Below are 72089 nucleotides of genomic sequence, written 5' to 3'. Positions count from 1 at the left end.
TACCTGTGCCCCAGCTCTCTCCAGAAATGTTGAGTGCCTTTCCTCCTGATTGGCTGAGACACAGCGATGCCAAAAGTCAGTTAGTCAATCAGGAGAAAGAGGGGGTGTGGCCAAACGGGGGCTCCATGTCTGAATAACCACAGGGAGCTGTGACTCGGTTTCTGTTTCAGAGTGAAAGATTCAAAATGCAGGTTCCATGCCTAACAAAAGGATCGTGGCAGCTGGTATAAGGAAAATTGATGCTGACCCCACCAGACTGGGTCTGGCGTACAAAAGGTAAGCTATCAGCAGGTAACCTAGATTTTTCTTTCCAGGATATAAAAGATGAGGAATGCTAGAGGAGGTAATTAACCAGGGCCCACATCGCTGCTCACCGAAATTTAACCCCTCAATTCCCTGCCAATACTCTGCAATGTCAGCCAATACTCTGCAATGCCAGCCAATACTCTGCAATGCCCGCCAATACTCTGCAATGCCCGCCAATACTCTGCAATACCCGCCAATACTCTGCAATACCCACTAATACTCTGCAATACCCGCCAATACTCTGCAGTACAATTCCAGCCAATACTCTGCAATGCCCGCCAATACTCTGCAATACCCGCCAATACTCTGCAGTACAATTCCAGCCAATACTCTGCAATACCCTGCCATAAATTGCCATACCCGCAGATACCCAGCCATACTTGGAGATACCCAGCCATACTCGGAGATACCCTGCAATACCCAGCCATAGACATCCCCTCCCGTCACCCACTGTCTTATTGACCCCATAGCTCACTGTAAAGAGGACCTGTCATGCCATATCCCTATTACAAGGGATGTTTACATTCCTTGTAATAGGAATAAAAGTGATCAAAAAATGTATTTTTGGGGAAAAAAATTTCAAACTAAAATAAAGTAAAACGAACAATAAAAATATTTTTTTTTAAAACGCCCCTGTCCCCATGTGCTCGCATGCAGAAGCGAACGCATATGTAAGTCCCGCCCACATATGAAAACAGTGTTCAAACCACACATGTGAGGTATCGCTGCGAACGTTAGAGCGAGAGCAATAATTCTAGCCCTCCTCTGTAACTCAAAACATGTAACCAGTAAAAAAAATTTAAGCGTCGCCTATGGGGATTTTTAAGTAGCGACGTTTGGCGCCATTCCACGAGCCTGTGCAATTTTGAAGAGTGACATGTTAGGTATCTATTTACTCGGCGTAACTTCATCTTTCACATAATTGGGCTGTGTTTTTTTTTAAGCACAAAACTGTTTTTTTTTCCAAAAAAAAGCATTCGAAAAATTGCTGCGCAAATACCGTGCGAGATAAAAAGTTGCAACGACCACCATTGTATTCTTCAGGGTGTTTGCTAAAAAAACATATATAATGTTTTGGGGTTCTATGTAATTTTCTAGCACATAAATGATGATTTTTACATGTAGGAGAGAAATGTCAGAATTGTCCTGGGTGCTCCAGAACGCCTTATGGCGCTCCCTGCATGTTGGTCCTCTGTATGTGGCCACACTGTGTAAAAGTCTCCCACATGTGGTATCGCCATACTCGGGAGTAATAGCAGAATGTATTTTGGGGTGTAATTTGTGGTATGCATATGCTGTGTGTGAGAAATAAACTGATAATATGACAATTTTGTGAAAAAAAAAGTAAAAAAAATCTTGATTTTGCAAAGAATTTTGGGAAAAAATGACAACTTCAAAAAACTCATCATGCCTCTTACTAAATACCTTGTCTTCTTCTGTCTTCTGTCTTCTTTCCAAAAAGGGGTAATTTGGGGGGTATTTGTACTTTTCTGGCATGTTAGGGTCTCAAGAATTGAAATAGGCCGTCAGTACTTCAGGTGTGATCAATTTTCAGATATTGGCACCATAGCTTGTGGACTCTATAACTTTCAAAAAGACCAAATAATATCTACCAATTTGTACTTATTTTTACCAAAGATATGTAGTAGTATAAATTTTGGTGAAAATTTATGAAGAAAAATTACTAATTTGCTAAATTTTATAACAGAAACGAAGAAAAATTAATTTTTTTACAGAATTTTCTGTCTTTTTTCTTTTATAGCACAAAAAATAAAAAACCGAGCGGTGATTAAATACCACCAAAAGAAAGCTCTATTTGTGTGAAAAAAAGGACAAAAATTTAATATAGGTCCAGTGTTGCATGACTGAGTAATTGTCATTCAAATTGTGAGAGCACCGAAAGCTGAAAATTGGTCTGGTTATTAAGGGTGTTTAAGTGCCCAGTGGTCAAGTGGTTAAGCACCTGGGTGAGAGTATTTCAGCTTTGAATAATTTATGGGACCTGGGGGTAGGAAGGGGGCTGCGGTCTTTAACCACTTCAATACCGGGCACTTAAACACCTTCCTGCCCAGACCAATTTTGAGCTTTCAGCGCTGTCGCACTTTGAATGACAATTGCGCGGTCATACAACACTGTACCCAAATGAAATTTTTATCATTTTTTTTCCCACAAATAGAGCTTTCTTTTGGTGGTATTTGATCACCTCTGCGGTTTTTATTTTTTGCGCTACAAATTAAAAAAATACGGAAAATTTTGAAAAAAAATATGTTTTTTTTGTTTCAGTTTCAAAACTTTGTAAATAAGTACGTTTTCTCCTTCACTGATGGGCACTGATGGGGCTACACTGATGGGCACTGATAAGGCGGCACTGATGGGCAACAATGATGTGGCACCAATGAAGTGGCACTGATGAGGTGGCATTGATGGACACTGATATGTGGCACTGATAGGTGGCACTGATGGGCACTGATAGGCGGCACTGATGGGTGGCACTGATGGGCGACACGGATGGGCACTGATAGGTGGCACAAATTGGCACTGATAGCTGGCACGGATTGGCATGGGTGGGCGGCACAGATGGGCATGGATAGGCGGCACAGATGGGCATGGATAGGCGGCACAGATGGGCATGAGTGGGCACTGATAGGCGGCACGGATGGGCACTGATAGGCGGCACAGGTGGGCACTGATAGGCGGCACAGGTGGGCACTCATAGGCAGCACAGGTGGGCACTCATAGGCGGCATTGTATTATGTTATACTGTACTAATGGATGCCAATCAGTGCCAAACAATAATGCATGCCAATCAGTGATGCCCATTGTGGGCACTGATTGGCATCCATTGTGGCACTGACTGGCATCCCTGGTGGTCTAGGAAGGATTACCTTTTGCTGGGCATCCCTGGTGGTCTGGTGGCATCCCTGGTGGTCCAGTGTGGGCATCCTCGGGGGGGCTGTGCTGAAAATCGATCAGCACAGACCCCCCCTGTCAGAGGAGCAGCCGATCGGCTCTCCTCTACTCGCGTCTGATAGACGTGAGTGAGGAAAAGCCAATCACTGGCTCTTCCTATTTACACTGTGATCAGCCGTGATTGGACACGGCTGATCACGTGGTAAAGAGTCTCCGTCGGAGACTCTTTACAGAGATCGGAGTTGCTGGGTGTCAGATTGACACCCCGCAACAACGATCGCCGGGATGCGTGCCCCCGGTGGCGCGCAGCGGCTCATAATCCTGATCATGTCATATGACATCTGATCAGGATTATGCAACCACTTTGCCACCGTCAATTGCCTATAGGGCGGGCGGCAAGTGGTTAAAGCAGATCTAAAGTCTAAAATACCTACCTCTGTTTCAGCAGTCTGATGCCCACAAGGTTACAGCATCTTCTCTTGGGTGCTGATCTTTAACTATCTTGATTTGCTGGTGTGGGATGACGTAACTCCCACATATGCACAGGGTGCAGTCATCCCGGTGCACAGGTACTGTGCCGGAACATAAACTGGGCCGCACATGCAACTGTTCTACAGAGGGTTGCAAAAAGGCAGGTAAGTGTATTTTATTGCAGAAGAAATGTCTACATGTCTCTTCTGTAAAAAAGAGCCATTTGTTCGCAATTTTTTTTCCAACTTTAACCACTTGACCACTGGGCACTTAAACCCCCTTAAAGCGGGAGTCCGCCGTTTTTTTTTTTTTAAAGCCAGCAGCTACAAATACTGCAGCTGCTGACTTTTAAAATAATGACACTTACCCGCCCAGCGCGCCCACGATGTCGGCACCCGAAGCCGATCTCTCGATCGTCTCTCGGGTGCTACCGCCGCCATCTTGGGTATGGGAATCAGGAAGTGGAGCCTTGCGGCTTAATTTCCCGGTTCCCTACTGCGCATGCGCGAGTCACGTTGCGCAATAAGGATGGTCCCCGCTGTCTCTGGGATCTGTGTGTTTCCCAGCAGGCAGCGGGGGACCTTCGGAAAGGGGCGTAGATTCTGCGGAAAGGGGCGCAGCTTCTGCAGAATCTACACCGGAAGTGGGTGCAGATACCTGTACTGTACAGGTACCTGCACCCCCCTCCCCCCTGAAAGGTGCCAATTGTGGCGCCGGAGGGGGGAGGGTTCCAATGATCGGAAGCTCCACTTTAGGGTGGACCTCCGCTTTAATAGCCAGACCAATTTTCAGCTTTCGGTGATCTCACATTTTGAATGACAATTACTCAGTCATGCAACACTATACCTATTTGAAATTTTTGTAAATTTTTTCACACAAATAGAGCTTTCTTTTGGTGGTATTTAATCACCGTATTTTTTTATTTATTTTTTATTTGCGCTATAATAGAAAAAAAAGATCAAAAATTCTGTAAAAAAAAATGCATTTTTCTTCGTTTCTGTTATAAAATTTTGCAAATTAGTAATTTTTCTTCATATATTTTGGCCAAAATTTATACCACTACATATCTTTTGTATAAATAACCCAAATCAGTGTATATTATTTGGTCTTTGTGAAAGTTATAGAGTCCACAAGCTATGGTGCTATCTCTGAAAATTGATCACACCTGAAGTACTGATGGCCTATCTCATTACTTGAGACCCTAACAAGCCAGGAAAGTACAAATACCCCCCAAATGACCCCTTTTTGGCAAGTAGACATTCCAAGGTATTTAGTAAGATGCATGGTGAGTTTTTTGAAGTTGTAATTTTTTTCCCACAATTCTTTGCAAAATCAAGATTTTCTTTTTTTTTCACAAAATTGTTATATTAGCAGGTTATTTCTCACACATAGCATAGGCATAGCACAAATTACAACCCAAAATACATTCTACTACTCCTTCTGAGTATGGCAATACCACTATAATTTCTTGACTACCTCTTACAAATTTGAAGGCCCTGAAGTACCAGGACAATGGAAATGCCCCAAAAATGACCAAATTTTGGAAAGAAAACAACCCAATGTATAATCTATGAGGCATATCGAGTCTTTTGAACATGTCATTTTTTTCTACAAGTTTTTGTAAAATGTGTAAAGAAAATGAAAACACATTTTATTTTTACACAATGTTGTCCATTTACACAATATTTCTAACACATAACATGTACATGGCAAAAATTACACCCTAAAATAGATTCTCCTACTCCTCCTGAGTATGACGATACCACATGTGTGAGATTTTTCCACAGTGTGTTCACATACAGAGGACCAACATTCAGGGAGCACCGTCAGGTGTTCTAGGGACATAAGTTTCAAATCTAATTTGACAATCTATTCCACTTTTGTGAGGCACTGTAGTGGCATGGATGTGGCATGGATGAGCATGAATGGGGATAGATAAGCTTTAATGGGGATGGATGAGCTGTGGATGGGGATGGCTGAGCATGAATGAGTCTGGTCGGGTACGGCTGAGTATGGATGGGTATAGATGGGATGGCTGGGTACGGCTGAGTATGGCTGGGTATGACTGAGTACGATTCAGTATGGCTGGGTATGGCTGAGTACAGCTGGGTATGGCTGAGTACGGCTGGGTATGGCTGAGTATGGCTGGGTATGGCTAAGTATGGCTGGGTACGTCTGAGTATGGATGGGTATGGCTAATTATGGATGGGGGTGGATGGGATGGCTGAGCATGGATGGATGGATGAGTATTGCTGAGGATGGATAGATGGGTATGCAGAGTATGGATGGATGGGTATGCAGAATATAGATGGATGGGTATGCAGAGTATGGATGGGTATGCAGAGTATGGCTGGATGGGTATGCAGAGTATGGATGGGTATGCAGAGTATGGCTGGATATGCAGAGCATGCAGAGTATGGCTGGATATGCAGAGCATGCAGAGTATGGATGGGTATGCAGAGTATGGCTGGGTATGCAGAGCATGCAGAGTATGTATGGGTATGCAGAGTATGGATGGGTATGCAGAGTATGGATGGGTATGCAGAGTATGGAGTATGGATGGTTATTTAGAGTATGCAAAGTATGGCTGGGTATGCAGAATATGGCTGGGTATGCAGGGTATGGCTGGGTATGCAGAGTATGGCTGAGTATGCAGAGTATGGATGGGTATGCAGAGCATGCAGAGGATGGATAGGTATGAAGAGTATGGATGGGTATGAAGAGTATGGATGGGTATGCAGAGTATGGATGGGCATGCAGAGTATGGATGGGCATGCAGAGTATGGATGGGCATGCAGAGTATGGATGGGTATGCAGAGTATGGATGGGTATGCAGAGTATGGCTGAGTATGCAGAGTATGGATGGGTATGCAGAGCATGCAGAGTATGGATGGGTATGCAGAGTATGGATGGGTGAGCATGTATGGATCTGTCACTGAGCAGCGCTGTGGGCACTACACATGCAGCCCACAGCGCTGCTGCCACTGATCTCTCCCCTCACACTGGACGGAGAGGGGAGGGAGGAACCGGAAATCATGCCGCTTTGTTTACATGTGATCGCTCTGTCATTTGACCGTGGTCCGTGATGCGCAGGGTCCTCTGGACCCGGCGGTCACGGAAATTCTCGGGTGCCCGACCCAGGGGGTGCGCGAGAGCGGAATTCTGGGAGGATGTCACTGTACGCCCTCCCAGAGTTAACAAACTGCCCTGTAGATGTCAATCGGCTATGGGCCGGTTATTAAGTGGTTAATTCTGCTTTAAATTAAAGGAAAACGTTCGTTTAACTTCAACCCAACCCTCTTACCTAATCCACTTACCCTTAGAGAGAATATTAACAACTGCAGCACTTTCCTGCTACCCCTTCTAACACACACTATGACATGCTTAAAGAGGAGGGCCAGCTTTAAATTTTTTTTTTTTTAAGTCAGCAGCTGCAAACACTGTAGCTGCTGACTTTTAATAAGCAGACTTACCTGTCCAGGGTGCCCGCGATGTCGGTCGCCCGAGGCTGACCCGTCCCTCGGCTCTCGGGTCCCGGCGCCGCCATTTCAACGAAGGGAAACAGGCAGTGGAGCCTTGCGGTTTCACTGCCTGTTTCCTACTGCGCATGCGCGAGTCGCGCAGCGCTTTGTGAATGGGGCGCGCTGTGTTCTGGGACACACAGTTCCCAGAACACACAGCGCCCCATTACCCAGAAGGTGCAGCACGGAGGAGAGAAGAGCGAAGATCACCATGGAGGAGGAAGAGGCAGATTAGGATGATGTGCCTAGCAACAGGCATTTCTGGTAAGTTAAAAAAAAAAAAAAAAATTTCATTTTTTTTTTTTTACTGATTTTTTGCTAATTTTTCATGTATTTTTGTTTTTCAGGGTGGCCCTCCACTTTAACCACTTTCAGACCATTTTGCTGGCTTAAGACCAGACCACTTTTTGCGATTTGGCACTGCGTTGCTTTAACTGACAATTGCGCGGTCATGCGACGTGGCTACCAAACAAAATTGATGTCCTTTTTTTCTTTTGGTGGTATTTAATATGTATCTGCCTAAACTGAGGGAAAAAATAGTTTTTTTTATATATTTTTGGGGGATATTTATTATAACAAAAAGTAAAATATAATGCGTTTTTTTCAAAAATGTTTGCTCTATTTTTGTTTATAGCACAAAAAATAAACAAAAATAGAATGACAATTTTGAAAAAAACGCATTATATTTTACTTTTTGTTATAATAAATATCCCCCTAAAATATATAAAAAAAATTTTTTTTAGGCCTATACATATTCTTCTACATATTTTTGATATGTATCGCAATAAGCTATTATTGATTGGTTTGCGCAAAATTTATAGCGTTTACAAAATGGGGGATAGTTTTATGGCATTTTTATTAATAATTTTTTTTTTTACTACTAATGGCAGCGATCAGCGATTTTTATTGTGACTGCGACATTATGGAGGACACATCAGACATTTTTGACACATTTTTGGAACCATTCTCATTTATACAGCAATCAGTGCTATACAAATGCACTGATTCATGTGTAAATGACACTGGCAGTGAAGGGGTTAACCAGGCGTGGCAGTGTAGGGGTTAAGTGTTCCTAGGGGCGTGTTACTAACTGTGGGGGGATGGGCTTTGTGTTAGTGAACACTGATCTCTGCTCCAATAACAGGGAGCAGAGATCAGTGTCACTTGTTGCTAGGCAGAACGGGGAGATGCTGTTTACAATGGCATCTCTCCGTTCAGCCGCCCCGTGAGATGATCCGGGTATCCCTGCGGACTCGATTGGTGGTGTGTTCTTTGTGCTTAAAGGCATTTTTTGTGAATACTTGATGAGATTTTATGGAATGTCCTGTTTCTATATTTGTAATAAATTTATTTTGAATCTATACTTGTGTTATGCCTACAAAGTCCATAATCCACAAACCTATTTTTTAATAATCCAATTTATTGGGACGTGGCATTATATATCACATTTCCGTATCCCACAGTACCACTCTGTGGTGATACGAATTTTAAACATATTTTCCTGTATAGTTTTACATTTTAGGTACTACTTTTGCAGTAAAACTATCAGAAAAACACTATCACACTAAAAATGTAATGCTATGTGCCTAACTATTCATGCAATGAGACTTTCTCTATAAGCTGTGTACCAAAATAAATGATCTGGGATTCCCAGACTAAAGCTAAACTAAATACATGGGTGGAATTCTGAATGAAAATTTTGAAAGTCATAACTAAGAATTTTAGTTAGAAATTCGAACCATTAGTGGGCCACAGCAATGGCCGATTTCCGTGTGGCCATCAAAAATTGATGTGATCGGGCAAATTGGACATTTTTTGAAACATTAAGGATTTTCTAATCAATGATGGGAGAATCATGTGATCAATGGTGGCACAAAATTTCTGATTTTCTAAAGAGGATCCATTTGAAGTTTAACCCATGTATGGCCTGGGTGCTCTCCATTTTTAACAAATCAGCTCCTAAATGCATACAATGTCACAGTGATTTTTACATTGGTGTTCAATATGATTCCAACCAGAAACACTATTGGGTATCTCTGGGCACACGAGATATACATCTCTCTGGATTAATAGCTGTCAAAGTTTCGTGACTGGAGGGCTTTTCCAGCTGGGAACGTGTGGGGATCATTACCCTGATATAATTGTACTCTGGTGGGCTTCTGAAAACTTACCAACCATTGTGCTATGACTATACCCTGGACCAGAAATGGTTTTATCAATATTTGCAATTAACCACCTGAGCTCTGGAAAGGTTTTACCCACTTCTTAACCAGGCCATTTTTGGGGATACGGCACTGCGTTTCTTTAACTGGCAACTGCGCGGTTGTGCAACACTGTACCTTAATTAAAGAAAAATCCTTTTTTTCAACAATTTTGAAAAACAAACAATATTTTTACTGTCTGCTATAAAACATACCCAATAAAAAAAAAAGTAAAACTCAAGAAGACAGTGCAGATGTGCGTTTTTTTTTTTTTTTTTTAGCTTTATCCCAGATGTTCCCGTTTCATGTCAAAGATTGATTCTCACTCTCTTCGTATCCATTGGGTAACAGCCCTAAACTGGCATTCCTCCTCCGTCTCCTGGTCACAAGTGTTAGCCAGGATGGAGATGATCAAATTAACTGAACGAAATGAATCATACTTTGTATGATACAATGTATCTGTTTAACAGGAAATGGGAGCACTGGAACACCGCATATTGGTGACCATTCTAATATAATGTGCTGATGTGGTAGATTCATACTGGTTTTGCTGCTTAGCTTTCTGTACCCCGTTTTGTTCCAAATCTACCCTACCCTATTGTTTTCTTATTGTGCATTACGTCATGTATTGTACATGATTAACAGACCTTCTGTTACTGACTCCTCTCTATATGGATTGTTTCTGAATTCTCACATTTTCTGTTTATATACATTATGCTTGCATATCATTACTTGTATGTTTCTTGATCTTTCAATAAAAAAGTTTGTAATAAAAAAAAAAAGTAAAAAAAAAATCTAATTTCTACAAATCGGACACCTGCCAGTGATCAGTGCTGAAAAATATACACTGTCACTATACTAATGACACTACTCATACTCACTGTTGGGGAGGTGCTTTTACTAGAGGAAGGCAAAAATCCGTGTTCCTGCTTAGCAGAAACACAGGATAAATGCCTTCCCTTCTGACAGAATGATAATCTGCCTGGTTTACATAGGCATACTGTTGTTCTGCCTGTGTCCGGTGTAATCTGCAAGTTCTGGCAGACATTGAGTCCACGGTACCTGCTGCGAGGCTCCTGCTGTATGGCTAGGGTTACCACCTTTTATTCAAGCCAAACCCGAACACTTTAGCAGGCCTGGGATACCTTTGAGCGCCCCAAGGAGATAAGTAATGCGGTGGGCACAGCGAACAGTGGGTGTGGCCAAATTGCTCTTGCTGACAGTGATGCCAAACCTGCCCCCAGTCACCTGCCCGCAGCTCCCAGACAGCAACAGATTTGTGTGCGACTATCTTGGTTACTTGGGGAGCCACAGCCTGATTTGAATAATGCGTCCGGGTTTCAGTCTGTCTGAAACCCAAACACATTCAAATTCAATTCAGACCACTTTTTGCGATTCGGCTTTAACTGACAATTGCGCGGTTTTGCGACGTGGCTCCCAAACAAAATTGACGTCCTTTTTTCCCCACAAATAGAGCTTTCTTTTGGTGGTATTTGATCACCCCTACGGTTTCTATTTTTTGCGCTATAAACAAAAATAGAGCGACAATTTTGAAAAAAACGCATTATTTTTTCGTTTTTGTCATAATAAATATCCCCAAAAATATATAAAACGTTTTTTTCCCTCAGTTTAGGCCGATACGTATTCTTCTACATATTTTTGGTAAAAAAAATCGCAATAAGCGATTATTGATTGGTTTGCGCAAAAGTTATAGCGTTTACAAAATAGGGATAGTTTTATGGCATTTTTATTAATAATTTTTTATTATTTTTTTTTTTTACTAGTAATGACGGCGATCAGCGATTTTTATTGTGACTGCGACATTGCGGCGGACACATCGGACATTTTTGACACATTTTTGGGACCATTGTCAGTTATACAGCAATCACTGCTATATAAATGCAGTGATTCCTGTGTAAATGACACTGGCAGTGAAGGGGTTAACCAGTGGGTGGCAGTGTAGGGGTTAAGTGTTCCTAGGGGTGTGTTACTAACTGTGTAGGGGCTGGGCTTTCATTTAGTGAACACTGATCTCTGCTCCAATCACATGGAGCAGAGATCAGCGTCACTAGTTGCTAGGCAGAATGGGGAAATGCTGTTTACACGGCATTTCCTCCATTCAGCCGTCCCGTTGAGACGATCGCGGGTAAGCCCGCGGCGATCGAGTCCGCGGGACTCGCGACCGGACTCATGGGGGTCCCGACCGGCACGCGAGCACGCCGGCGGTGGCGCGCTCGCGATGGCAGGGCGGCATTGAAGATTGGACTACCTGTACGCCAATATGCCTGCCCGTGCCATTCTGCCGACGTACATCGGCGTGCGCCGGTTAGGAACTGGTTAAAAACACTTTACATAGTTTGTTTGAGCCAAGCTGGAACTACGCCCCCCATTAGCCTGTGAGGCATTGGAAGTCCAGTATAAACTGTATGTAGCAGCGGCTACATAGAGCATGCCGGACTATGTTCCAGGTTAGAGCTGAGACTTCCTGTCTCATACCTGGAACACAGATCAGTTTACAGCAGCGGTACTCAACCACTCAAAGCAAGAAATGTGTTCTATCAATTAATACAAAGTCAGAGAGGCAGGCTGATGATGTCACAATTGACGGGTGACCTAGCTTTTCATTCTTTATAGGGTCTATCGTACCCCTGAATTTTTGCAAAAAATTGGTTGTAGGGACAATCCTCAATCCCTGAATTTTTGCACAAAATTGGTCGTAGGGACAAACCTCAATGCGCAAGATCTGCTCAATCCTCTGATTCTTTCATACATTTGTTTTGGAAATGTCCTAAATCTTTTCATTATTGGCAGGAGTTAATAGATACCCTAAATACTGTATATGGTTCTGCATTGACCCTGTCATATGTCTATTAAGATATGTGAACTCTAAGCCCTTGTACACACGGTCGGAGATTCCGACAACCAAATCCGTCTTATTTTGTCCAAAACTGTTGTATACACGCGGAATATTGGTTCGGAGTTTTCTGAAAATCCGACGTGATGACGTTATTTCGTTATGACGGGACTATGTTCACGCTAGTAGCCAATAGCTTTGGTGTAGGAATTTGATCTAAGCATGCATGGCACTTTGTTCGATCGGAATTCTCTACACATGATCGGAGTATGTCCGATCGGAGCATTTTGTCGGAAAATATTTCCGGCAAGTTGGAAAAGTTGGTCCGACAGATATTCCGACGGAAACAGTCCGATGCAGACCACACACAGTCGGAATATCCGACAAAACGCTCCGATCTGACACATTCCGATGGAATCTCCGACCGTGTGTACAAGGGCTAAGGACCCCAACCAGATATTGCCTATTGGGAGATCACGGTTTGTGTCACGTAAAGCTTTTTTTTGGGATTGTCCAATTCTCCAACCCTGAGAGACTGGATATTGGAAATGAATAAACACATAATGATTGAAATGTATACATATGGTCAACATAACACCTTTCACAAATTTGAAAAAAATCGGGACTAAATGGACTAAATGGACATGCAATGAAGCAATGTGTTCCAGTCTCGCTTGATAATTGGGTATGTTTTGGGGTTGCTGCGATGGCTGGACTTATTTTTTCAAGAGTCTGGGTGTACTATTGATATAATAAATCTGCGTTATAATTTTTTTTTTTCTCAGTATTTGATGATATCGAATTGTACATATCAATGTTGATATCTCATTTCTGTGCTTTGTTGGCCAGTGATGTAACCTTTTGGGGTTTTTTGTTTTGCTTGTTTCTCTTCTTTCTTTTTAGATTTTCTTTTTTGGAATTGTTTTAAAAACCTTTTTCATAAATAAAATCTGATATTAAAAAATAATATCATTCTACCCTGGGATCAGTGAGTTTTTACAGACTCTGTCTATCAGTGCATACACAATTCTATGTACAGTTGGGTGAGTCAGGAAGAAGGGGAGGGCTTTCTAGTTTTGTGTATTCTCTCTGGCTAGAATGGGATACAGCTCATTCATTTCAGACTCAGTAGAGGATCACATCTATCCTACACAGAGGAACAGACATAAGTCACCATGCCGCTGCTGAGAAACCGTGGTGAGTTACTGATCTTATTGCCAGATACGTAGATGTCATACTAATCAGTTTAGATCTCATGCCATGCCAGCTCACGTAACTAAGAAGCATATTTCTCTGAAATGATCTTCATTCATAATGTACTATAAGCAATGTATTGGGGTGACTTTGGTTTAATTTATAATTTGCATTGATAGCCTTACTTTTTAAGTACATATTAAATTGCTGGCAATCACAGTGTGAGAAATATTTCTAAGGAAACTTTGAGATTTAGATAGTAGATTTTTTTTTTTGTTTTTTTTTTTTGAACTTGTAAAATGGTTTAACTTACAAAATTTTGGGCGTTTGAGATACTGAATATAAATAAAAATGCTTAAAATGTAATCAAAACTAAAATTGAAATGCCTCTAAGAAAATAAATAATAGAAACATAATCTTGTTTGGAAACTGGGCTAATTTTCTACAATTTCCATTGACAGATCTTCTAAATAAATATTTATTATTGTAAATCGGGGACACTTGGGAACACTGGGTTGCTTTTCCATAAGTAAAAGTAGGTAAATTGTCATGTCAACTGATTATCTGGCTGTGGAGAGGTGAATCTGAACTGCAGATGCAAATTGGGTTTTCGTAAATCCATCTAAATATGTATCAGTACTGAAATAGATTAGGTGGATCATTGATGCCAGTTATTGGGTGTAGGTGGTTTGCATTTCTTTTTTGGAGATCTACACACAAATCTCTGATTCACACAACAATGTGGCGCAGTAAGGACGTAACATTGTATCAGTGTATTGTTCAGTCTTTGTAGCCATGGTTAGCAGTTACAGTAATGGGCTTAATTCATAGGGCAACAGTGACCCAAGCTAAACAATAATTTTTAATCTCTGAAGTGACGGCAGTCAACTAAAATGTAATTGGTTGCTACGGGTTATTGAACTTAGCACATCAACCAGGCTCTTAGCACTTACTAAATGAATAATGGAGATAGTTTATTCCATAAAAGTGGGTGTGGAGTAGAGCACAGTACCTATAACAGCCAATGTATCTGTTGTACCATGTGCGTGTATTAAAAAGTATACTGTTCTCTATTTATTGCTTTCTTTGTGTAAAAACTTACCACGCTAGGCATGTGAGCACAGCATGGTCAGTTTTCTAGCTGTGCTGAGAACTCAGCCTGCTCCCTTCTAATGATTAGTCACTGTCACTGGGAAGACCCGTGTGCTGCTGCCCCTCGCCCCAGCTCTCCAAGCTCCTTATGCAGCTGAGAAAAGAGAGTATGTGATCACTTTTGAAAAATGGGGGAAAATTATTGATAATGTTTATATATATATATATATATACACATATATACACACACACACACACACACACACACACACACACACACACACACACACACACACACACACACACACACACACACATTTGGCCTTTCATTTCTATTTTGAACTGAAAGGGTTGTTTTCCAAGGTGAGGGCTTACATATACTTTAAAAAAGAAGTGGAACAGTTATACTTACCTAAGAACTGAGCGACCAAAGACCACTGATCACACAGTTCTCAACATTCTGCTCAGAGTCGGGACTGTCAGTCTCAGGCTCTCTGCTCAGCACACAATGTATAAGAGCTGTAACTGCAGCTCTCCACCCCCTCCTCTCTGCTCCTCACAGATGCAGAAGAATAGAAGAATATTATCACAATTGCCTAGAGGCAATTCAGTTCGCATTGTGCGCTATACAAGTATTTCATTCATTCAATTGTGCTTTTTTGAAGGCATGTGGACAAGAAAAGACTGCAGATAAACATGTAAAACTTATGCAGGAGGATTTGTTTCATCTACCACATTGTGGTCTGAGCTGTGCTCTTTGAACTGCATAATGAACAACCTCCTTGAATTGAATTCACATATCTGATGTATGCAGCTCAACATTAAAGCGCCAAAAGTCTTAATAAATGGTTTTTATTCTTAGGTGTAGTAAACTGCAGCAACCAATCAGAACCTATTAATTTCTACTTCACCTTTAGCAAAGTGAATTCTGATTAGCTTTACATAGCTATTAGCATTGGTACCTTATGGTCTTACATCCAAAACTTGGTCTTGTGGTTCCTGGAGTAGAGAATGACTTGCCCTCTTGGGTACCACAGGAAAAAAGAAAAGAGGGTATGTGGGAGAGCTCTTATAATGTAGTATGCAAAAAAGCACAGAGTAGGGTTTGTTGGAACAAAACGTAAGAGCAGAAAGAACAATATTACTTACATCTGTTGAGATTGCAAATGACCAAAAGAGGTCGGTAGATGCAACCCGGAGAATATATCTCCATATGGATGTAGGGATGATTGCACTTGAATGCTTGGGGCCAAATCACTAAACCACTAAAGTAAGTAAACTTTATAATTTTTTTTTAAATTCTATTACTCCCTGATACCTGTAAGCAATGCCCGAAGTTCCATTTAAAGAAAACATTCAGGTAAGGTGGGCTATTTAAACTATGAGTGGATATCCTCAAAGAATGATGAACAAACAGATGTTTGTCCGTGTTCCAGAAGGTCTTCTCCTTCAAATTCAACAAAGAACACTAAAGGACTGAGCTTGCTCACATTTCCATTAACCAATTGAGAATTAGCTTTCCAGCTTCTGTAGGTGCCCATATACCTTGTGGTAGGTCAGCCATAGAGCATTCATCACACATCACATAGGCTATTCACCTAAGAACACAAAATGGAGGGCAACGCGTTGTAGTCATAGAGCCTACAAAATAGCTATGTTCCTACAGTGATACACTCATTTTGGAGCACACCTTAGGAAAATCAGATGTTAAATGGGACTTGACACAACTTCTGATGAGTGAGAGTCGATGTATATGTCAGAAGATTAAGGGAATAAATCCTTTAAAGTGGAGTCTTCTGAGCAGTGGTCTGATATCCTTCCAACACCTTCATTGCTAGAATACATCGCTCTCTCTGAATGGCTGAGCGCCAATCAGATAAAATCCAAGTGTTCAGAGTATGACAGGAAGACAGGAAGTCTCGGCTCGAACCCATAACTCAGTGAGTTATGTTGTATGTAGCCTCAGCTACATATATAGTTTATACTGCACATCCAGCTGGCCCAAACCAACTATGGAAAGTGCATCAAAAGCTGGAGTTCAGCTCTAAAGTTCAAGATTAGGATTTGACTTGAGCATGCTTAGAGGTGGTTTTACCTGTCATGTTAGTATTGTAAGTTAGTAATGAAAAGGAGTGCTATATTAAAGAGGAAGTAAACCCTGATGAGTTTACTTCCTCTTTGATTCCCTGCAAATGTAAAGCATAATGGACTACTATGCATCGCATAGTAGTCCATTATGTGTCACTTACCTGACACAGGAGCCAGCAAAGTCACCGCTGTCCCCTGTAGTCCGGAGCATCCATCTTCTCGGTGGGCCTCGCTGCTCCGCCGCTGTCATTCGGTGAAGCCGCGATGACGTCACTCCTGCGCATGCGCACGGGAGCCTCCACTCGTGGCATATCGCAGTTGACAGTGGCGCGCCGCAGACAGCGGTGCCTGTCTTTCGGCAAATATCTCCTAAACCGTATAGGTTTAGGAGATATTTCTTGGACCTACAGGTAAGCCTTAATCTAGGCTTACCTGTAGGTCAAAGTTGTTTCTAAGGGTTTACAACCACTTTAAGCTACCGCTTTAAGATTCAAGAAGCATTAGGTTATACAGTTTGGAAATAATACAAAGTCGTGTTGTTGAAATTTGCTTGCGTTTGCTCTATCTTTGTCTGGACTTATACAATTTATTATTTGTTCTACGAGGAAGTATTATAGTGAAGTGTATGTAAAGCAAAACTTTACCTTCTGTTACCTTAACCTCACTTCCTGTTATGTCTATGGGACAGGAAGTGAAGGGAAATCTCTCTACGGTCAGACAGCAAAAAACAAACAAAAAAAAACAGAGTATGGGCTTAAACAATGAGGTTTTATCAGAACACATTTTCAGTGCCATAGTTAACCAGGCTCACCATCTCCAGAGATTCTACAAATCCTACAAGCAGTCTTTAAGAGTCAAACTATAAAAAAGAACATGGCACAGAAAAAGGTAAATGGAACTAGAACTTCTCCCAGCTGGAAATGACCACTTAGGACCCTCAGAAACATAGGATGCCAGTGGGTAATTTTTCTTGCTGGTGACCACACATAACATAATATTAAATGTGGGTGGACTGACAGATCCCATCATTTGTTGTCTTAGGGCAGAAGCACACAATCTATTTCTTTAAAGCTCAACCACTGTGCTAAAATCACCAGCAAGTAATCACTAAGGGGTTCTTTTAACAAAAATTCTGTATTAATGGTTTAAGAATTCGACACAGCTGAGTAATCCATGTATTTTGCCTAATGTTTTTTCCCCATGATCATTAGCTCCATCTACTGGACATAATTCAGTATTTCCCTGAGATACCTCAAACAGGTGAATACAGCATTATGGCCACTGGATGGAGCCAACGATCATAGACAATAAACATATTAGGTAAAAGGCATGGCCTATCTGTGACAGCTAGGTGAATGCTTGAGACATTTATAAAGCATTTTTGTTTTATAAGTATAACCCTAATGCCGCGTACACACAACCGGACTTTTCAACGGACTTGGTCCGGCGGACTTGAATCCATCGGACAATTCGATCGTGTGTGGGCTCCAGCTGACTTTTTCTTCCCAAAAGTCCTGTGGACCTAGAAATAAAACTTGTTTCAAATTTTTTGATGGGCTCGAGTCCGGTCGAAAAATCCGGGCGTCTGTGTGTTAGTCCGATGGACTAAAACCGACGCTAGGGCAGCTATTGGCTACTGGCTATGAACATCCTTATTCGACGTCATCACATTCTAATCCGTCTGACTTTTGGAGTGATCGTGTGTGGCCAAGTCTGTTCTTTGAAAGTCCGGCGGACCTCAGCTGCAAAGTCCGTGGGATTGTCCACTGGACCAAGTTCGTCGAAAAGTCCGGTCGTGTGTACGCGGCATTAGGGTAGCAATCAGTATCTACGCAAATGGACAAACTGATTATTATGGTGATAGAAATCATCCTACATAAGTTGTATCTGCCTATCTACAGTCCTTTCTTCTCTACATCTGTTCAAAGTGCTGAATTTTTAAAGCTCGTCTGAGAGTTAAAAAAAAGGGGGGGGGGGGGGTTGAAGTTTTTTCACTCTGTGAAGCTCAGTGAGGAGAGCTCTGACAGTTGATTGGAGGGAAGGGACACATAGTTACATAGTAGGTGAGGTTGAAAAAAGACACAAGTCCATCAAGTCCAACGTCCCTCTTTCACACAGCACACAGGAACAGAGTTGAGGCAATTAGTCCGCTGGAGGTCCCTCCCCTGTCACCATTTTTCTCTTGGTGTCAGGAAAACTTGTGAGCAGTGAAGTGATTCACGCTGATAGCAGACGAATGAAGCAGCAGACAGAAATGACAATTAAATGCTTTTAATTGAGACAAGTACATACTATAGAGGGATATGTTTTGTTCATATTTCATGTCTGAGGTTTACAGCCACTTTAAATCAGACACATTGGGGGTTATTTACTGAAGGAAAATCCACGTTGCACTGAAAGTGCACTTGGAAGTGCAGTCCCTGTAGATCCGAGGGGTACATGCAAGGAGAATAAAAACCAACATTTTAGCTTGCACATGATTGGATGATAAAATCAGCAGAGCTTCCCCTTATTTCAGATCTACCCCTTAGATTGAGAGTGCAAAGTGGATTTGCCTTTTCGTAAACCCCCATTTACTATAGTTGCTATCCTTTATTCTGCATGAAGTCTATTGTTCCGTCTCTAGCAATCGATCGTTAGCCATTTTAGTGAGCTACAAAAATCGTTGGACAGTTCTTAGTGGCAGTGATAGAGTTAATGAATTTTGCCTACTTTGCTTTACATTACCTTAACTATCAGAACTGAGAAACTGACAGTTGTGGGGCATTTTATGCGTCTTCTCGAGAAGATGGGAAACTCTAAAGCTTGTTTGCCAGTTGTCATTTCAAAACCTTGACTGAGAGTGGTTTGGTGAGTGGAAAAAGTTACTATTAAAAACAGAAAGTTTATTAGGTGGTTAAACCTCTATGGTTATGGTCACGGTAACAGTATCAGCGCTTTGAATGCAGCTATCCCTTGTTGAATTGTCTAGATTTAAAGGAACCCGGTCACTTAAAAAGAACCTTTTAGCACAATACTAACTTCCAGTTTTCTTCCACCCTCTCTTTCTTACATAATCACAGATCGTTTAACCACTTAAGGACCGCCTCACACCGATGTACGTCGGCAGAATGGCATGGCTGGGCACAAGCACGTACCTGTACGTTGCTTTTTAAGTGCCCAGCCTTGGGTCGGGAGCGTGCTGGTGGCACGCTCCCGACCCGGTCCTGTGCTCCGTGACCGTGACCGCGGGACCAGCAGTCCCGATCGCCGCTGGTGTCCCGTGATTGGGTCACAGAGCTGAAGAACGAGGAGAGGTCTGTGTAAACAAACCTCTCCCCGTGCTTCCCTGTGTGGCTGTCACGATCGTCTTTCCCTTTTATAGGAAAGGACGATCAGTGACGTCACATGCCAGGCCACGCCCCCCTACTGTAAAAAAAACGTCATACATAACACTACACTGCCCCCTAGTGGTTAACTCCTTCACTGCCAGTGTCATTTACACAGGAATCAATGCATTTAAATAGCACTGATTGCTGTATAAATGACAATAGTCCCAAAAATGTGTCAAAAATGTCCTATGTGTCCTCCATAATGTCACAGTCACAATGAAAATCGCTGATCGCCGCTTTTACTAGTAAAAAATTTTTTTAAAAAAATGCTATAAAACTATCCTCTATTTTGTAAACGCTATAACTTTTGTGCAAAGTAATCAATAATCGCTAATTGCGATTTCTTTTACCAAAAATATGTAGAAGAATACGTATCGGCCTAAACTGAGGAAAACATTTTTTTTAATATATTTTTGGGGGATATTTATTATAGCAAAAAGTAAAAGATATTGCATTTTTTTAAAAATTGTCACTATTTTTGTTTATAGCGCAAAAAATAAAAACTGCAGAGGTGATCAAATACCACCAAAAGAAAGCTCTATTTGAGGGAAAAAAGGGCGCCAATTTTGTTTGGGAGCCACATCGCACGACCGCGCAACTGTCAGTTAAAGCGACGCAGTGCCGAATCGCAAAAAGGGGATTGGTCCTTTGGCTGCAAATTGGTCCGGGGCTTAAGTGGTTAATTTAGTAAAAGTAAAACACTATTCATTTTACCAAAACTTAGGCTAGGTGATGCAGTCATTGGTTTCCTGCACCCTCCAGGGATATCCACATCCTAATCTTAGGAAGCTGTGTAGATGAAGTATTGCTCTATTTTGATGCTGCGTGCCATTCAAGACCCGCTGCGCATCTGTGTGGAGGTGGACACCGCCAGCTCCCGATTACGGGGGATTCCCTATTGCGGCACGAGAACAGAGCAGCATGAAAAGAAATTCATCGGCAAACCTGACAATGGAACACTTAAAAAAGGAAGCTGCATTTAGTTTTACATAGGTAGGGTGAAGTTCCTCTTTAAGAAGTTTATAAAAAGTCTACTCATTTAACAATTTGCTGTGTGAATGCTTCAGCTTCAGCATTCACACAGCTGTCACAAATAATCCCTGTGTTGTGTCACATATGTGTAATTCCTATGATTGTTAGCGCCATCTAGTGGCCATAATGTGGTATTTTCCTGAAATGCCACAATCAGACCAAATGACCACTAGATGGCTCTAATTATTTTGTTTAGTTTAGATAAGTAGGAAAGATTTAAAACCCACATTAGTTTATTTTTTGCTATCTGTGTCCCTTTAGGAAACGTTCCCTTTGCACTTCCTCCCCCAGAAACTCTACAGGAAGTGGAGGGAATTATCCTAATATAACAAGCACAGGCTTCCTTGTTGGAAAATTTTGCTTCACCTATCATCCTTGTGACAACTGGATTTCCCATCAGTTTCTTTCTTTGTTACAATGCCAATGGAACAAAACAGAAGTAAATTACCCTACTGAGTATATAGAAAAAGGGGGTTCTAACCATGCAAATGAAAAAAAAGGCAATATACACTTTAACTTTTCTGGAGGGCAGTGAGTTGCAGAGTGCGGCAGGGCAGTGAGGGCAGAGTGGAGAGGAATAGTGCCTCTTCGTTGGTGTAGTGTAAGAATCAGTGCCTCACTATTGGTGTCAGTGGAAGGAACAGTGCCCCATTATTGGTGTCAGTGGGAGGAATATTGCCACATTATTGGTGTCAGTGAGAGGAATAGTGCCACATTATTGGTGACAGTGGGAGGAATAGTGCCACATTATTGGTGACAGTGTGAGGAATGGTGCCCCATTATTGGTGTCAGTGGGAGGAATAGTGTCACATTATTGGTGTCAGTGGGAGGAATAGTGTCACATTATTGGTGTCAGTGGGAGGAACAGTGCCACATTATTGGTGTCAGTGGGAGGAATAGTGTCACATTATTGGTGTCAGTGGGAGGAATAGTGCCATATTATTGGTGACAGTGGGAGGAATAGTGCCCCATTATTGGTGTCAGTGGGAGGAATAGTGCCATATTATTGGTGACAGTGGGAGGAATAGTGCCCCAACGTTGGTGTCAGTGGGACGAATAGTGCCCCATTTTTGGTGTAAGTTGAAGAAATACTGCCCCATCATTGATGTCAGTGGGAGGAATAATGCCCCATCATTGGTGACAGTGGGAAGCAGAAAGCCCCATTGTTGGTGACAGAGGGAGGAATAGTGCCCCATTGTTGGTGTCAGTGGGAATAATAATGCCCCATTGTTGGTGTCAGTGGGAGGAATAGTGCCCCATTGTTGGTGTCAGTGGGAGGAATAGTGCCCCATTGTTGGTGTCAGTGGGAGGAATAGTGCCCCATTGTTGGTGTCAGTGGGAGGAATAGTGCCCCATTGTTGGTGTCAGTGGGAGGAATAGTGCCCCATTGTTGGTGTCAGTGGGAGGAATAGTGCCCCATTGTTGATGTCAGTGGGAGGAATAGTGCCCCATTGTTGGTGTCAGTGGGAGGAATAGTGCCCCATTGTTGGTGTCAGTGGGAGGAATAGTGCCCCATTGTTGGTGTCAGTGGGAGGAATAGTGCCCCATTGTTGGTGTCAGTGGGAGGAATAGTGCCCCATTGTTGGTGTCAGTGGGAGGAATAGTGCCCCATTGTTGGTGTCAGTGGAAGGAATAGTGCCCCATCGTTGATGTCAGTGGGAGGAATAGTGCCCTATCGTTGGTGTCAGTGGGAGGAATAGTGCCCCATCGTTGGTGTCAGTGGGAGGAATAGTGCCCCATCGTTGATGTCAGTGGGAGGAATAGTGTCCCAAGGGCCGGATAAAGTCAAGCAAAGGGCTGCGTCTGGCCCCCAAACAACAGTTTGGAGACCCCTGGTATAGTCAGTGCATTCTTTGACTCTTGTTTCAGGAAACCATTAAAAAGATTGCTGTGGACGCCAAGATCTACTGAATAGATAAGCTCTCACATAGGGTTTGTGGTTGAGCCTTTAGTCTGAAGATTCTATTGTGTGCAAACTGCTTGAATGAAAACTACAGAGGGTGGGGCTTGAACCAGTGAACACAGGTGCCTGCATATTCAATGCATTCAGGTCCTCTGAGAAGATGGGACACCAAGAACTATATGGATTAGTAGAGCAACTCTACAAGATTAATGTTAAAATGATAATTACAATCATTTAGAAGGCACGCTGTGCTCTCCGATTCAGTCTACATACAGTATATCATTTTCTCATTTTCAAATTCAACTGGACTGTTCAACAATGTGGTTTGCTTTGCTGAATTCACCTAGTGACAACTCTAGCTGCCGACATAAGGAATCCCAGGCCCCCTAGCTCCTTACCCTTTAAGAAGAAACCTATGGCCGATCAGAACGTCCAAGATTATGTCAGAAGGACTCCTTATTCTTAATCCAAAACCAGATAAAGATAAATAAGACACTGAATTTTATAGCCCTAGAACTTTGTTACAGACCAATGTTAAGATATTTGCAGAAAGTTTAGTCTCTCCGCCCTAATCAACTTATTCAGACCCTCATACTCCAGATAAGCTTCATGATCAGTAAAAACATGTCCTTAAAAATACACATTAGTACATGAACCTACAGGCTGCTCATGAGCAAACTGGATACTAGGGTGGTGGTGAGTTTGGATGCCACCAAAGCATTGCCTTCACTTTGGCAAGTGGCTACAACTACTATATTCAAAGCCAGAATAAGCGCAAATGGGTGACCATCAGAGGCTTTTCCACTGCCTAGGTGTACGAGGCAGGTTGGCTTTCTCCCCACTGTATGCTATTGTACTCTTATTTGGAAGAAGCCTCTATTATCTGAATTTCTATCAATCCAACACCCCAAACTTAAATAAGGAATTATTTGGTTAGCCCATATTATTGCCGGGGACTGCGTTAAATTGGTTCAAATACTTAATAAGGAGTTCCAGCTGCCCAAAAATACATCCGTGTGTTACCTTCAACTTAGGCGTGCTACTTACAAACAGCTTGGGTGTTCGATAACTGCTCTTCTGGAGAATTTGCTGGTGGACACTCTGTCCAGGCCCTCCAGTCCCTTTCTGAAATAATTAATCTTTGACCTGACAGCTTTACTGGCCCTTTTGGCTAGTAAAATTGCCTAAGCTAAAAATACCAACTGGGAAGGGGACTTGAGCTTCATAGATGACAAGGATTATGAGGATCTGAGTAATCATAAGAACATCTCTCCTAAAATTTTTGATAAGCTGTCTACATTAAAACCATCATATGACTGGTTAATTACCTGCAGAAGCAGAACAATATCGATCTAGAAATCTGTAATCGTATTTTATGGTAATCTAAACAGATTTATGTAGAACACCTTGTGATGTTTTACGCTTTGTATGTTATCTCTCTTCTTTCAATAAAAATTTATTGAACAAAAAAAAAAAAAACATCATATAATCCCTAAGGCTCGGTTCACACAGGGGCGGCACGACTTGCAGCACCGCGACCTGCACACGATCAGCGGCGACTTGCAAAACGACTTCTGTATAGAAGTCAATGCAAGTCGCCTGAAGTCGCCCCAAAAATAGTACAGGAACCTTTTTTCTAAGTCGGAGCGACTTCAGTCGCTCCTATTAGAACGGTTCCATAGTACAGAACGGAGCGCGACTTGTCAAGCGGTGAAGTCGCCTGGACAAGTCGCCCCTGTGTGAACCGAGCCTTATGCTCCAAGTGTCAACAAGTTTTTGGCACTGTCTTCCATTTGTTTTGGTCTTGTCTGCAACTCCAGATATACTTGAAATATGATGTGATGGGTGACTGATGTGACTGGTGAAGCCTGACCCCAGGTTATGTCTACTGGAGCTGCGTAAGCATTTGGAACTGGACCGTCACTCCTCTATCTTTCAAACAAATGTATTTACCGCCAACAAGGCCCGATCAGGCATTGAATATAGGCATTGGTGCCTACTCTGCATCAATGGAAGATGAAGATAAATATATCCTTAACACACATCAAATGGATTTACAAAATATTACCCCCTTATATTAATGAATCTATGTATTCCATAGGGTGGCAGCGCAGCTCCTGCCATGATTGGTCAGGACCCACCATAGATTTAAATTAGTACCACAGTGTACAGTCTTATGCCCTGTACACACAGCGACAAAATCCGTCTGATTTTTTCTGACAGATTTTGGCCCAAACTTGTCTTACATACACACGGTCGCACAAAGTTTTCGGAAAGTCCAATCGTTCAGAACGCGGTGAAGTAGAACACATGTATGACGGGACTATAAAGAGGGCAGTAACCAATAGATTATGTCTCGTAATTTATTCTGAGCATGAGTGGCACTTTGTCCGTCGGAATTGTCTACACACGATCGGAATTTAAATGATCGGATTTTGTTGTTGGAAAATTTTAGATCCTGCTCGCAAACTTTGTGTGTCGGAAATTCCAATGGAAAAAGTCAGATGGAGCCCACACACGATCGGATTTTCTGACAACAAGATCCGATCGCACATTTTCCATCAGAAAATCTGACCGTGTACAGAGCATTAGTATACAATTACCTAGACAGAAAAAACATATAGCACTGTTCTTTAATTTACGATATTTAGTTTTATTTTGGTTGAGAAGTGACAGCCCTTTGTTCCATATTTTATACAGGACGTGCTTTGGGCATAGGCCACCATCTTATACAGGACTTCAGGGTCAGCACCTGGCTATAATTTGCTGTCTACTACTATCTACTACTATGTCCATCTAATAGCCTAATTAAAGTAGTTGTAAAGTCTATTTTTTTTTTTTATTTAAAGCGGGAGTAAACCCAGTTCCAAAAAACACTTACATGCTAACTTTCACATTGGTTGTGCTCTCAACCAAACTTTCAAACCATCCAATGGCTGGTGTCATAACTGATCACATGTGCAGCATTATGGCAGTTGAAGAATTATTACAGGCCAAGATGGCAGCTTCCTTGACTGAAAATGATAGGAGGGTTTACTTCCACTTTAAATAAAAAAAAAAGCTATATTGGCCAGACATGGATCAAAATTTGGCCAGTTCAGCAGGAACCAGCCGATATGTGCAGGAAACCAGTCACAATTTGCTTAATGGGCGCCCGACATCCCTCAATTGAAAAAAATGGAAGGAGCCAGGAAAAAAATCATTGGCCTTAATAGCAGCTGCATGTAATCAGATGCAGCTGCTGTTTGGGTATTTTGAAAGTCGACAGTGCCAGCTATCAAAATACAAGAGGCAAAGCAGAAGATTCATCTATCTTCACCAGTTTTTTTTTTTAGTTTTTTTAGTTAAGCCAAGATAAACTATCAGTGTTTGGCCAGTCTAAAGCGAACCTTTCATTAAAAGTAAACGCACCGCTTCCGCCTCTTACCCACCCCTGTACCTAAGGTTTTTCTTTTTACATGGGGAGTTGGTAGCTTTTTTGACAGGTACCCACTCCCTATTTCCTCAAGAGAATGAGGTAGCCACCCCATCTCCCCCGCATTGGCCTGTCATGTGAGCAGGTGGTGTCTTTTTGTATCACTGTTGTGTTTTTTGGTCAGGCATCCCACTGACGCCTATGTTGTCATTGTGCTGGGTGTTCAGTGTGCTCCTGTACCTTTAAGAAGGGGTGGCTCCCTTTCAGTCCACCTGCTCTTACCTATCCATCAGAGTGCATGTGCCTCCACTGTGGGGACACTCATAAGTTAGTGTTAGGTACCACAGATACTGGGGTGCCTTGGCGGGGCTCTGTGGCTTACGCATGCATTTGCAAATGTGTGCAGACTAAGCCCCTGTTTTTGACGCATATTGCTAGACAGGTTAATTGGTTGCCTGTGGGCTGGTGGTAAGTAAAGCTTGGTTTTTACCTTGGTTTATCCTTGGGTTTGTTTGTACATGTGGCTCAGAAGGCTGCAGGACCACTTTCACGGTTCTGCGTAAGCTCTGTGACTCCTCAGAAAGTCACGGCTGACTCCCAAATCCCAGATAGTGGCACCGGGGACCGGTGTTCTGTCAAAAACTGTCATCGGATAGTGTCCATCCCGCCTGCACAGTACGGAGGAGAAGGAGACTCCGAAAGTCCAGGTGCAAGCCCCACAATCCAAGTGGACATATGGTAGCACTTAGTAACAGGGCCCCTCACGGGCTCACTTCACTCTTCACGCTTCGGGCACGGCCTCGCTTCACTCTGCTATTTTTTATTCTAACTCTATGTCCACTTGGATGGTGGGGCTTGAACCTGGACTCACAGCGCAGGCGCCGTTCATCTTCGGAGGCTTTGGGAATCTTCTTGTCCTCCGTACTGCACAAGCGCAGTACTGGGCAGACACTATCTGATGGGGGACACTATTCGATACATCACCGGCAGCAGAGAGAAGAAGCAGTTGCGGGAAGACAGCGGTGAACCCCAGGGACTGGTGAGAACCTTTTTTTTTTTTAAAGGGCAAACTTTCTTCTTCAAAGTTTACTTTAAACCCACAAAGGTGCTTTGCTGAAATGCCTAAGTACCAATTTATGTATTTAAATATAAAACAGTATTTTATATACAATAGAAATGAAATACATTCCATGACTTATGAATAAAACTAATACTAACTTTTTTCTTTTAACCATTGCAGAAATGCTGCAGAAATTCTCCATAGCTTTCCTCGTCCTGATTTCTGTACAGGTGAGTATTCTGAGACTTTGTGGGCATCATACTTTCAGAAAGCAGATTTCGCTTATATTTGGGGCTTTGGTTTCTGTGGCACAATCCATTGTCTCAACTCCACCCAACCTGTCCTCTCCGCATCTTGTCACTCCCCTAAACCACAACTGCCAAACAATATCTTTGTATGGTATCGTTTTCTGCACTTCTTTGATACAAAGGAACTCTACTACAAAGGCAGCATCCAAAATAGGCCTGTCACCCACACAGCCCCCATGTATTTATGTAATCCAGGCAACTTTATCAAAGACTACACCCAACCTACTGTATATGACATCTTAACCACAAGCATCCTATGTGATTATCTGCACCCTGTAACAATTTGTCTGCCAAAAGGAAGAAATTCTTAGAAAAACAGGTACAGGTTATCTGTGGAGCAACAAAAAACATCATTTTAACCCGTTTGCTGCCAGAGCAGTTTTTGTGGGGTTTTTTTGGGGGGTTTAAAAATCATTTTAGGCCTGAAGATTACTTAAAACCCCAAATATATTTTTTGAAAGCAGAGATCCTGAAGAATAAAATGGTTGCAGTCCCAATTTTGTATATGCCACACAATATTAACGCGGTGGTTTATAAAGCGCAACATTTCAGTAACAAACACACTAAAGTTAAATTGTGATTGTAAACCTTCACCTTGTAAAACAACCCATTCCGTTAAAAATAGAAATGAAATGCAAAATATTTGTGTATAGATATAAAAAAAAAAAAGAAAAACATTATAACTACCTTTTTTTCCCCTTGTTTTTAGAAGTCATCACGTTGTCTCTGTTCTCAGTTGTATAACAGCTAGGGGAGGAGAAACACCAGCACACTAAACTTCCCAGTCTTGGGTGTCAGGAAAAGTCGAATCTTTGAAGGAGCTTAGCTAGAGAACTGGCTACAGTGAGTTCTTTTGCTTAGTGTGGTCAGTTTTTGATAGGAAAGCAGGGAGACTGACAGGAAAACCAGGTAATACACATACAGAGAGCAATACAAATAGAACGGGATGCTCTTTCATACAAGTACATGGTGCAGAAGGCACATATCAAGAATATGAAATGTTGGGTTTCCATATTCTTTAATTTTAGTGTACACAAACGCAATACAGTTACCCATTTTTTTTAGAAAAAAATAAATAAAAGATGAGGTTGTGCCAAGTAAATAGATACCCAACATGTCAGGCCTTAAAAAAGCATGCACCAGTGAAACGGTGACAAACTTTGGAACTCTAAATTTCTCATTGTCGACACTCTAAAAAGCAGCCAACACAGGTCTTTAGCTTAGAGTTAAAGTGTTTAACCAGTTAAAGACCGGGCCTCTTTTTTCAGACTTGGTGTTTACAAGTTAAAAACAAGTTTTTTTGCTAGAAAATTACTTAGAACCCCCAAAAATTATACTTTTTTTTTTCTAACACCCTAGAGAATAAAATGGCGGTCATTGCAATACTTTTTTTCGCACTGTATTTGCGCAGCGGTCTTACAAGCGCACTTTTTTTTTTTAAATGCACTTTTTTGAAAAAAAAAAATAAGACAACAGTAAAGTTAACCCAATTTTTTTTTATATTGTAAAAGATAATGTTACGCCGAGTAAATTGATACCCAACATGTCAAGCTTCAAAATTGCGCCCGCTCAGGGAATGGCGCCAAACTTTTACCCATAAAAAATCTCCATAGGTGATGTTTGAAAAATTCTACAGGTTGCATGTTTTGAGTTACAGAGGAGGTCTAGGGCTAGATTTACTCTCACTATAACGATTGCGGCGATACCTCACATGTGTGGTTTAAATACCGTTTTCATATGGGGGCGCTACTCACGTATGTGCTCGCTTTTGCACACAAGCTCGTCGGGGCAGAGGATGCTTTTTCTTATTTATTTTACTTGATTTTATTTATTTTTTCACTGTTTAAAAAAAAAAAATGGGTCACTTTTATTCCTATTACAAGGAATGTAAATATCCCTTGTGATAGAAAAAAAGCATGAGAGGACCTCTTAAACATGAGATCAAAAAGTCACCAGATCTCATATTTAGACTTAAATGCAATAAAAAAAACAAAAAAAAAATTTGTCATTTGAAAAAAATGACAACAGAAAAATGTCCCTTTAAGGCGTATGGGCAGAAGTGACGTTTTGACATCGCTTCCGCCCTGATATAGTATGGAGATGGGTGGGGGCCATCTTCGCCTCACTCGTCTCCATACTCAGCCACAAACAGGTCCCGATCGCCTCCGCCGCTGCTGGTGGCTCAGGTAGGCGGCGGAGTGCGCAGGAGAGCGGTGGGAGGGGGGTGGCCCCTCTCCCACCGGTCTCTGCAGTGATTTTGCGGCAAATTCGCCACAGAGACCACCATTATCGTAAACAGAACCGCCAGACGAAACGATGGATACCCCGGTTGTGGCAGCAGCTGCTGCCATTACCGAGATATCCATCTTTAAACTGCCGACGTATATGTACAGGAGGCGGTCGGCAAATTAACAAACATGTGCAGTGGTTTTCCACAGAGCAAATCTGATTTTCCTCTTCTCGCCCCCCCCCCCCCCACCAGAGCAAACAGTTTGCAATAGGGGGGCACCCAAGAAGGCGCGCTCCCAAGCTGCTGCTCTGTGTATTCATTCAGACACAGAGCCGTGGCTTGGCCCCGCCCCCTTCTCTCCTCATTGGCTCAATGGCTTTGACTGACAACAATGGGAGCCAACGGCTCCCACTGTTGTCTCAGCCAAACCCCGAAGAGTTAAAACACTTGTGTACATTGCTGGTTCAGGATGGAGCTCAGGTGAACATTACAGGGGGCTGGGGGCGGCACACAGGATAGAATGCATGAAGATAAAAAAACCTTCTGCCTTTAGAATCACTTTAACTTTGAATAATAGGACAAGAATTGTTGTTCTCACTGTTGCTCTCACTGGCATGCACGGCCATAACAATTGTGTAGCACACTGGACGTTTTCACATGTAGGCGCTCCCAAAAAGTGTATGAGGGGGGTTTAAGTGCAGGAGTGTAACTATATTTACATTTATTTCCACTACAATTTTTTATCACATAAGGGACCAATAGTGATGTGTGACTGTGACAGCTGCTTTTTATTATGATATCAGGCTTTTTTTCCCCCTTCAACCCTGACCCCATGACCATTCTTGCCTGGGCTAGGCTATGGGAACCCATTCACAGAGCGGCTGGGGGCAAAGCTGCAGTGCAGTCAATGGAGATGGGGCAACAGGCTGAGGGGACCAAGATGGCAGTGCAGGCTATGAAACCTGAACAGTGGATCGCTGCAGGACAACGCTGGATCCACAGGGCACGTGGGTATGTTTTCTGAGAACCCTGCATAAAAGGTAAGGGGGATGGGGATAAAGTTCCTCTTTTATCAGGATTACATTTACACATTATGTCTAAGAAGAACTTTGAAATGACAACCAACAAATACATTTTAAAAATCATATATTATATTAGGTTATATTATAATTTTAAAAACGAATTAACTTTATAGTGGTTGTAAAGTCAGAAGGTTTTTTTTATCTTAATGCATTCTATGCATTAAAGCGGAGTTCCACACACTTTTACAAGGTGGTCTTAAACTAAAGACCACCCTTCCACCCCTGTTTTTTGGATATCTATATACATATATTTTTTGCATACCTTTTTAGAAATACTAAGTGTACTTCCATCCTAGCCCAGCCCCGGCGCAGTACGTCACGTCCTCTTCTGCAAGTGAACCTTCCTCCTTCACCCCCGCTGCTTTCTGGGACCTGTGTGTGTCCCAGAAGACCAGCTAGCCACTCACGAAGCCTTGCTTGACTCGCGCATGCGCAGTAGGAAACTGGCTGTGAAGCCTAAAGTGTCCACTGCTAGTTTCCCTTAGTTGGAATGGCGCCGCCTGCTCCCAAGCCAGTGGATGAATCGGCCTTGGGGGGCCATCACTGGCTCCCTGGACAGGCAAGTGTACTTATTAAAAGTCATCAGCTACAGTACTTGTAACTAAAAACAATTTTTTTTTTTTATGGCTGGAACTTCGCTTAAAGATAAAAAGCCTTCTGTGTGCAGCAGCCCCCCTCAGTCCCCCTTATTACTTACCTGAGCCTCCTCTCTGTCCAGTAATGTCTGCAATTGTCTCAGAGGTCCGAGACTGTCCCTCCTGATTGGTTGAGACACAGCAGTGGGGGCGTTGGCTCCCGCTGCTGTCAAAGTCAGTCAGCCAAACAGGAAAGAAAGGGGGCGGAGCAGTCCGGAGCTCCGGGTCTGAATGGACACAGGGAGCTGTGACTCGACTCGGGTGGCACTCGACAGGAGGGAGGAGTCAGGAGCACAGAAGAGGGACCCGAGAAGAGGAGGATCTGGGCTGCTCTAGGCAAAAAGTATAACATGTTTGTTATTTTTGTTTAAAAAAAAACAAGACTTTACAATTCCTTTAAGCTCTACCAAGTTCACCCATATTTAGGGAAAAAATCCATATTAAAGCATTTTCAGCATTAAACCATAACCCCCACCTCCCTTTTTAATCTTTGGAATCAGTATCCTAGTTTTGCTTCGGGCATTTACTAGACTTATACATTGAGGCATACTAAAAAAAATATTGTACCTACTGAAACAAATGACGTTATTAAAAAGAAACCAAAAACAGGATGTGCCATGGCTTACCATGATCTCATTAGCAGCATGTTGTGAATGATATCACAAAAAGGAAAATTTCCCTTCAGTCATGTGCATTTTGGGCATTTTGTGTCATGTGACCTTTTGTAGGCAAAAGAACAAGGAGTAATTGTTATGAAAAATAATTCTATCCAGCATCTTGAAAAGGTAAAGATTTGTAAACTTAAATAAAAAACATCACTACTTAGCGTGGCACAGTGGTGTAGTGGTTAGCACTCTCACCTAGCAGTAAAAAGGGTCACTGGTTTGAATCCCAACCATGACACTACCTGCCTGGACTTTGCATGCTCTCCCTGTGCCTGTGTGTGTTTCCTCCCACACTCCAAAGACATGCAGATAGGTTAATTAGCCTCTGTCCAACATCGGCCCTAGTATATGCATGGGGACCTTGGATTGTGGGCTCCTTGAGGGTAGGAAATGATGTGAGTGTGCAATGTACAGGGATAAGGGTAGACACTCACTCAGGTAGAACTAGATGGTCTAGTGTCTTTGTTCAACCTTACTAACCATGAAACTACCCTAGAACAAAGGTGAAGTCTGAATAGTACAAACTCTTGTCTTCGTGCCTCTCCAAGGTCACTAATTTGCTAGCTTATACAGTCATGTTTAGGATGACAGTCTAGGTTAGGACCTTTACCCTTAAAATGCAGCTCAGCCAGGTTTCCATAATTCCTTCCCATCCCCTCCTATTTAGGTAGATTTTAACGCCTGGAGGCAGAATGGATTTTACAATCACATGATCACTATGATTGGCTTTCACAGCGGTCACATGAGTTTAGTGATTCTAAAAGGTAAACTTTTTTTTATCTTTTTACAAAAATAACAATGGAATGCATGACAGTAAAAAAACTTCAGCCTTTAGAACTAACTTAAAGTGGAAGTAAACTCCCCTATCGTTTTAAGCCAAGGAAGCTGCCATCTTTGCCTCTGTTTAATCTTCAACTGCTATGGTGCTGCACATGTGATTCATTATGACACCAGCCATTGGATGGTTTGAAAGTTTGGCTGAGAGCACAACCAATGTGCAGTTAGCATTTCCGGCATGCCTTTTTTTTTAAACTGTTGAAATCCATGGGTTTACTTCCACTTTAAGGCCCACCCTCCAGGCACCACACATAAGTATTACATGGTCAGCAAGAGCTATAAAAGTCCACCTCTCATGGGAGTAATACAGTGGCTGCTGTTGCTGATCTCCTTATAATGTCTTTTGCCTAGCTGTCTCCATCATCGATACTTTCTGGGCCACTAAACTGGAACAATCATGCAGCAAGTGAAATTAGAACCCATTTTAGGTTAAGCAAGGGAGCACGGCAGCCGGGAAATGAGTAATTTAAGAAGGAGCTCACAATGGTTGCCCCTGTATTTTCTTTTCAGTAGCCTGGCAATGGTTCTTCAAAAGGAAACACCTACTGTATTCGGTTTTGATGGAATTAGCAGTCAAATGTTAACAGAGAGATCTATAAATATATACTCAAAACAATAAAATATAATAAATTCAAGTGGTAAATGTGACATGCCAAGTAGGTGGGTGGTCAAGGTGTATTGATCAGCCTTAAACTGACTACACCTGCTGCGGCACACATTTCTTTCCATTCTCATTATGAATCTGTGGCTTCCTGGCCTCAGGTGAGAGGATGTGGTGGAAGAAGAGAAGACAACAGCAGACAAGTGCAAAGCAAATAAAGCCTTGTACACCTGCAAAAATGTATTTTAATGTATAGCAAGGATGAGACACATAGATGGTTTTGTACCTCTGATCTTCCAACAGTGACAAATATGCTATGATCTACGCTATAGGTGTTTGACTCGTTTATTCTTCAGCTAGTGAAATTAGGCTGAATGAGAGAAAATCAACAGATTCCTCTACACATGCTAAACAGCATGGATGGGAGAATCTCCAATGATGACTGTTTCATTCAAGCAGCTGTGTACTTGAACAGTCACTGAATCAGATTTTGAAGCAGTGGTGGTCCCAGCCCAGGACGGTGAGGGGTGAGCTGTCTGTCCTTGCCACATTTAACATGCCGCCCTAATCCCCCGCCAGCTCCCCTATCTCCCCCATCACTGTGCATCGGAGTTGGACCTCGGCGGAGTGATCTTACCGATCTCTGCACTAAAGTTGTGGCACTCACATAATTAGGCGATATTGAAGATACCGCACACGGAGGGAGGCAAGTATTTCCTGACTTGCTAAATGTCAATGGAAGATCATAGTCCACATTAAGGGGTCTATTTATAAAATATTTGCTGTATGAATGTCTCAAGCTGTTGCCCAGCCCTCACAAATCCTTAAAATGATTGTAAAGTCTCATTTTTTTCCCTATAAAAATAACAAACCTGTTGTACTTACCGTCTCTGTTGCAATGGATTGGCACAGAGCAACCCGTGCTATGGGGGCACCCGAGCCGCGTCATAGCTCCCTGTGTTCATTCAGAAACGGAGCCCTGACCTGACCCCGCCCCCTCTCTCTCCTGATTGGCTAGCAACCAATGGTAATGCTGCTGTGTCTTAACCAAATGGGGAGGGAGAATCGCAGATGGCTCATGGACATCACTGGACCGCAGGTAAGTATTAGGATAGAATGCATTAAGATGAAAAAACTTTCTGCCTTTAAAACCCCTTTAATGAAATTTGCTTAAAGTGGTTCTGCACCTAAAATAAAAATATTAAAAGCCAGCAGCTACTAATATTGCAGCTGCTGACTTTTAATAAAATCAAACTTACCTGTCCCAGGGTCCAGCGATGTCGGCGGCAGATGATGAGCGATCGCTCGTCTCGCTGCTGCCCCCGCCACCATCCTCTGTCAGGGAATCGGGAAGTGAAGCATTACAGCTTCACTGCCCGGTTCCCTACTGCGCATGCGCGAGTCGCGCTGCGCGTCTTATGGTCCCCCGCTGTGTCTCTGGGAACTGTGTGTTTCCCAGAACACAGCGCGGGGGGGGGGGGCGCGTCTGCGGCGGTCTGTCCGGAAGTGGGTGCAAATACCTGGATTATCCAGGTATCTGCACCCCCCTCCCCCCTGAAAGGTGCCGATTGTGGCACCGGAGGGGGGGAGGGATCAGATTAGCGGAACTTCCCCTTTAGGGTGAAGAACCGCTTTAATTCATGGATTTCCTATGATCATCAATTCCAGCTACTAGCAATAATGTAGTATTTTCCCAATTAAGGTATTTCGTCAAAAATGCCAAATTATGGCCACTAGATGGAGCTGACGATCATAGGAAATCAAAGTATTATGGTCAGAATTCCTGACAACTGGGAGACTGCTTGTGACATTCATCCAGCAAGTCATTTTTAATAAATAAACCCATAAGTGTCTTGCTTCACTATTGGGATTTTGCTTTTCCATTAGTTCTATTGTAGCTGGCATCAGGCCAAAGAACACCTCTCACCCATGTATGAAAATGTTGCTATAGAGTTTCTGAAGGAGGAACTATTCTTGATACTCTATTTCCTCATATTACACTAGAAACCAAAATAGAAAAAAAATCCCCTGTAATAATTTAGGGTGATGTCACCTGCCCTTTTCTGAGCCTTGTCACTGCCACTGCTATTAATATCTACTGCAAGACTAAAAAATACAGGCAGTTTATTTTGTTCATCCAGCAGGTTAAACAAAAAAAACTGACTGATCCTTTCATCAGCACAAATGATGTTAATGCGGGAATCTCTAATGTTATGCTAATGTATTATGACAGTCCCTCTCCACCCCACCAGAATACACTGATCAGTGCTGGCACCAATTGGCTGCAAACACTGATAAAATGCTAGTTTTCCAGTATGACCGTTCGACAGAAGCCAGTCCATAGACCAGCTTCTGATGAACTGAAAGAATGCAAACTTACGTGTGCACTCGGCTTTAGGGAAAGAGGAAACCCTCTTCTGATGATGGTCCTGAAAAGGTGCCACCTAATTTGTGATTCTTAATGTTTTCAATCAAGATTCACACACTGTTCCCATAAGATTTAATTATAAAATTGCGTGAGTCTTGGGTGACCCCCTAGTACTTGCTCTCTATTGTCTACATACTTTCTGTACTGTTTTCCTAGTACACATTTCCTGTCACCTTTCTCTACATGTTCTGTCACATGCATGACTTCATCAGGGGATATAACACCATTGTGCTGTGACGGAGTGCTACCAATACAGGACACCACATAGTGTGCTTCATTGCACATGCGTAATGACACTGTTCTATCAGTTGTCTGATCATTTTGCCTATAGTGGGCATGAACATATACAGCTTGTACAGAACTACAGCTGTAAAAAAAGATTGGATTTAAACTAAAACCCCAATTCTAAAAAAAGTTCAGTTGCTGAGAAAAAAGGGGGAGGTAAGGAAAAACCTTGGATAGAGGGGTGGCCGTGGACGTGGTATACTTGGATTTTGCAAAAGCACAATTCCCCACACGGCTAATGTGTAAGGTAAATTCTACAGGCTTGGAAAGATCAATTTGTAAATGGATAGAAAATTGGCTAAAAAACAGAATTCAGAGAGTAGTGGTTAACGATTCTTACTCTGAATGGTCTAAGGTTATCAGTGGTGTACCCCAAGGTTCAGTGCTGGGACCCTTACTTTTTAATAGCTTTATAAATGGCATAGGGTCTGGGATTAAAAGTACAATTTCTGTCTTTGCAGATGACACGAAGATATGCAGTGGAATAACGTCCTTACAGGATGTCTCCAAATTGACAAACCGACCTCAATGCTCTGTCTAATTGGGCAACTAAGTGACAAATTAGGTTTTATGTTGATCAATGTAAAGTCATGCACTTGGGGGTTAAGAAAATGCATGCATCATTAGAACAGTAGTACAGTAGTACAGTAGAAGTACAATTAAATCACACTTGTTTATTAAATAAAAATAAAAAGATAAATAGAAAAAGCATAGTCAAAGCATAGCCAGAGTCCAGTAACCGGATTGAGTAGTCAGCCAGGCCAGAGTTCAATAACCAGATCGGGTAATCAGCAAGGCCAGAAGTCAGGGATCCAAGTAGAGCAGCCTCTCAACCTTTTCAACATAGAGGAACCCTTGAAATAGTTCTCTGGTCTCGAGGAACCCCTGCTAAAAATTAGAGATTTACAACTCATGATACATTCATGTGATGGTCAGTGGGAAGAATGGTCCTTACACTTGTGGTCATTGGGAAGAATTACCTCTTTACAGATAGCTAAAAAAAATCAATGGTGTCAGTGGTAACTTATCTGAGAGGCAGACATTGCCCAATACTGAAGGAACCCCTAGCAACCTCTGGAGGAACCCTGGTTGAGAATCACTGAAGTAGAGCAAGAGCAAGCAGGATAAGGAGCCAGAAGGGATGTCAGCAAGCCAGTCTTTAAACAGAACAGAAGGAGATGGTTTCATGTGATGTGACCAAGGCAGGGGTGAAGTGAGCTGGACAGCTTTAAGTAGGCAGATCAGACGAGCATGATCAGGAACAGCTGGTAACTGTGGAGAGAGATGACAGCTGGCAATTAGCCGACAGCTGAGCAGCCAACCCAGAGAAGGAAGGGCTAAGCCAGCCCTGACAGCAGGTCAGACGAGCACGATCAGGAACAGCTGGTAACTGTGGAGAGAGATGAGAGCTGGCAATTAGCCGACAGCTGAGTAGCCAGCCCAGAGAAGGAAGGGCTAAGCCATCCCTGACAATCATACATACTAGGGGGAGTACAACTGGGAGAATCCATAGTGGAGAAGGATCTGGTAGATCATAGGCTCAATAATAGCATGCAATGCCAAGCTGCGGTTTCCAAAGCGAGCAAAGTCCTTTCTTGTATTAAGAGAGGCATTGACTCCAGAGAGAGAGATATCATTTTGCCCCTGTACAAATCATTAGTAAGATCTCATCTGGAATGTGCAGTTCAGTTTTGTGTACAAGTTTTTAAAAAGGATAATCGGGGAACTGGAGAAAGCGGAGAAGGGTAATCAAACTGATAAGAGGCATGGAGGAGCTCAGCTATGAGGAAAGATTAGAGGAACTGAATTTATTCTCTCTTGAGAAGAGATCAAGGGGGGATATAATCAATATGTACAAATATATAGGGGGTCTATATAGTAAACTTGGTGTTGAGTTATTCACTTTAAGGTCATCACAGAGGACAAGGGGGCATTTTTAATGCATCTAGAAGAAAAAAAAGATTTCATCTACAAATACGGAAAGGTTTCTTCACAGTAGGAGCTGTGAAAATGTGGAATAGACTCCCACCAGAGGTGGTTCTGGCCAGCTCAGTAGATTGCTTTTAAAAAAGCCTGGAGTTGATCCAGGGAAAATCCGATTGCCTCTCAGGGGATCAGGAAATAATTTTTTCCCCTGCTGTAGCAAATTGGAGCATGCTGTGCTTCGTTTTTTTGCCTTCCTCTGGATCAACTCTGGGTATGGGATTGTATTTTTTATTTTTTTGGTTGAACTGGATGGACTTGTGTCCCTTTTCAACCTGACTAACTATGCAACTATGTAAAAATCGGCATTAAAAACAAAAATTATATGATTTGCAGTTCTCATAAACCCATACTTTATTCACAATAGAAAACATATGAAATGTTTAAACTGTTTGAAATTGATGGCAGCAACACATTTCAAAAAAGTTGGGACACAGCAGCTAAAAGCTGGCAAAGTAAGAGGTACTAACAAGAAAGAGCTGGTAGAACATTTTGAAACTAAGTAGGTTAATTGGCAAAAGATCAGTAATATGATGGGTTATAAAAAGAGCATCTTAGAGAGCGAGAGTGTCTCAGAGGTATAACATTGTTGAACAATTTCAAAATAATGTTCCTCAATGTAAAATTGCAAAGACTTTAAATCATCTAAAATATATTTTATCAAAAGATTCAGAGAATCTGGAGAAATCTCTATGCACAAGGGACAAGGCCAAAACGCAAGATGCCTCACATGCCACTGCATTAAAAACAGGCATGATTCTGTCATGGACATTGATGCATGGGCTCAGGAATACTTCTAAAAATCACTGTCTATGAACACAGTTTGCCGTGCCAGCTAAAAACGCAAGGTAAAGCTCTAACATGCCAGGAAGAAGCCATATCTGACCATGATCCAAAATGCTGCCATCTTTTCTGGGCTGAAGCTCATTTAAAATGGTCTACAAAGTTACAAAGTGGAAAACCATTCTGTAGTTAAATCAATTTAAATTTTACATTATTTTGCCAACCATGGGCACGGAGTCCTCCAGACTACAAAGGCGAATAGATAGGGAGAAAAGAAACTCTGGACAGCCGCACTCCGCATAGAATCTGAAGTAACTTGTGCCTTTATTTTTCAAGTAAAAATCATATCACACGAACCACAGCAAAAAGCCTGCATTTCTGATGGTATGGGGTGCAGTTGTGAGAATTGGAATGGGCAGCTTACACATCTGAAAAGGCACCATCAATGCTGAAAGACATATCCAGGTTTTAAAGCTGCATATGTTCCCAAAAAAGCCTTGCATTTTTCAGCAGGACATTACTAAACCGAATACTGCATCTATGACAGCAGCATGTCTTCATAATAGAAGAGTCTGGGTTCTGAACTGGCCTGCCTGCAGTCCAGACCTTTCATCAGCTGAAAATATTTGGCACATCTTAATACAAAAATACAACAAATGTTGAGCAGCTGGAATCCTATATAAGGCAAGAACGGGACAACATTTCCCTCCCAAATGCAAGCTGGTCTCAAGCGGTTCCTAGACATTTACAGATTGTTGTTAAAAGAAGAGGGGATACCATACAGTGGTAAACATAGCCCTGTCTAAACTTTGAGATACGTTGCTGCCATAAATTTCAAAATGGCCTTATTATTTTCCTAAAATTATACATTTTCTCAGTTTAAACATTTGATATTTTTTTCATGTTCTATTGTGAATATGAGTTTATAATATTTGCAAATCATTGCATTCTGTTTTTATGTAAATTTTTACACAGCATCCCAATTTTTTAGGAATTGGGGTTGTAAATTTTAGGGTATAAGAAATGTTTTACTGTAGGTATATAAGGACAGACCTTTCAGTGCCCCTATTAAAGGTCCCTTTGGGACACAGAGGTATCCAGCTTGGGTAATTTTTGTTTGTCTTTTCCAAATGGCTATTTACAAATAGGTCCTTAAAGTGGAGTTCCACCCATATAAAAGTCAGCAGCTACAAAAAGTGTAGCTGCTGACTTTTAATAATTGGACACTCACCTGTCCCATGGTCCAAGGATGCGGGTGAACAAAACCCCACTCCCCTCCCCCTCCTCTTCGCGCTGTGATTGGCCGGGCAATCTTCTGGGACGTGACGTGTCCCAGAAGATTGCGGAGGGGAGGGGGCAAGGGGAACTTTCTTTGGCACAGAGGAGCCCTGGGAGAAAGTGGGAGCTGGATGACTCCAAAAAGAGGGTATCCGCCCCCCCCCCAAGAAAAATGACATGCAAAATGTGGCATGTCAGGGGGTCGCCTTCACTTAAAAGGAAGTTATATTTTTGGGTGCAACTCAGCTTTGAAATAGAAGTATGTTTTTTAGTTTTTTTTTTGAATTATACTTACCTAGGTGGATGCAGCATCGTTCCGATCCTGCATCTGTCCCCTGCCAGCTTTAAGACTGATAACTGAGCGATCAAACACCGTTGATCACTCGGTTATCAGAGCTCAGTGAGCAGAGAGCTGGTGACTGTCAGACTGGGGGTGGGAGCAGCTGACTCAAGCTCTCAGCTAGGCCAGGTGCCAGTCCAGGGTTGTCGGCGGATCCCAATTTCATTGTCACGATCTTGCACCAGCCTGCATTGGCTCTATGATGTCAGGCAACAACGGGCTTCAGCCCGCTGTCTGTTGAAATCGTCTCACAGGAGTGCAGAACGATGTTTACTCCTGTGATCCACAGAAGTAGTACAGCCAAACAAGCTTTGGCTGTACTTCTCCTTTAATTTTCTTTTCTTCTTCTGTATGTTATACTTGAATAATTTACTGTATGGGTAAATCAAGCTTGATAACTCTGTCTTACAATATTAATGGCCAAAATTGGCTACAAAAAAAATATTAAAACAATGATAGGATTCAGCCAAGTATGTTCTCATAACAGTTATGGAATCTTCTTGCATCAATTTGCGGTACCTAACAAGGATTCTATAGCTCTCGTTTTGCTTTTCCATTTATTTTTTGGATCTTAATCTTTTATATGTAATCAGACTTTCTTGCTTAAAATCTTTTACTGAAAAGTTTCACTGTAAGATACATATAAACCTTTAGTAATGACATTCAGTTCTATTACTCATTTCTCCAATTTGGTTCTCTGTCCTACTCCTTACCCAAAGATGAATATATCATCAATGAGCTGCATCTATAATGATACTGTATTAAGTCATTGTTTTCTGTAAATAATATGGTATTTTCCCACCTCGACTAGCCTGAGGCTTTGCAGCACCATACACAACAAATTGTGATGCACTGTGTGTTCTGACACCTGTCAGAACCAACATTCATTTTTTCAGCAATTTAAACTACAGTTGCTCTCCTATTGAATGAGACTACACAGGCCACCTTTCACTCCCCACGTTCATCAATAAGCCTTGTTCATCCATGAACCTGTCGCCGTTCACTGGTTTTCCCTCCTTGAACCACTTTTGGTCAGTCCTGACTACTGCAGACCGGGAACATCCCACAAGAGCTGTGTTTTTGGAGTTGCTCTGACCAAGTTGTCTAGCCCGCACAATTTTCCCCTTGTCAAAGTCACTCAAATGCTTCCCCGTTTTTTCTGATTTCAACACCTTAACTTCAAGGACGAGTTGTTCACTTAAGCCCCATACACACTATTAGTTTTTCTGCTGAGTTTTTCCTTCAGGTTTACCAAAACCATGTAGTGCGAGGGTCTGCCTGATTGCATACAAATTGAAACTCCTAGGCCGCGTACACACGCGCGGACTGTTTGCCCAACCTTGTTCGTCAAACAGTTTCGGCAAACAGTCCGCTCAAAATTTGCATGAGCGGACTTGCCCACACACGAGCGGACTGTTTCAGCGAACTGTTTGCCAAACAGTTCGCTCAACTTTTGAAATGAACGGACTGGCCCACGTAAGGAGGAGGCAAATCCGCCCATTTCGAGCGCGTGTACAGGTAGGCGGGGCCCGCGAAGGAGACGTCGCGGGCTCCGCCGCCTGGAATGGGCTTAAAGGGGAACCCCAACGCCGAAAAAAAATCAGCGTGGGGGTTCCCCCAAAGTCCACACCAGACCCTTGTCCGAGCACGCTACCCGGCCGGCCAGGAAAGGGGGGCGAGCGAGCGCGCCCCCCCTCCTGAGCCGTACCAGGCCGCGTGCCCTCAACATGGGGGGGTGCCTTGGGGAAGGGGGGGCCGCGCGGCCCCCCCACCCCAAAGCACCTTGTCCCCATGTTGATGAGGACAAGGGCCTCTTCCCGACAACCCTGGCCGTTGGTTGTCGGGGTCTGCGGGCGGGGGGCTTATCGGAATCCGGGAGCCCCCTTTAAGAAGGGGGCCCCCGGATACCGGCCCCCCACCCTATGTGAATGAGTATGGGGTACAATGTACCCCTACCCATTCACCTGTGAAATAAAGTACAAAAAAAAACACAACACAGGGAAAAAATATTTTATTGCACAGCTCCGGGGGTCTTCCGTCTTCGGGGGTCTTCTCGCCGGACTCCTCCGCTATCTGTGTGTAGCTCTTTTACTAGCGGAGGAGTCCGGCTTTCTTCCTCCCCGCCGCCGGCCTCTTCTCCCGACTTCGGGGGTCTTGTCCCCCTCTTCGGTTCTTCTGCCGGGCCACCGCGCCTTCTTGTAGCTCTTTTGCAGGCGGTGGCCCGGTCTTCTGTCGCCGCTGCCTTCCGTTCTTCTGTCGCCGCCTTCGGTTCTTCTGCCGGGCCACCGCGCCTTCTTGTAGCTCTTTTACAGGCGGTGGCCCGGTCTTCTGTCGCCGCTGTCGTCGCCGCCGCCGCCGCCTTCCGTTCTTGTTCTTCTTCTTGTTCTTCTTCTTCTTCTCCTGGAGATGTTGACTCGACGAGCTCTCCGGCCGGAATGCCAGGGACACGCTCCGCTGCCACTTATATAGTGACAATGGGGCGGTGTCACATGGTATATGTCACATGGGTTGGTCACATGGGTTGATGTCACATGGGGACTATGACATCGTAAGGGGGCGGGGTCACCATGTGACCAACCCATGTGACATATACCATGTGACACCGCCCCATTGTCACTATATAAGTGCCAGCGGAGCGTGTCCCTGGCATTCCGGCCGGAGAGCTCGTCGAGTCAACATCTCCAGGAGAAGAAGAAGAACAACAAGAAGAAGAACAAGAACGGAAGGCGGCGGCGGCGGCGACGACAGCGGCGACAGAAGACCGGGCCACCGCCTGTAAAAGAGCTACAAGAAGGCGCGGTGGCCCGGCAGAAGAACCGAAGGCGGCGACAGAAGAACGGAAGGCAGCGGCGACAGAAGACCGGGCCACCGCCTGCAAAAGAGCTACAAGAAGGCGCGGTGGCCCGGCAGAAGAACCGAAGAGGGGGACAAGACCCCCGAAGTCGGGAGAAGAGGCCGGCGGCGGGGAGGAAGAAAGCCGGACTCCTCCGCTAGTAAAAGAGCTACACACAGATAGCGGAGGAGTCCGGCGAGAAGACCCCCGAAGACGGAAGACCCCCGGAGCTGTGCAATAAAATATTTTTTCCCTGTGTTGTGTTTTTTTTTGTACTTTATTTCACAGGTGAATGGGTAGGGGTACATTGTACCCCATACTCATTCACATAGGGTGGGGGGCCGGTATCCGGGGGCCCCCTTCTTAAAGGGGGCTCCCGGATTCCGATAAGCCCCCCGCCCGCAGACCCCGACAACCAACGGCCAGGGTTGTCGGGAAGAGGCCCTTGTCCTCATCAACATGGGGACAAGGTGCTTTGGGGTGGGGGGGCCGCGCGGCCCCCCCTTCCCCAAGGCACCCCCCCATGTTGAGGGCACGCGGCCTGGTACGGCTCAGGAGGGGGGGCGCGCTCGCTCGCCCCCCTTTCCTGGCCGGCCGGGTAGCGTGCTCGGACAAGGGTCTGGTGTGGACTTTGGGGGAACCCCCACGCTGATTTTTTTTCGGCGTTGGGGTTCCCCTTTAAGCCCATTCCAGGCGGCGGAGCCCGCGACGTCTCCTTCGCGGGCCCCGCCTACCTGTACACGCGCTCGAAATGGGCGGACTTTCCGAGCGGGAACAGTTTGCTCATTTCGAAAGTAGCCTACACACGGGCGGACTGTTCGCTCAAACACAGTTTCAGCGGACAGTTTTTTGGAATTTCCGAAAGACTTTGTCCGTCCAACTGTCCGCTGAAACTGTCCGCTGAAAGCCCACACACGGGCGGACTGTCCGCCCAAACACTGTTCAGCGGACAAGGTTGGGCGAACAGTCCGCCCGTGTGTACGCGGCCCTAAGGTTTGACCTCATATTATATGGTTTTGGTAAATCTGAAGGAAAAACTCAGCAGAAAAAATGATAGTGTGTATGGGGCTTGACTCACTTTCAGATGCCATTGTAATGGGATAATCAAATGTTATTCACTTTACCTGTCTGGGGCCATAGTCTTATGGCTGATCGGTGTATATCAGAAGGCTGAGTTGACCTCCAGTCAATGTGTAACCATTTGCTATTGTAGCATCTTGGAAAGGGCTGCAATTCAATTTGAAAGTGACAGTTCAAGCTACTAAATAGGTGTCATTATTTATTGTATTTAGCACATATGTGGTTGTCAAATAATAGCAACAGATTGGCAGGTTTATTGTTGCTTAAGCTATTAATAAACAAGCTGTTTTGCAATGATGATGCTTATGTTCTCATTGCTTGAACCTTGTGGTATCCAGTAATCCTTAACCTAGTCCAATTTTTTCTTTACTGTCTCTGCAATCATTCGGACACTGAGTGATGCACTGTGAGTCAATGTCACATGGTAAAGAGCCAATGTCATTGGCTCTTTACCATGTGAACAGCTGTGTCCAATCACAGCTGATCCCATGTAAACAAATGACTGTTATTGGCATTTCCTGTCCTCAATGCTGTCACTGTGTGAAGAAAGGAAAGCCAATAACCAGCTTTCCTGTGACAGCACACGTTTACACTGATAATCAGTGTACTGATAATAAGTGTAGACCCATCGGTGCAGCATATCAGTGCCCATCATTGCAGCATATCAGTGCTCAGTGATGCCTATCAGTGCCCATCATTGCGTCCTCATCAGCGCACATCAGTGAAGATAAAAAATTACTTATTTGCAACATTTTATAACAGAAACAAAGAAAACTTTATTTTTCTAACTTTTTGGCATTTTTTTCATGTGTTTAGCTACAAATTACATACCACCAAAAGAAAGCTCTATCTGTCTCAAAACAAATGATAAAAAACTTAATTTGGGTACAATATTGCATGATCGCACAATTGTCATTCAAAGTGTGACAGAGCTGAAAGCTAAAAAATTGGCCTGGGCAGGAAGGGGGCGAAAGTGCCATGTAGGCCCTAATATTTTATGATTTTTTTAAATGTTATTTTGATGTATATTCCACAGAAAAATGTTATGTTATTCATGATAGCTACTTATATCATGTTTCATTTTTCTGTACAATAGCCCTGAGAAAGGGGGAGCCGTTTTACCTGAATGCATTGGCTTCTCTTACTACTCTATATCAATAACAATTTAGACATATTCAGATAAAAAAAACACGAATGCAATCATGTATTAACTTACAAAATCATCAATTTTTTTTTAATGCGACCAGTGTTAGTACCTAAGTCCGTCTTGATATTCTCCTCCCATAATCCTCTGTAGAGCAGCACTCAGACTACAATCAGGGGTGGTAGCACTAGGAACCAATCAGGCTCTGCTGTGTGCACATGTGCAGACTGGGAAAACACTGACAGGAGGAGTGAGCAGAACTGAAGATTTAGCTGTGTGTTCTGCTCCCTCACTGTCCAATCAGCAGGCAGAGGGGGGATACCAATGTATCCCTTTTGTATTTTGAAAAGAGTAAAATAAATATTTGAATGTAATTTTTTGTCAGTTTTAAAGCTGTCTGCATCTCCATTGGTGATATTTTCCCAACACTTGCTGTCCCCATCTATTTCTATTTTAGTGGCAACTCAAAATGTTGGCTTTTCCCTCACTTTCTATCCTGGTGACAAAGATCAACTGAACACATAGGGAGGGTTAAATCATTTGTTTAGGCAATCTTGAACCAAAGACATATTTGCATGCCAGAACAGACTGGCTGCTGCGTATGCTGTAAAATACTGTAGCACCTTGTGCTACATACTGTAAGCCATGCTGTGTTCTGGCAGTAGTAAAATAGACTTCCCCTCTACTCCCGGATATAGAGAGTCAGTTGTACTGCATTGCTGTCATTTAGGTAAAGCCTTATATTTTTCTAAATGAATATACTGTAATGCCCTGTACACATGATCGGACTTTCTGACAACAAAACTGTGGATTTTTGTTCGAAGGGTGTTGGCTCCAACTTGTCTTGCATACACGCGGTCACACAAATGTTGGCCAACAATTATGAACGTAGACGTACGGCGAGCTGATGTGATATCTCCATTAAGAATGCTAGTTTTACAAGACCGAGCGCCTCTGGCTCATCCTTGATTCCAAGCATGCGTGTTTGTACTTTGGACTTTTGTCCGATGGACTTGTGTACACATGATCGGAAAGTCCTACAATGAACATTTGTTGGCGGAAAATTTGAGGACCTGCTAGCCAACATTTGTTGGCGGAAAGTCTAACAAATGTTCGATGGAGCAAGCACACGGTCGGACTTTCCGTCAACAAGCTCACATCCAACATTTGTTGTCGGAAAATCTGATCGTGTGTATGCGGCATAAGAGTTCCTCTGAGGCTACATTCACACCTGCGTTTTTGGCCGACAGTGAGTAGATGCGAGGAAATCAATGAGGTGTTCCAGCAAGCTATGAAAGCAATGTCAGGCTGCTGGCTACCACAGCTAATTGCTATGTGGTGATTACTTGCAAGTAATCGACCCTGGACACAGACAATCTGTGGGTCTTCAATGAAGCTACCTTCTGCAGCTAAGCACTGGGACCTCCTGCTGATTTCCTTGCATCTACCTACTGTGGCGCAAAAATGCAGGTGTGAATGTGGCCTTAATGGCCGAGGTGGATAGCCAGGCGGATTACATCAATCTCCACCTCAGCCAGTCACAAGAAACTTTCACTGGGAAAAAATAAAAGGCTGAGGAGGGGAGAAGTGCTCCCCCAAACCCGGAAGTGCCAGTATCTTGCCCCCGGAGTCTCCTTGTGATGTAAAAACCTGGAAAGTTATTCAACCCACTAGCCCCTGCTAAAATAAATTTAGGGGGCAATTTAAGCTCATAATACTTCAATACCTTTATCTCATATGTAAGTTTTCTTTTCATGTTTTTTTTTTTTTTTAGATATGTGCTGGTCAGCAGAATGACACCATTATAGCCGAGGATATTGGTCAGGAAAATGATACCGTTACACCAGAGGATGCAGATAGTAACTTTACACCAGATTACAACGGCTATGAGCAAGTGTGTGTGAAAGCAGATGTCCGTGGATTCCGTGCCATCTTCTTGCCAATAATATACGCATGTATTTTCGTGATAGGGCTGGTAGGCAATGGCCTAGTGATGCTGAGGTACGTCTATTTCAATAGGCTGAAAACCGGAACAGATTTTTATATGCTGAACTTGGCTCTAGCGGACATGGTCTTCCTCTTCACTTTGCCTTTCTGGGCAGCCAGCATTGTCCAGACCTGGATTTTTGGCAACGACATGTGCAAAGTCATATACTGCCTCTACAAAATGAGCTTCTTTAGTGGGATGTTCATACTTATGTCCGTGAGCATTGAAAGATACTTTGTTATTGTTCTGGCCACCTCTGCTCACCGTCACCGGTCCAAGACAGTGTTGGTCAGTAAACTCTCCAGTGCTGGCATTTGGGTTGGTGCTTTCTTCCTGTCTATCCCTGAGTTGATCTACAGTGGTGTCAAACCTATTAATGATGAGAACACTTGTGTCATTTTCGTTGCTGAATTCCGGAGCCTTGGTGCTGGACTCAAGATTTCCCAGATGGTTATTGGATTTCTTCTGCCGTTGATCATCATGGTCTTCTGTTACAGCATGATTATCATGACACTGCTCCGCGTGCGTAACTTCGAGAAGTACAAAGCAATCAAAGTCATCATTGCCATTGTCATTGTGTTTTTGGTCTTCCAACTTCCTTACAATAGTGTCATGTTGATTAAGACCTTTGATAACAGCACTGATTGTGATATCAGTAAGACCATTGATGTTGCAGATGATGTTACCTACAGCCTTGCCTGCTTCCGATGTGTCCTCAACCCATTCCTCTATGTCATCATTGGGGTCAAATTCAGAAATGACCTGTGCAAGTTCTTTAAAGACTTGGGCTGCCTGAGCCAGGAGAAATTTACCGAATGGTCAACAGCCAAGCCAAGCAAGCGAGGCTCCTTTGCAATGGACACTGACACAACAACCACATTTTCTCCCTAAATGTTCAGAGTCAATGGACACAAAAGTGTTTTCAAAAAGGGCCAGTCCACCCATAACTAATATTTTCATTTTTAAATTAAACCATCTGACAAAATATGTCTGTAAACATCTAAAATATACTTTTTATTACACTTACAAGATGAACACTGTCTAAAAGACACAATATCAGAATTCAAATCACAACCACCATGCCTAAAAATGAAAATGTCTCTTGTAGTATTGCATGGAATGAACCTGTCCATAAAAATACTTTGAACAGTGACCACCTTTATGGTGTATCAGTGAATCTTCTATATTAAAACGCAGTCCACAGGCATCACACTACACCATATATATTTTGGAATTTTTTTCAAGACACAATAGATTAATATAACTTGATAATCTGACTCAAGAATATAATTATTATGAGCTTGATATATCAAGTATATAGAAATTAGCTATCCATAGTTAGATAAAATGGTCACATGACATATTGATTGGCTGTAAAGAAGGCTACTTTAAAGAAGGCTAGCAGTCAGCTCTAGACGCCTCTGTGTCTGATCACTTCCAGGTAGTATAATTATGTCACCTCCATCCTATGTGTTATATCATGGTCAAATGACTTCTTCAGGTGTCTGGGGCTAGGTGACGATAGCCAGCATTTATTTTCCTCGTTTGTTGTCACATTGACCATAGTAATGTGCTTCCCTTCATTAAGCTAAGCTTGAAGTGGAAATTCACCTAAAAAGGTGATGTTCTGCTTTTCTTCACCCCCCCCCCCCTCCTCTGCCATCTTTGTAAAAAAATAAAATTGGGGGTCTCCCTGTCCACCAATCTTCTGGGACACATCACATATCCCAGGAGGCCGCAGGACCATTCAGAGGAGTCCACATGGTCCACATGGCTCTGAAACCAGGCCATGATGCATTTTGCTGTAATGGCCTCAGCAGAGGGGCATTAATCCTGTTAATAAAAAGTGTATTTTAGATATTTACATATGGTGGTGACCAGGTAACCTTTTTTGAATGTATTGCATTTGCAAGTTTATATGTGAAGGCATCGGTCCCACTTTTATGATATTTACTTCATTTGAATATATTTCCTGGATAGTACCAGTATTCTCTGTTTAATTCCATATAATTCCTCTATGACTTTACTGGTGAGAGTTGTTCTTTGCCTTCCTGGGTCTACACACCTGCTGTGAATGTTATGGAGGGTTCCTATTGTTCTTACTGGAATTGTATTTATTTTATATTATAAAAAATATTACCGGACTATCTTCAACACTCAAAGCACGTGCTAGAACATTGAGAACTCCCAAGTGGCCAGGAACAGAGATGAGAATTTTGCCGGGGAAGTCCACTGCTGGAACTAATCAAGAAGACATACAAGAAGCCATGGGCTAACCCAAATCACCGAGCTCCATCTACAACTAAAATATCAATTTGGGTGGACTGACCTTTTAACTGAATGTGTATATATTTCTAACAGTGGTAATAACGGACTCAATATAACATGCCACTGACTTTAAGAAGACAAATAAGAAAAAAAAAACAGTTTGCCACAACTTTCATAGCATTTTAGGTGAAAACCCGGCTTTGAAAAAAACCTGAACTGATGTACATTAAACGTAACTCATGTAATCTGTGAATCATAGTTTACTATCCAGAAACTGCTTTCTTTCTGTCTGACTCATATGTGACATTTGATATTATTGCTGATCTTTATCATATCGGCTTTAATTGACTCTGTAACTCACTGCCTTAAAAAAAAAAAAAAATGTTTTGTTGCAGCTGAATTCCCCAGAAACCTCTAAAGATAGTTGTGATATTACTGATATCAAACTGAAAAGAGCTCAGTTTAACCACTTCAGCCCCCAGAAGGATTTACCCCCTCCCTGACCAAGCCCTTTTTTGCGTGGTTGTGCGACATTGTACTAAAACAAAATTAACGTCCTTTTTTCCCCACATATAGAGCTTTCTTTTGGTGGTATTTGATCACCTCTGCAGTTTTTATTTTTTGCTCTATAAACAAACAAAAAAGCGACAATTTAAAAAAAAAAAAAGCAATTTTTTTATTTTTGCTATAATAAATATCCCCCAAAAAATATATAAAAAAAAACAAATTTCTTCCACAGTTTAGGCCAATATGTGCTCTTCTACATATTTTTGGTAAAACAAAAAAAGAAAAACGCAATACGCGTATATAGGTTGGTTTGCGAAAAGCTATCATGTTTACCAAATAGGGGATAGATTTATGGCATTTTTATAAAAAAAAAAAATGTATTAGTAATGGCGGCGATCTGCGATTTTTATCATGAATGCTACATTGCGACGGACAGATCGGACACTTTTGACACTATTTTGGGACCATTGGCATTCATACAGCGATCAGTGTTATAAAAATGCACTGATTACTGTGTAAATGTCAATGGCAGGGAAGGGGTTAAACACTAGGGGGCGACCAAGGGGTTATCTGTGTTCCCTCAGCATGTTCTAACTGTAGGGGGGATGAGCTCAATAGAACATGACAGAGAACACTGCTCCCGATCACTGGAGCAGTAGATCCTTGTCATGTTGCTAGGCAGAACAGGGAAATGCCTTGTTTACATAGGCATCTCCCCATTCTGCCTCTCCGTGCCACGATCTCGCGGGGCACTAGCGGACATCGAGTCCCGTGGCGCGAGGCTGGCACGCGCCCGCTAGTTTTGCGCACCCGTGCTACATTGCTGTCGTATATATCGGCGTGAGCAGGTCAGCAAGTGGTTAACTGACAGTGATAGGAGTTATGCTGTACAGAATGTGTAATAAATTCCCTCTTATTTCTGTTCTTTATTTCAGACATGTTCAAGTTTTCGATATAAATAAGCTAATTTAAAGGGAACGTGGACAGTTATTTTCATGTATTTTCTTCCCGTATTATGTACAGTAATAAAAACAATTCTAAATTTGTCTGATTTATTTTCAGTCAACTAAATATGAAATATTACTTGGCATAGTAGTAAGAAGAGCCGGTAACACTGTAATCCTTGAAGTGTCATTTATTGGTACATCAGAGTGACAATAAAACAATAAAACTGACGCGTTTCGGCAATAGCCTTAGTTGTATCTGACATAACATTAGATATATTTTTTATTGCTAGGTGCATAGACTCCAAGGAATCTACTTATAAAACATTCGCTGCACGTGCAAGTATCGGAAGGAGACTGAAACGCCACTGTAATTTTCCTAAGATTAGTACAACTAAAGGAAAATTTGGATAGAGTGGGAGAGGGATTAGAATGCTTGTCAGTTTTTATTGCTGGCTGTGCCCCTATCAGGGAGATTTACCCTATCTATCTATCCTGTTTACCATTATCATTGACAGGGAACGTAAAGGAAAAATCCCTAATTTTGTGTTGCCCCCAGAAATGTAATAGAGGGGAAATCTTTAACTGGGGAAACTAATTCTGGTGACCTGCAGGTCCCCAACAAATTCCCTTATTCCCAAATTCTCCTAATTTGTAGGTATTTTCTCTCACTTCCTGTTTGGCTATGGACACAGGAAGTGAAAGTAAACCTCCACAATAGGACACACAAAAAAGATCTGACAGGGTTTACTTCCTCCTTAAAGTGCAACATAACGCAATGCACCAGGCTGCTATAGACTGAATGGGCCCATAATGACTCGCAGAAAGCTCCCCCGTCTTTCTCCTTAAAGATGGTGCTGTCTTATTTAGAATATTTATGCATTTCTTATTAGGGCTCTTGCACACAGATACCAAGAATGCCTCGCTTTTATACATTGAGATGTTTTTTGGGTTTCTTTACTGCTATTGATGCCTATTGTTTTTAAGAGTACTTTAACCTAGCACTGCATATGCACTATATTGTCAAAAGTATTGGGACACCTGCCTTTACACACACATGAACTTTAATGGCATCCCAGTCTTATGCCCTGTACACACGGTCGGAAATTTTGATGGAAAAAGTCCGGTCGGATTATATTGTCGGAAAATCGGATCGTGTGTGGGCTCTATCGGACTTTTTCCATCGGAAATTCCGAGGGAAAAAAATTTGAGAGCAGGATCTAAAATTTTCCGACCAAAAAAAAATCCGATCTGACTTTTTCCGATCGTTTGTAGAGAATTCCGACGGACAAAGTGCCACGCAAACGAGACCAAAGCTATTGGCTGCTAGCCTCCACGTAGTCCCATCGTACGCAACGAACGTCGCCTCGTTCCGAACGATCAGATTTTCCGACAATTTTGTCCAACCGTGTGTATGCAAAAACAGTTTCGAACAAAATCCATCTGAAAAAATCAGACGGATTTTGTGGTCGGAATGTTCGACAGTGTGCACAAGACATTAGTCCTAAGGGTTCAATATTGGGTTGGCAGCTATAACAGCTTCACCTCTTCTAGGAAGGCTGTCCACAAGGTTTAGGAGTGTGTCTATGGGAATGTGTGACCATTCTTCCAGAAACACATTTGTGAGGTCAGGCACTGATGTTGGACAAAAAAACCTGGCTCACAGTCTTCACTCTAAGCCCTTGTACACACGGTTGGACATTTCGACAACCAAATCCATCGGATTTTGTCCGACGGACTTTGTCCAAAACTGTTGCATACACACAGTCGGACAAAGTTGTCAGAAAATCCGATCGTACTTAACGTGATGACGTTATTTCGTTAGGACGAGACTACGTTCCTGCTAGTAGCCAATAGCTTTGGTCTAGGAATTTGATCTGAGCATGCGTGGCACTTTGTCCGATCGGAATTCTCTACACATGATCAGACAAAGTCTGATCGGAGCATGTTGTCAGAATATTTTATAGACAAGTTGGAAAACTTGGTCCGTCGGATACTCCGATGGAAACAGTCCGATGGAGCCCACACACTGTCGGATTATCCGACAACACGGTCCTATCGGACATTGTCCATCTGAATATCCGTCCGTGTGTACAAGGGCTTATTCATCCCAAAGGTGTTCTATTAGGTTGAGGTCAGGACTATGTGCAGGCCAGTCAAGTTCCTCTACCCCACACTCACTCATCCATGTCTTTATGGACCTTGCTTTGTGCACTGGTGTGCAATCATGTTGGAACAGTAAGGGGCCATCCCCAAACTGTTCCCACAAAGTTGGGAGCATGAAATTGTCCAAAATGTCTTGGTATGCTTGATGTCTTAAGAGTTCCCTCCACTGCGGGAGCTTTCTACAAGGAATATCTGATGTTCATACTACAGTACATTCTTTGCAATCTGAATTCTCTGTTACATTTTTGCAAAATAAAGATTGCAGTAATCCTGTTTAAAATTGTCATATAACATCACAAGTTTTGTTTAACCACTCAGGGATTTTAACAAACTTTTTAGAATGCATTTCTAAGGCCAGCCATAGACAGTTCGAACCTCGGGCAGTTCAGCAGGAACCGCCTGAGATTCGGACTGTGTATGGGCAGGCTGAATATATCAAACGAATTGATAGATCCACTTGGGTAAAACCAGCCTGCTGGACTTGCGATTATCGCTAGAGCTGCTAGAGACTGTGGTTTGCAGGAAAGAAATTTGCACCGTCTACAGCCTGCCTTACTTCCAGCTTCACTCCCTCTGCTGCTGCTACTCCCACTAATATTGACGTCAATTACCTGCTGTGAAAATGTAGCTGCTCCTGTGTAAAATGACTGCCCACAAGTGTCAATAAAAGATTTTTTTTTTCCTGAATTATACTTAACTAGGTGCATGCATCTGTCCCCCAGCACCTCTACACTGAGAACTGAGCAATCGAACATCACTGATGGCTCGGTTTTCAGAGCCATCGTCAGTCACATCCCTCTGCTCTGCCCTCTCCTCCACTGTGGAGGGGGGGCGGCCGTCTCAGGCTCTCAGCGGCTCGCTCAGAGGCTGAGCGGGGTTTCAGTAGAGGCATCTGGAACCAGACTCCATGGTCAGGATGATGTGGTGCCTGGAGTGATATAGGTAACGTCAGCAGAGAAAGAAAAAACGAAGGGGTAAAGGTGCGCTATGGACCCTAGATGTGTTGAAAAATACACAAAAAACAAAATCCCAAAACGCAGTGGAGTGTAAAGGGATTAAAGTTAGGAAAAAATGGAAAGAAAACTATGAAAAATTGCAAATACCAAATGAATACCCTAGTGGTAAGAACAGGGGCTGCCACTGCCTTTGAAATCACCCTGAAAGGGTGAATGGCGTAGATGTATATCAAAGGGGGTAGTCACGGCGCACACCTGTTGCTGTTTTGTGCTAATTACAAATATTCACTAATCAATTAGTTGTATGTATACCAAATTTTTGTGCAGATATGTAAAAAGTGAAAAAAGATGATAATAAATAAAAATTAAAATTAAAATAAACATATGCTGATAATAAATATATACGTAATGGAAATAAATGGAAAATGACAAAAATATATGCGTAATGACCCAAGAATTCACTAACAATATGGGCAAAGTTATTCCATGCCTGGTGCACGATATTTAAATAAAGTGCTCAATACTCCTAAAAAGTGTGTGGTGCAAAGCATTAATATAAAGTGCTTATTGAAAAGTGCCTAGTGCTCCAAAAATACCTAAAAAATACCAAAAAAATATATTGAGAAGCCAAAAAATTATCAAAATGTAATCGCACTCTTCATGCGATTATAAAATCTCTAGGTGGTGACATGCAGAAAAATATTAAAAGTCCAACATCAGGATACCATAAACAATAAAGTTTCATAAAAAAAATAAAAAATAAAAATAAAAGTTCTTTTTAAACACAAATTCTTCTTAAACGAAAGTGACTTGTGCTTCAAGATTCCTGGATAACAACCGGTGCGATTGTGGTGTAAAAGGCAGTAATCCGCACTCACCAGCTCCCCATCCCCTTATGGGGTTACAGTGCCTTCACAGTGTGAGCCCCTTTTGTCGCTATGGTATGGGATAAAAACCGGCATTTCAATTCATCAAATGTAAGTGTCAATCTGTTTGTATTCACCGCCGCCGCTATGCACGAGTGGATACACCTGAGGCCACGCCCTACGCGTTTCGTCATCGGACGTCGTCTGGAGCAGCCATCTTGGTGCTCCACTTACTTTATATGGGGTGTACTGCCAGTACGGCGCATGTGCGAGTACGTAAGCGCCATTTTGCTTGCAGGGGAGCTGGTGAGTGCGGATTACTGCCTTTTACACCACAATCGCACCGGTTGTTATCCAGGAATCTTGAAGCAGATTGTCACTTTCGTTTAAGAAGAATTTGTGTTTAACCACTTGCTTACTGGGCACTTAAACCCCCCTCAGTCCCAGACCAATTTTCAGCTTTCAGCGCTGATGCACTTTGAATGACAATTGCGCAGGCATACAACACTGTACCCAAATGAAATTTTTATCATTTTTTTCCCGCAAATAGAGCTTTCTTTTGGTGGTATTTGATTACAGCTCGAAGTTTTATTTTTTGCTAAACAAACAAAAAAAGATGCAAAAAATAAATAAATAAATAAATCATGTTTTAATAGTTTGTTATAAAATTTTGCAAACGGGTCATTTTTCTCCTTCATTGAAGTGCGCTGATTAGGCGGCACTGATAGGCTGCACTGGTGGGCACTGATGGGCTGCATTGGTGGGCACTGATAGGCTGCACTGGTGGGCACTGATAGGCTGCACTGGTGGGCACTGATAGGCATAGTTAAGGCGGCACTAATAGGCACAGATAAGGCGGCACCGATGGGCACAGATAAGGCGGCACTGATGGGCAAAGATGGGCACAGATAAGATGGCACGGATGGGTGGCACGGATGGGTGGCACGGATGGGCACTGATAGGTACCACTGATAGATGGGACTGATGGGCACTGATAGGTGGCACTGATAGGTGGCTCTGATAGGTGGCACTGCTGGGCACTGATGGGCGGCACTGGGGTGCAGCACCTTTGAGGCAGATTGTGGGCACTGCTCGGTGGCACTGTGAGTGGCACTGCTGGGTGGCACTGTGGGCAGTGCTGGGTGGCACTGTGGGCACTGCTGGGTGGCACTATGGGCACTGCTGGGTGGCACTGACGGGGGGCACTTACTTTTAATAAGTGGGGCACTGCAGGGGGCAGGTGGTCGCTAGCAGGAGGAATAATAGCCGATTACCGACTCCGTTATATCACATGATCAGCTGTCATTGGCTGACAGCTGATCACGTGATAAGGGGTCGGGATCGACCCCTTGCACGGATCGGTGATCAGGCGAGTCTCATGGACTCGCCTCAGGGGGCGCGCAGGCCGCTCGTACACAGAAAAGGAGATCCGCGCTGTAGCCGTCAATTGACTATAGCGCGGATCTCAAGTGGTTAAGAAGAACTTTTATTTTTTTTATTTTTTTTTTTTATGAAACTTTATTGTTTATGGTATCCTGATGTTAGACTTTTAATATTTTTCTGCATGTCTCCACCTAGCGATTTTATAATCGCATGAAGAGTGCGATTACATTTTGATAATTTTTTGGCTTCTCAATATATTTTTTAGGTATTTTTTAGGTATTTTTGGAGCACTAGGCACTTTTCAATAAGCACTTTATATTAATGCTTTGCACCACACACTTTTTAGGAGTATTGAGCACTTTATTTAAATATCGTGCACCAGGCATGGAATAACTTTGCCCATATTGTTAGTGAATTCTTGGGTCATTACGCATATATTTCTGTCATTTTCCATTTATTTTCATTACATATATATTTATTATCAGCATATGTTTATTTTAATTTTTATTTTTATTTATTATCATCTTTTTTCACTTTTTACATATTTGCACAAAAATTTGGTATACATACAACTAATTGATTCGTGAATATTTGTAATTAGCACAAAACAGCAACAGGTGTGCGCCGTGACTACCCCCTTTGATATACATCTACGCCATTCACCCTTTCAGGGTGATTTCAAAGGCAGTGGCAGCCCCTGTTCTTACCACTAGGGTATTCATTTGGTATTTGTAATTTTTCATAGTTTTCTTTCCATTTTTTCCTAACTTTAATCACTTTACACTCCACTGCGTTTTGGGATTTAGTTTTTTGTGTATTTTTCAACACATCTAGGGTCCATAGCGCACCTTTACCTTTACCCCTTAGTTTTTTCTTTCCATTCAGTGTGGTGATTATCACCGCAATTAAGGTTGCAGCAATGGACATCTTCAAATATATAAATAATAGAAATATTAATCTGGTGGAGGTTTTCAATCAAGAACATGTCGTTATTAAACAGGATTTAGACAGTCTATTTAAACATCTCAGACATTGCCTTGAAAAACAATTAAGAGTCTGGTGGGATATAGCTATCCTTGAGATGTATATCTCAGAAAAGATTACCCCCAGACGATTAAGGTGGGATATTTCCCCCAACGATGCAATAAATGATAAAGGCTTAATAGAAGATTGGTACAAATTCTTCAATCAAAGTGAGACAGAACTACTACAGAAGATAGTCATTAGACGAAGATTTAAACTTAAAAATGTGGAGGCAGAAATATTGACAGTAAGAGATGAACTAGTACCATTCAAAGAAACAGCAGAATATAAAGAAAAAGAAAAGATTTTACAAGAAGCGGTACAGAAATACAACAAAGATATACAGCAGAAGAAGCAAAAAAAGTTCAAACGCGATGTATTGAATTACAAAAATCATCAGGTATACAAATGGCAAACGGATAACGTCTATAATGAAGAGGAAAATTACATATCCATGATGGGTGAATCCAGTGAAAACTCACAAATAGAGGATAATGAGGGATGGCAACAAACTTTCCCAACACAATCTAGACCTCAGAGAGAAAGACAAGAATACCATACTCCAGGTCGTAGAAGGGCCGATTTTGACCCAGCAAGAGGACAACAGCAATTTCCAAACCCAAACAGGGACCATTATGAGGTTCCGTATACACCGCACATACCGAGACACCCTAATAGATACTCGCCAATAAGAGAGTACCAACCACACACACCATATAGGGATCAATATCAGGGAAGAAATAATAATCGTTTTTTTCACAGAGAACAAGGGCACAGGCAGCCAGGTCCAAGGCGTTGGACCACTCCATACGGCCCCCCTTTTGGAAGAAGACCTTTTCGCCATCCAGCAAGAAACTATCAGTGGGGACACCCATGGCAGAATGGTGGGTGGAACCCCAGATGGACCAGACATGGGAATATGAGAACGAACCCAGGAGATTACTCAGAACGGCAATGGGACGAAAGAAGGGAACAGACGTACAGAACCCCAAGAAGGGAACAAAGAAACGAAGTAGAGGAAAGAGGGGAGGAAACAAGAAAAAGAAGAAGGGAACAATAGGCCAGGGAATATACAATTTAAGCTCGACTACTTTTGATGATGAAGAACTCAAGGTTTTAGATTTAGGTCTCAAATATGCCCCTAATAAGCAACTTGACAAGTTTGAGGCATTTATTGATTTGCAGAAATTTATAAGGAAGCTAAACATTAAAAAAAATTTTGCCAAAAAAGAACAACAACCTAAACAGGTTGGGAACAATGTTTATGCAAACACTGCGCACAACAGTGCTTACAAACATTCCAATCTTAAAAATAATTCCACTTTTAATCCAAAAGGACAGCAAAACGACAGCATTATGGTATTTAAGAAATTGGTAGAAAAAGATCTAAAAGAATTAAAGATTCACAGAACAAAAAATGAGGGTCTATGGAACACTATCAAACAATTGGAGAAGAAAAAGAATATAGTAATACGCTCGGCGGACAAGGGAGGAGGTCTAGTGATACTCAACAAGGAAGATTACAAAAATGAAATGGAAAAATTACTTGCGGAGAAAGATACGTACAAGAAGTTAACAAACAATCCCAAAATTGAATCCGAAAAACGGCTTAAGAAATTTGTTAAAAAGGGTGAAAAGAAAGGAATTTTAAGCAAAAAAGAAGCAAAATATTTAATTCCGAAAGCAGCCAAAACACCAGTGATCTACTATTTACCAAAAATTCACAAAAACGAAAAAAAAAACCCAGGTAGGCCCATAATCAGTGGCATTGGGTCTTTGTTTTCGCGGTTTGGGGAATACCTGGATGGCTACTTGCAACCCCTGGTGGCAGAAGGCAAATCCTATCTAAAGGATAGCAAACAGCTGCTTATTGAATTAAAAGGCATAGATTTAAAAGAAGAAGACATCTTGGTCACAATTGACATCAACTCGTTATATACCAATATTAAACAAGAACATGCATTAAGCAGTATTGATTGGGCACTACAAACACTGACGGACCTGAAACATGAGCAGATTGGCTTTATAGTTGAAGGGTTACAACTGGCAATGTCACACAACTTTTTTTGGTATCAGGGCACATATTACACGCAAACAAAAGGAGTAGCCATGGGAGCAAAGTATGCTCCCAGTGTAGCTAACCTCTTCCTTAAAAGATGGGAAGAGGAACAGATTTACAGCGTACCCAGGCAACATCTGAAAATGTACCGCAGGTATATAGACAACATAATTATAGTATGGAGTGGCCCAGTAGAAGAATTGAATAACTTCTTTGATGAGATTAGTCAGAACGCATATGGAATTTCCTTCACAGGCAGTTGGAATACCAAAAGCGTTGATTTTTTGGACCTACAGATTTTTAAGGAAAATGGCAAATTGGGCACGAGGACGTTTTTTAAAACCACTGACCGAAATGGGTACATTCCTATTACCAGCTGTCACCACCCGAAATGGTTAAACAATATCCCTAAAGGCCAGTTAATGAGAATATATAGAAACTGCAGTAATCAGTTGGACTACGATAAACAGGCAAACCAAATCATAGACAGATTTGTCTCAAAAGGATATAAAAAGAAGGAGTTATGTGATCTGAAAACCAAAATAGGCCAAATGAAGAGGGAAAAATTAATAGACGGAGTGCCCAAGACGATCCGAAGGAACAACAAAAACAACAAAAAGATGGAGACAGCATTTCTGACTGGTTATAGTCGACAGTACAAAAAACTTGAAGGAATTTTCAAAAAACATTGGTCAATTTTACACACTGATGAAATACTAAAGTCCTTACTGCCTAATAAAACCGGTGTTTATATATAGAAGAGCCCCTATTTTGAGAAATTCGTTAGCCAAGAACTTTATTGATCCACCAAAAAATATCAGAATATTTGAGAACTTGAAAGGTTTTTATAAATGTGGCAGATGCCTCCCGTGCAAAACAAGTTCAAAAAATATTCCGAAAAAAATAACGAAGTTCCTATCTTCCTCCAACAAGAGAGAATATAATATCAATGAGCTCATCACTTGCAACAGTACTCATGTCACGTATGTGATTGAATGCCCGTGTCGCAAACAGTACGTCGGTAGGACCACACGAAAATTATATATAAGAATCAGAGAACATATTAAAAATATTAAAAAAGGATTTCAAAATCATAGTGTTTCTAAACACTTAGAGATTATCACAACCGAGACCCTAACCTTATGACTTTTTATGGTATCGATAAAATCAACGGACATTGGAGAGGGGAAGATAAAAGAATCAAAATCTCAAGAAATGAGACTAAATGGATATTCCTTTTGGACACTTTACAACCAGTGGGCCTCAATATAGAACTGGATCTTAATTGTTTTTTAACCAATTATTAGCCTATTTTGTGATCTAGTTTGCCTTTAACCCCCCTTTTTTCTCCGGTCTATTTTTCATACTTATTAGATCGAAGGTAATACATTCAGCGAGGTCGAATATAATATATTATTTTGGGATCGAATGTAGTATAATTAATTATCTCAATCGTAGCATATTATAACTAATCATTAAACAGATATATACTAACTTTCTAAATAGTAACAAATTAATACTATAGTGGATTCTCCCTTCTTTCTTATCCTACTTTGCGGCCCCCCTTTTTTCTATCCATTTTTCTATCCATTTTATCTATATATTTTTACCTATTCTTATTTTTCACATATTTTTATATATTTTCATATTTAATTTTTCATCTTTGAAACTGTAAATGGGCATAAACAACGTATAGAGGCCCAGACAAATCAGTTTGAATTTCAGCGGCTAAAGGTAGATGAATAGCCTTTATGATTATAAAACAATGTCACAATGCAGTTATTTCATTTTATTAACAGTGGTATTACCAATTTGTTTTTTTCTCTATCAAAAATAATTTTTTCCTGCCAAGTGACAGTAATATGAATCACTTATCCCTTGATTCACCATTCTATACATACTTATATATTTTAATTTTATGTTTGCCAATTTCATTCATTTATTTAATATATATTTTATTGTTAAGTAATTATATTTTTTCTATGTGTGTATTTTATTTTAATTTTTAGTTCATTTACCATTATTGTTTCCGAGTTTGTATTCACCGCCGCAATAATTAAACAATAGATACCGCTCTCGCCCCGCAGCATTCATTGGTTGCTTTGAGCCTCTTGTACATTAGCATATCGGGTAGCTTCCGCAAGCCCCAGAGGCAGCACTGCATAGGCTCGTTTCTATTGCCTATTTTCCAGCAAGCAAAATGGCGCTTACGTACTCGCGCATGCGCCGTACTGGCAGTACACCCTATATAAAGTAAGTTGAGCACCAAGATGTCCGCTCCAGATGACGTCCGATGACGAAACGCGTAGGGCGTGGCCTCAGGTGTATCCACTCGTGCATAGCGGCGGCGGCGGTGAATACAAACAGATTGACACTTACATTTGATGAATTGAAATGCCGGTTTTTATCCCATACCATGTGAGTAGTTTTTAACAAATAATTAAATAAAACATCTTTTATATACTGGATCACACTATGTCTGCCCCATCTTACTTTTTATGAGGAATTCCCTGGATACCTAACCGGACCAGCCATACATAGCGACACAGGGGCTCACACTGTGAAGGCACTGTAACCCCATAAGGGGATGGGGAGATGGTGAGTGCGGATTACTGCCTTTTACACCACAATCGCACCGGTTGTTATCCAGGAATCTTGAAGCACATTGTCAAGAATTTGTGTTTAAGAAGAACTTTTATTTTATTTTTTATTTTTTTTAATGAAACTTTATTGTTTATGGTATCCTGATGTTGGACTTTTAATATTTTTCTGCTTGTCTCCACCTAGCGATTTTATAATCGCATGAAGAGTGCGATTACATTTTGATAATTTTTTGGCTTCTCAATATATTTTTTAGGTATTCTTTAGGTATTTTTGGAGCACTAGGCACTTTTCAATAAGCACTTCATATTAATGCTTTGCACCACACACTTTTTAGGAGTATTGAGCACTTTATTTAAATATCGTGCACCAGGCATGGAATAACTTTGCCCATATTGTTAGTGAATTCTTGGGTCATTACGCATATATTTCTGTCATTTTCCATTTATTTTCATTACGTATATATTTATTATCAGCATATGTTTATTTTAATTTTTATTTATTATCATCTTTTTTCACTTTTTACATATTTGCACAAAAATTTGGTATACATACAACTAATTGATTAGTGAATATTTGTAATTAGCACAAAACAGCAACAGGTGTGCGCCGTGACTACCCCCTTTGATATACATCAACGTCAGCAGAGAGCGGACTTCAGAAAACGGGTCAAAACCAACTGCACTCCTGTGATCCATAAGAGAAGTACAGCCAAACAAGCTTTGCTACACTTCTCCTTTAAATTACATACAAGGTAACAATGTATTGTTTCATTGGATTTACTATTTGATTTGCATATAACATCAGTTAAAGAAACATTAGAAGTCCAAAAAAAAAAAAAGGCTTTCATTTTTACCCATAGTCAATTAGTCTTAGCCCCTGTACACACGGTCGGAGATTTCCACAACCAAATCCGTCGGATTTTGCCCGTCGGATTTTGTCCGTCGGATCTTGTCCGAAACTGTTGCATACACACGGTCGGACAAAGTTGACGAAAAATCCGATCTTTCAGAACGTGATGACGTAATTTCGTTACGATGGGACTATATTCAGGCTAGTAGCCAATAGCTTTGATGTAGGAATTTGATCTGAGCATGCGTGGCACTTGGTCCGATCAAAATTCTCTACACATGATCGGAGTATGTCCGATCGGCCAGTTGGTCGGGAAATATTTCCAACATGTTGGAAAATTGGGTCCGACGGATATTCCGACGGAATCAGTCCGATGCATACCACACACAGTCGGCTTATCCGACGACACGGTCCGATAGGACACATTCCGACGGATTCTCTGACCGTGTGTACAAGGGCTTAAAGGGTAACTCTGATCACCACCATTACTAGTATGTGAACAGATCAGTATCTTGTTCACGATCAGAACTATACTAGTGTTCCCAATAGTATAGTGTCCCCAATAGTATAGTGTCCCCAAAAATGCAGCATTAGATGTGGGATTTTTTTTTACCAAAGTCAAAAAGCAGAATACATTTCTTTTCCATACATCACAGGACACAGAGCCATAATAGTTACTATGCGGGTTATATAGATGGACACTGGCACACCCTAGACAGGAAGTTTATCTTCCTATATAGCCCCCTCCCCTTACTGGGAGTACCTCCGTTTTTTCGCCAGTGTCTTAGGTGTTGGTCACGAGTAAAGATGTACTGTGCTGAGCTCCGTTGGAATATTTCTTGCTGGGGCTAGCCATGCAACCGGATCCATTCAAAGTGTCTTTTTCAGGCAGAATTGAATAGTACCCGGGCCTCGTATCCGAAGGAAAAAAAAGGTTTTACCTGTAACGCTTCTCTTTTTAGAGAGCTGGACCCCGGGATCCAGTATTTCTTTTTTTCAGCCATATTTCTGGCGGGGTGCTTTTTACAGGCCCAGGGCTGTGGATCCCCCTATAAAAAGGGCACCCCAGTCCCTGAAACTTTTTTAACGGAGCCCACCGTGAGCGGTGAAGATTGGGTCTGTTTGGTTTACCACAGAACCCTGCAGCCAGATAAGGTAAAGGAGATTCCTAAGGATTTTTTCTAATTCTTGGGGGTTTTCTCCTTTAAATAAATGTTGCTATGCCTAAAGTCGCCACCGGGGGCTGTCAAGACCACATACCTTCCATGCTTGTCAGTCTTGTTCAGTGTGAGCCCAAGCTCCAGGTAGGATGTGGCAAGGGGATTTTTTTTTCTTTTTAGGAATGTCCCCCCACAGCTTCTCTTCCAGGCTAGAGGCCATAGGACAGTTGGCGGTATGCCACACCACTCCCGCTGCCCTCCTCTCTCCTCCGCCCCAGCCCCTCTCCACATGCGATCCGGTCGCCGGGAAAGCGCCCTTTTAAAAAAAAAAAACAGATGAGGGTGGCATTAGGGGTAGTCGGAGGAGGGGTTGGAGCATCACCACGGCGTTGGCATGGTTCAACGCCCACAAATGTGGATATGCATGGCTATAAAGGTGCACTTTTTCCAGGCGCACCCAGCTAAAGGAGAGACACAGAGCAGATGGATGGCATGTGACTGTGGGTGACACAGACATTCCCAGGCACATTTACTTAGCATCAGACTGAGCCTTGAAAGCAGCGGCAGTTGCTGAACTATTTTGCTCAGCAATGGGTGAATTTCTGATAGTACCTCTGCATTTATGCTTTGCACTATGGGCAAAAGGAGGGGGGTGCAAATACCGCAAAAAATAAGGGCTCAAAGGGATCTCCATCGGGCTCTGAGGACCCCACCTTTGCAACGTCATCTCCCCCTGAAAGACCTAGGGAGGCTGGCCAGAGTGAGCCGTCAGGGGCTGCAACTGCTTCCAGTATTTCAGCCCCTGTATATATTACTCAGGAGGTATTTTCCTCAGCCATAAGTGGATTAGAGAAAAGATTAGTGGCCTTAATCGCATCTTCCCAAAGTGGAAGAAAACGCATTAGGTCTCCGTCTACCACCCAGGACACTCAAACAAAGGAACACTGGCAAAGGGGAGACGAATCCCCCTCAGAAGACCGGGATGAGACTGATGACTCCTCTTCTGAGGAATCAAGTGGGGAAGGACCCTCTTCAGCTTCACAGGCTGAGAAATTGCTGGTGCAATCTCTTACTGAAATGGTCCGCTCCACATTTAAGTTACCCGTAACTGAGTCGCGTTGAAAAGCCCACTTCTTCTTTTGGTTCACTGAAGCCTCCTCAAGCTGTACATGCTTTTCCTGTTCATTCATTGCTGGAAAAGCGTATTTATTCTGAGTGGGATCACCCAGATAAAAAAAAATTCTCTCCTAAAAAGTTTTTAACACTTTATCCTATGGAGGAAACATTTACAAAGATGTGTGGTATACCAGCAATTAACACTGCTATATCCTCTCTAAATAAAAGTTTGACTTGTCCTCAAATGCTTAGATCCAACCAATAGAAAATTGGCATTCCCGTTAAAAAACATTTTTTCCTTGGCAGGTTCAGTAGCTCAACCTGCAGTGGCGGCAACAGCAGGCCCAGGAGTTAGCCGAGCTGCCAGGGGCTTTGTGCTTTGCAGTTAACGCAACCAGAATTTCTATCCTTCAGACCTCTCGCCTTGCGGTTAGGTTGGTGCATATGCGTAGAATCTTATGGTTGAAAAATTGGGCAGCCGAAGCGCCATGCAAAAAGCTCCTAGCTGGTTTCCCCTTCTGTGGTGTAACGCTGTTTGGGGATGATTTGGACAATTATATCCCAAAAATTTCAAGTGGGAAAAGGACCCTTTTGTCAGTTAAGAAAAGGATTAAAAGGTTCCTCATTTAAACAGACTCTTTCTCCAGTGCCAGGGGCATCAGCCTCCAGTCAGTTGCGTTGGCCTCCACCATCAGGTTCAATAGGTAAAACTCAGAGTCAACCCCAGGGACAAAAGAAATGCTGGGGGAGGAAATCTATAAGACAGAATACTAAAGCCTCTTTATGAAGGGGCTCCACCACTTGTTTGAGTGGGGGGAAGACTGCTACAGTTCTCAAGGGTCTGGCAGGAGGATTTTTAGGACAGATGGGTGGTCTCCACAATAACGCTAGGTTACAAACGAGAGTTCTGAGAATTCCTGTTTCCTCGTTTCCTCAGATCAAATGTTCCCAAGGACCCAGAGAAAAATAAGTCTCTCTTTCAAGCGTTGGAGCGACTTTTGTTACAAAAAGTAATCATGGTGGCTCCCATGGAAGAGCAGGGGTTGGGGTTTTATTCAAACCTTTTCACGTTGCCAAAGCCAAATGGGGATGTCAGACCCGTTCTAGATCTCAAAAATCTAAACCAGTTCCTAAAAATTCAATCTTCTGGCATGGAATCAATCCAATCAGTAGTCTCCATCCAACATAGCAGGAGAACTTCTGGCATCAACAGACATCAAGGATGCATACCTGCATGTGCCTATTTTCCCCGCTCATCAAAAATATCTGCGTTTCGAAGTGGAAAAACTTAATTGTTCAGTTTGTAGCTCTACCTTTCAGTCTAGATACTGCACTTCGGGTGTTTACAAAGGTCCTGGCCCCTCCTCTGGCCAGATTAAAGGCCCAGGGTATAGCAGTTAAAGCGTACCTAGATGTCCTGCTTTTAATAGACCGGTCGGTAGCCCGCTTAGACCAAAGTTTGGTCACCACAGTCAACTACCTGGAACACCTAGGTTGTGTCTTTAACCTAGAGAAGTCTTCTTTAAAACCAGTAAGAAGCCTTACCCATTCTAGAGATTCGGGCAGCGTATCTAGCCCTAAAGGCCTGGATATTTAGGTTGCAGGGTTGTCCTGTCAGGATCCAATCCGACAATGCCACAGCAGTGGCTTATATCAATCACCAAGGGGGCCCCATGAGTCGTGCAGCCCAGGGCGAAGTAAATCAGATCCTAACCTGGCCAGAAAAACATGTGCCGTGCATATCGGCAATCTTTATTGCAGGGGTAGAGAACTGGCAGGCAGACTACTTAAAGTGGAGGGCCACCCTGAAAAAAAAAAAATATTAAAAATTACAAAAAAATCTAAAATAAAAAAATGAAAAAACATTTTTTTTTTACTTACCATAAATGCCTGTTGCTAGGCACATAATCCTAATCTTCCTCTTCCTCCTCCGCGGAGATCTTCTTTCTTCTCTCCTCGTCGCATTGTCTTCTGGGTAATGGGTCGCGCTGTGTTCTGGGAACTGTGTGTCCCAGAACACAGGGCGTCCCATTCACAAAGCGATTCGCGACTCGCGCATGCGCAGTAGGAAACGGGCAGTGAAGCCGCAAAGCTCCACTGCCTGTTTCCCTTAGAAGGAATGGCGGCGCCGGGACCCGAGAGCCGAGGGATGGGTCAGCCTTGGGCGGCTGACATCGCGGGCGCCCTGGACAGGTAAGTCTGCTTATTAAGTCAGCAGCTGCAGTGTTTGCAGCTGCTGACTTTTAATTTTATTTTATTTTTTAAACGGCCCTCCTCTTTAAGTCGCCAGCAGTTGTTCCCGGGGCAATGGTCTCTTCAACCCAACATCTTCCTGGCTATATGCCAAAGATGGGGGGTCCCGGAGATAGAACTGTTTGCGTCCAGGTTCAACAACAAGATCGTTAAGTTTGTGTCAAGAACTAGGGATCCATCCGCATGTGTAACAGATGCGTTGGTGACCCCGTGGGATTAGTTCTCAGTGATTTATGCATTCCCTCCTATTGTGCTGCTACCATGACTTCTTCGCAGGATCCAGCAGCAAAAGAAGTCGGTGCTTCTGGTGGCCCCAGCGTGGCCCAGAAGATCTTGGTATGCAGAAATAGTAAAGATGGCGGTAGGGCCCCCATGGACCCTACCACCACATTCAGATCTGCTATCGCAGGGACCAGTGTTCCATCCTACCTTACAAACGCTAAATTTAACGGTTTGGCTATTGAAACCCACATTCTGAAGAATCATGGGTTTTCAGGCTCGGTGATTGCTACCTTGATTAATGCAAGAAAGCCAGCTTCCAGAGTAATTTATTATAGAGTCTGGAAGGCATATGTTTCCTGGTGTCAATCCAGGGGTTGGCATCCCAGAAAGTATGTCATAGGTAGAATCCTTGCTTTTCTGCAAATGGGGGTAGAGATGAAGCTGGCCCTGAGTACTATTAAGGGCCAGGTTTCTGCCTTAGCGGTATTGTTTCAACATCCGCTTGCTTCACATTCTTTGGTCCGAAGCTTTATACAGGGGGTAACGTGGCTTAATCCACTGGTTAGAGCATCCCTGAACCCTTGGGACTTGAATTTAGTTCTGTCGGTATTACAGAAACTGCCTTTTGAGCCAATACAACATATTCCCTTGGTCCTTTTGACAAGGAAACTATTTTTTCTGGTAGAAGGGTATCAGAATTGGCGGCTCTTTCTTGTAAAAAGCCATATTTAATTATTCACAAGGATAGAGTAGTATTGCATCCTCATCCTAGCTTTCTACCAAAGGTGGTTTCAAGTTTTCATCTAAACCAGGATATTGTTCTGCCTTCATTTTTTCCAGAACCCTGTTCTACGGAAGAAAAGTCACTACATTCTCTGAATGTAGTAAGAGCAGGGTGACCACATTTCCAAACTGCCATTTGAGGACACCCCCCAGCATGCACCAGTCGGTGATGTCACAAGAAGGTGGTGCCACCATGTGACATCCCCGGGTGACCCCGTCCCTTACCTATTTAATAAATGTCACTCTCAGTCGGTGGGTGACCGTGCTTGAGAGTGGAGCAGGGTTTATAAGCTACTTCGTGCCTTACATAGAAAAAGCATTTGTTTCATGTATGTGAGCTCAACATTGCAGTTACAGGCGGCCACTTAGTTTCAAAAAGTGTAATTGGCCACCCAAGTCCCACATCTGAGGTATCATGGGGAACAGGCTGTATTAGACCTCAGGAGTCCCTTGGCAGGGGGAGGGTGCTGCGGAGCCTCATTGAAAGTATACGTATGGAGCTGGAGGGCTGGAGGAAACACTAGTTGGCATAGTTGGGTCACTATTGGGATAGCAGTCATAACAGCACAGGAATGTTGCACTCAGGAGAGAGCACTGGTTGCCCCCCACGCTACACCACTGGGGCTGCCCGGGCTAGGTGACATCATCGGCAGATGCTGAATCGGTGACGGGCTGCATTAGTTTCATTCCGGGACACTGTTTTGCCCCAGAATGAAGGTGCCCAGAACCCGGGACAGACCTGCCAAATGCAGGACTGTCCTGGGCAATCCGGAACACGTTGTCACCCTAAGTGAGAGCGATCAAAACCTATTCAGAGATGACTGCTCAGATTCGGAAAACGGATGTTTTGTTTGTGTTGCCTGAAGATCCTAAAAAGGACAGGCAGCATCTAAACCTACTATTGCTAAGTGGATTCGGCAAGTAATTGGTGATACAAAAGCATTGGCTTTTCATTCATCATGTCATTTAAAAAAAAAAGTTCAATATTTTTAAATAGTCTGCTTTTATTTAGCTGCAATATTTACCTTAAATCCAGACATTTCCCTGCAGTAACTTCTTTGTTACTTGACATCTGATGACCAACATCATTCCAGCAACTTCCTCTAAGCCCAGGCCATCCTGGACCAACCCCAGCCTGTGACTGGATAGTAAAAGGAAAAGCAGCACAGTAATGAGCTCCTCTCTGTCACTCTGCTTTCTCCTTCTTTAGGCATGCTTCCTGCTTTTCCCCCCTCACACTCTAGCCCTGCTGTACATGTATGGCAAAATGTAAGCGTTTACATAATTACACTGCTTGCATTTAAATACAAAAAGGTGACCCCAGTCCCATAAGGCCCTATGTATGAATAGATAGATAGTAAACTGCTTGCTATGGGGCACTCTAAATGCAGGAGGAGATAGATGTGCTGGCGGGGGGCCCCAGAATAGGAGGATCAGAACTGCCTTGTGCAAAACTAATACACAGAGCAGGCAAATATAACATGTTTGTTATTGAAAAAAAAAAAAAAAACATTTACAATCACTGCAGGGGAGATCAACATCTGAACCCAGAGAAGCTGGAGGCTGATTGATTGGAGGTAAATTGTCAGTGTGATTCCTTTGTTTGCAAATATTTTGGACCTGTAAAGGAAACCAAACACTCCCATTTACACCGGATTGTTCTTTAGCTCAAAGATCAAAGCTTCAAAGCATTCAACAAGCCAAATCCAAACCTTTTAAATTGTTCCTGTTCATATTTGGGTGTCCAGGTGCCAGCAACTCAACTCCTGAAGCTGGAAAATGGGGATAAGCTCAAGCATATCCTAATACTAGTTGGAACCTGTCTGAGCTATCCTGCCAGGAAGCTGTCACTGTGGGCTGCCAATCAGAAGCAGCCCTATATATACAAGCATCATGTATATGAAAGGCATTGTTTTGGCCATTTATGATTGGTAGTCTGCAGTGACAGCTTCCTGGCAGGATAGCTCAGGTGGGTTCCAACTATTATCCGGACACACCTGAGCTCATCCCTGCTTGAAAAAGCACATGAGCTACTTTCGAAGTAGAATGGGGCGTTTTATTGTCCTTTTGACTTCATGTGAAAAATGTGAAAAAATTTATATTTTGTGCATTTTTCAGGATTTCCCATAATAAAAGTCCATTGAGCCACAAAAAACATGTGATATGCTATGGGACTTTGTATGGGACATGTGAACAACATAAAAAAAAAAAAAAGCCTCAGCATGACCAAAATACTCATTCCTCAAGTGTGACTGGGGGGTAAAATTTTCATATCTTTTGAACACGGCATAACCATTACACACAGAGGTTGTAGCTGTACAACCAGGGCCAGTGCTACCACTAGGCAAACTAGGCAACCTAGAGCGCCCTGCTGCCTAGGGCGCCCGGCCACTGGTGTTCCTATTCTCTTCAGCAAGCAACTCAGCATCAGAAGACAGCCTCCGCTTCATTCACACATAGTGTCAGAGGCTCAGCGGTGACGGAGGACTGTGTCTGTGTCTCGACTCCCGAATGTATGGATGCAAGCAAACATTCATTGATGGGCATTGGTAGGCTGCATTGATGGGCACTGGTAGGCTGCTATTGATGGGCGCTGGTGGGGCTGTATTGATGGGCGCTGGTGGAATGCATTAATGGACACTGGTGATGTTGCATTAATGGACACTGGTGAGGTTGCATTTGATGGGCACTTCATTAAAACGGTGGGGTTTACATGGGTGGGGGAAAGGGGGTGGAGTCAGAGGGGGCGGCAAAATGAGGTTTTGCCTACGGTGTCAAAAATCCTTGCACCAGCCCTGTGTACAACTCAAGAATGTCAGGAAGGCAGCATTCTGCAATATGATAGTGGCTGCATGCTGACCCCTCTAATTTAGCCTGATTTGTGATATAGGGGAAAGTAATTTCATTTCAGTTAACTGGATTGAACTGCATATTTAATGCCTGCCCGCTCAATGGTACATGCTTGAATTATACTAATAAATGTTCGTACAGAAAATAAAGACATTACAAGCCC

General features: G+C 42.6%; 1 protein-coding gene across 1 annotated transcript; it reads left to right on the top strand.

Annotated features, from left to right (window-relative positions):
• The first annotated feature begins 13364 nt into the window (after positions 1–13364).
• Positions 13365–51882, top strand: CCR7 (C-C motif chemokine receptor 7). The gene is made up of 3 exons (XM_077459857.1): positions 13365–13460; positions 27599–27648; positions 47705–51882. Exons 1-3 carry the CDS (start codon positions 13439–13441, stop codon positions 48806–48808), a joined length of 1176 nt encoding a protein of 391 aa, XP_077315983.1. The 5' UTR covers positions 13365–13438; the 3' UTR covers positions 48809–51882.
• The last annotated feature ends 20207 nt before the right edge of the window (positions 51883–72089 follow it).

Source organism: Lithobates pipiens, unplaced genomic scaffold (assembly GCF_037356315.1).
Source record: "Lithobates pipiens isolate NorthernLeopardFrog02 unplaced genomic scaffold, aLitPip1_a1.2 Scaffold_28, whole genome shotgun sequence".
In the NCBI taxonomy this organism is placed as follows: Eukaryota; Metazoa; Chordata; class Amphibia; order Anura; family Ranidae; genus Lithobates; species Lithobates pipiens.
The sequence above is the reverse complement of the archived record's forward strand: the minus strand, read 5'-3'. Positions and strand labels throughout refer to the sequence as shown.

Bases quoted from the DNA above. Each gene is read 5' to 3' on its own strand.
- CCR7 (XM_077459857.1), top strand. From the start codon at position 13,439: ATGCCGCTGCTGAGAAACCGTG. The intron at 13,461-27,598 runs GTGAGTTACTGA...TAACCATTGCAG, and splicing joins GCCGCTGCTGAGAAACCGTG to AAATGCTGCAGAAATTCTCC. The intron at 27,649-47,704 runs GTGAGTATTCTG...TTTTTTTTTTAG, and splicing joins TCGTCCTGATTTCTGTACAG to ATATGTGCTGGTCAGCAGAA.